This window comes from Octopus sinensis, linkage group LG6, assembly GCF_006345805.1.
Source record: "Octopus sinensis linkage group LG6, ASM634580v1, whole genome shotgun sequence".
Taxonomy (NCBI): domain Eukaryota; kingdom Metazoa; phylum Mollusca; class Cephalopoda; order Octopoda; family Octopodidae; genus Octopus; species Octopus sinensis.
In genome coordinates this window covers 51,534,131-51,606,219 of record NC_043002.1, presented here as the reverse complement: position 1 = coordinate 51,606,219, position 72,089 = coordinate 51,534,131, and the positions used below count along the sequence as shown (strand labels likewise).

Genomic DNA, 72,089 nt, shown 5'->3' with positions numbered 1-72,089 from the left:
TGATGTAGTTAACTTGTATACCAGTATACCTCATAATTATGGACTAGAGGCAATACAGTTCTGGCTGGACCAATTTCCGGAAGAAATACCAAAAAGGATCAGTAAAGAATTCATTACTAAATCAATTGAATTCATCCTACATAATAACCACTTCATGTTTGACAATACATTTTACCGTCAAAAATCCGGAATTGCTATGGGTACAAGGGCAGCACCAATCATTGCGAATCTAACAATGGGCTACCTGGAAATAATCATTTACCAGGAATCTTTATCAATCTTTGGAAACCCCCTCTCTCAATACATAAAAGAGAATTGGAAACGATTCCTGGACGATTGTTTTATACTCTGGAATGAAAACACAGATAAACTCCTACAATTTAAAAACCTATTGAACAGCATAAACCCAAATATACAGTTCACAATGGAATACAACCACAAGGAGCTCCCATTCTTGGATATACTAATTAAAAAAATTAACCTTAAAATAGAAACAGACATTTTTTACAAAGCCACAGACGCCAAACAATACCTTCTTTTTAATTCATGCCACCCAAGACACACTAAAACAAACATCCCCTTCAACCTTGCAAGAAGGATATGCACAATAGTGTCAGAACAAAATACCAGGAACCATAAACAAAACTTGACTTAAACAGGATTCAAATAATCCTATCAGGTGGTGCTATTAAGTTAGACATGGCCTGGACCAATCTTTGGTCGAAACACATCTAAGTTTATCTAAGTTTATATATAAATATATATATATATATTATATATATATATATTTATAAGGAGGTGCTATTAAGTTAGACATGGCCTTGACCAATCTTTGGTCGAAACATATCTAAGTTTATCTAAGTTTATATATACATATAAACGTTTCTCGTTTGTGGAAGATGCTCACCGAGGCTGGAAGCACAAGTGTACCTAGGTTCTAAAGTTGGGTGAGCTAGCACAAAAAGTCCCCATTCAAGCAATAGATAATTTTAAATTTATTCAATTTTTTTTTATTCCAGAATGTTTATTATATTTAAAAGTGTGCTGTGTAATTATTTTACAGTTTACAAAGATGCAATACGGAACTACCGTTTTCATCTTGCATTATTCCCGCTAAGTTATCTACCACTTAAATTCACCACATTAGCCGATTATCTTCCAATGTCGTGCAGACAATATAACATGCTAACGTCGCCTTTTTCGGACCGAAGGTATGATTTCATGTACTCTAGCCAACCAACGAGACATTCTGCAACTACCATAGTTATTGTTAAGATTTTTTTTTTATATGATACACTAATAAGATTTGTCATTGGCAATAATGAATTCAAATTTCTTATCCGTTGCTGGACATTTTTGAATTTGCCATGTTATTAATGTTCATTTGTATGTATTTTTTAGAATGAAATAACTCTCGCATGATTTCATTTCCACTGTGGACGGTACCAGAATATATGATGGTTAAAAATTTTGAATCGTTACTAAAATGCTTTAAATCTGAAGCATAAAATATGAAAGTTATATTGTATATATCATACTGCCTTAATATCTAACACACTCAGCGGTTCTATTTCCACTTTTGACCTACAGATTCAAAAAATAATTTTTTGTAACTAAACACTTTCAAACTTCGGACACTGGTAGAATGTGTCATATAAAACATGTTTTATTCTTATCATTTTTGAGAAAAACTTATATTTACGAAGTAATTTCACGTTAAAGGCCTATTTCGGTAATTTCAACCAATCAGTGACGTGTATCCAGCTGAATAAAATTACTGCCGTTGTTTGTCAACAAGAACTTCCGGTGGTGTATTTTTCGTTTGTCACTGTTATTTATGACAACCCTAACCCTAAAGCTCTAACCCTAAAACCCTAACCCTAAAACCTTAAAGCTAAAACCAGTATAAACGCACAAACAATGTCATAAATAACAGTGACAAACGAAAAATACACTGCCGATATTTGTTGTTGACAAACAACGGAAGTAATTTTATTCAGCTGAATACACGTCATTGATTGGTTGAAATTACCGAAATAGGCCTACTTTAACGTGAAATTACTTCGTAAATATAAGTTTTTCTCAAAAATGCTAAGAGTAAAACATTCTACCAGTGTCCGAAGTTTGAAAGTGTTTAGTTACAAAAAAATATTTTTTAAATCTGTATGTCAAAAGGTAAAGATCCAGTCCTTACATTCCATTTTCTTGTCAATAGAATTTATCGTTCTTAACTCCTCTTCAGACGTTGTCGAGTTTGAAAAACTTAACTTTTCAAATTCCAGGTTGAGACAAAAATTACGGCGTTTCCCCCTTCACACAAAAGGGAAAACGTTAACAATACTGCCGCAAGACAGCAAAACAAGGTGTTTTAACAACACAAAACAACTATTTAATAGTAATTAAATGTAATAAATAGTATTCACAATAAATTACTAATGAGAGGATGGAATCAACTGTGTCCCCGTTCATTTTAATTGCAATATGTAGTGAAAAAAAAAAACGGACAAGTTCACATAAAACTCATACATGCCATGTGACTGACGGTTTTGATTATTTAAACAAATGTACAGCATTTGTTATTCATTAATAGTTCAATACACGACACCTGATAAATTCTAAAAGACTGCCTCTATTGCTAACACTCTGGACACTCTTCTAGTACTTATTTCTTTACTACCCACAAGGGGCTAAACACAGAGAGGACAGACAGACGGATTAAGTCGATTATATCGACCCCAGTGCGTAACTGGTACTTATTTAATCGACCCCGAAAGGATGAAAGGCAGAGTCGACCTCGGCGGAATTTGAACTCAGAACGTAGCGGCAGACGAAATACCGCTAAGCATTTCGCCCTGCGTGCTAACGTTTCTGCCAGCTCGCCGCCTTACATTCTTCTAGTGCCATGAAACTTTTGAGAAGTCAGTGTAAAAGATCTAGCATGACTTCGTTGTTCTCTTAATACTGAAATTCGAAGTAAACTATCAGAAAACGGTATGAACACTCAAGTGTTCCAAAAATCTATTATAAAACCAATGATATTTGGTGGCCAAACAATACTGGATAGATCCACTTACAAATTTAACGCATTCTTTGCAGCTAGTTTGATTACTAAAAGTATGCTCCTTCTCGAGCCATGTCAGGCTCATAAAGGCCGGTTTCCCGGTTTCAGTGGCTTTGAAATTCCCCACCTGGACGGGACACCGGTCCGTCGCAGAAATACTCATTTTTGCCAGCTGAGTGGACTGGAGCAACGTGAAAATTAAGTGTTTTGCTCAAGAACACAACGCATCGCCCGGTCCAGGAATCGAAACCACAACCTTACGATCATGAGTTCAACACCCTAACCACTAAGCCACGCGCCTCCACACTAAAAGTATGCTAATTGGCCTACTCAGTTTACTTTAGCCACTAATTATGAATGGGTTTATAAGAAGGGTGTTCGTGGATAGTTACGGGGAATGTACAGTTGGTGAGGAAACTCCAAATATAATTGGAATGTGCTGTACGTACGACTGTTTCTTTCGTTGTCTGTGGATATACAGTGTATTTAACATTTATATTCATCATATCGTGCTTTTACACCTTTTACCATAAGACAGATTTTTCTTTACAGTAACTGTAGTGAATTTGCTTTTAGAAGTTCAAATATGTCGCAAACATATTTTAGCTAACCTAAAGTTCATTCATCGTAACATACAGAGTTGGCGGAAGATCTATTCTATAATACATTAATTCAATTCGGTATCACACACTGATGAGATCGAGATGGGATCGAAATACATGTAGATGATTGGGATTTTACAGTTTTTATCATGTTCTATATTATTCTGATTCATTACGTTCTGAGGGCAAATCCTGCGACGGACACTTTTGCCTTTTATCCTTTCAGGTTGATAATATAAACTATCACCAAGTACTGGGGGTGCGAGTTGTTGACTAAAACCCTCCCTTAAAAATTGTTGGCCTTGTGCCTAATGTTATTTTCATTACTATCGATTAAATGCAAAATAGGTCAAACACGATGCTACAGTTGGTTTCAATTAAAATAATACCCACTCTAGTTAGTACTGGTGTCCATAGTACAAACAAACCCCACTCTTCAAAATTACTGGCCTTGTGCCTAAAACAGAGGCAATTTCCCTTCTTATTATTGTTATTATTATTATCGTTATAAGGTCAGGCATAACTGCATGGTCGAAAAGTGAACTTTTCAACCATTGGTTTCGAGTTCAGCAATATTATCTAACACCTCGGACAAGTGTCTTCTGCTAAACTCCTAGGCCAATCAAAACGATGTAAGTAGGTTTCGAAGACGGTAACCGAACCAAGCCCATCGTCTGTGTGTGTGTGTGTGTGTGTGTGTGAGTGTGTGTGTGTGTGTGTGTGTGTGTGTGTGTGTGTGTGTGTGTGTGTGTGTGTGCGTGCGCGCGCGCGCATGAGTATCCGTGTTTCCTTGTCTTGACGTCATATGATAGTTATAAACGACTTTCACAGTCATATAAACCATGTCACTCGTTTCCGGTCTTCCATGATAACATGTACAATGATGAGGTGGGAAAATATGATCTTACTTGGAAACAGATGAGGGTTAGCAACTCGCCACAGAAAATCTTATTCAAGGAGCTCTATCTGATCCAGGCAAGCAAAGTAAAGTGAACGTAAAGCCGACAGTATCATCATGATACCAATGTACAGATAACAAACTCCAGTTTCCAGTGCATAAAAATTTACTTAGAAGCTGTATCATTTTTCCGAGAAAATGCAACATAAAAGGCGGCATGCGACTTTTGATGTCTTTCGTGAAAAACATCGATACAAAATATTTGTTATACTATAAATAACAATCTATAAATAAGTCGTTCTGCAGTTGAACTTCATATCGTTGTAGTGCGCTTCAATAATTATTTAACTAATCAATAATCAAAATATAATGATTATTTCTGAATAAAACAGGTTTTCTGTAGGCACACAAACTCTTTGAATCTCTCGTTGACGATACAGAAAAGGATGACGATGATGATGATCATCATCGTTTAATGTCCACTTTTCCATGCTTAAACATAGCTTTGATGGAATTTGTTGAGGCAGGTTTACAACAGCCAGCTGATGCCCTTCTTGCACATTTTGTCTCCAAATTTCACCAGTTTCCAAACAAGTTAATATTTCCCCATCATCATCATCATCATCATCGTTTAACGTCCGTTCTCCATGCTAGCATGGGTTGGACGGTTCGACCGGGGATCTGGGAAGCCAGAAGGCTGCACCAGGCTCCGGTCTTATCTGGCAATGTTTCTACAGCTGGATGCCCTTCCTAACGCCAACCACTCTGTGAGTGTAGTGGGTGCTTTTTACGTGCCACCTGCACTGGTGCCAGGCGAGGCTGGCATCGGCCATGATCGGATTGGTGCATTTTACGTGCCCATAGCCTTACATTTTCCAATGGCGGTGATGCTCATTTGCAACCAGCACATGACATCAAGACAAAGTTACAGACATGTCTGTGTGCTTGTTTATACGAGAGGGCGTTGAAAAGTTCTTGGCTTTAAGGGTATCACGAAAGGCCTGGTTGGAGGCCCAACTTTCAGAGTTCTTTTAGGGCTTTGGAAAGTGAAGAACCGCCGCAATAAGTGTGTGAATCTGAGTGGGGAATATGTTAATTAAAATCATGATCCTACTGTGTTTTCTTTTATTCTAAGTCAGGAACTTTTCATAACACTCGCATACATACATCACATACACACACACTATATATATATAAGCACGGGCGTGACTGTGTGGTAAAAGCTTGCTTCCCAACCACATGGTCCCTGGTTCACTCCTGCAGCATGTCTTCCACTATAGCCTCGGGTGACCAAAACCTTATGAGTGGATTTAGTAGAAAACAGAAAGAATCCCATCGTATGTGCATATATATTTATATATACTTGTGCGTGTGTGTGTATCAATGTGCTTGTGCATGTCCCCCTTCCTACTACTTGACAACTGGTGTTGGTGTGTTTATATCCCCATAATGTAGCAGTTCAGCAAAAGAGACCGATAAGTACAAGATATTAAAATACGTAAGTCCTGGGATTGATTTGTTTTACTAAAACCCTTCAAGGTGTTGCCCTAGCATGACCACAGTCATCACTGTGTGATGAAGACTTCACAGCAAGACTAGATGCTTATGGATATAGGTGCAGGCATGGCTGTGTGGTAAGAAGCTTGCTTCCCAATCACACAGTTCCGATTTTAGTCCCACTATGTGGCACCTTGGTCAAGTGTCTTCTACTATAGCTTCAAGCTAATCAAAACCTTGTGAGTGGATTTGGTAGATGGAAACTGAAAGAAGCTCATTGTGTGTGTGTGTGTATATATATATATATATATATATGTATATATATTTGTGTGTCTCTATCTCCCCCGCCACCACTTAACAACTTATGTCGATGTGTTTATGACCCCATAATGGTTCAGCAGAAACTGATAGAATAAGCGCCAGGCTTCAAAAAAGTACAGGCATTGATTCATTCAACTAAAATTCTCCAAAGTTGTGCCTCAGCATGGCCACAGACTAATGACTGAAACAAGTAGAAGATAACAGATAATTCTACGTATTTATTTCGTATTTTGTTTAGTCTACAGAGTTTTAAGAATCCCTGATTATAACTCGGAGTGGGATGGACTGATACTTGTCTGATTTATTCAGAATACATTAGAGAGGATAAACATTTTCAAAAAGTACTTCTACACTTCAGCTGATTATGGACTTAAATATTATTCTACTGTAAACTCTATACTTGAAGGTGAAATTAAATGTAACGAGAGACAGTTTTAGAAAGAACATTTGACTTTCTCTTTTTACAAAGATAAGCAATATATCTTAGTATTATGGCAAATAGCTGTGACCAATTCACCTATAAGATAACTTCATTGTCTTCTTTATCACCACTGATTGCCATACCTTATTTCAATATTATATTATATTACAAAAGTAAATTCAACACTACAGTGGTCAATAGCACATCATACGTTTTATACATGGGTGTGTGCCCTTTATCTTCTGGCACTTGATCTTTTACAATTATTTTGTTCAGTTGAAATTAAACCCTTACAATAGATACACAATTTAGTATACAATATAAGAAATCCAAGACAGTCGCCTATATATGAAATAGAGTGGATCTTTGTTAATTGAAGAAGCAAAGATGATCTGATAAAAATAAAATTACAGGGAATATGATACGTTATTTTAGATTATATATACATGCATGCACACATATATATATATATTCGCATAGACACAGCTAAATAGATAGACAGGTAGGTATGCATACATACACACACTCAATTGTCTTTCAATTCAATGTCTGCAGATATTTAAAATTTGTATTACCACCCACCCAGTAGTGGGGGTGGGTGCGTTGAAAGTGTAACTGCTAGAGTAAGAATAGCCTGGGCAAAGTTTAGGGAGCTCTTACCTCTGCTGGTGACTAAAGGCCTCTCGCTCAGAGTAAAAGGCAGACTGTATGATGCATGTGTACGAACAGCCATGCTACATGGCAGTGAAACATGGGCCGTGACTGCTGAGGACATGCGTAAGCTCGCAAGGAATGAAGCCAGTATGCTCCGATGGATGTGTAATGTCAGTGTGCATACTCGACAGAGCGTTAGTACCTTGAGAGAAATGTTGGACCTAAGAAGCATCAGTTGTGGTGTGCAAGAGAGACGATTGCGCTGGTATGGTCATGTGGCGAGAATGGATGAAGATAGGTGTGTGAAAAAGTGCCAATCCCTAGCAGTTGAGGGAACCCATGGAAGAGGTAGACCCAGGAAAACCTGGGACGAGGTGGTGAAGCACGACCTTCGAACTTTAGGCCTCACTGAGGAAATGACCAGCGACCGAGACCTTTGGAAATATACTGTGCGTGAGAAAACCAGGCAGGACAAGTGAGTCCAGCGCACTTATGCATGCCTTTCCTCCCTTGGACACACAAAGACCTGTTGAGGCAAGCGAAGTCGATATCGAACCTCATCCGACGACAGGCACCCATGCCAACCCCCCTTTGCTTGCGAAGACCTGTTGGGGCAAGTGAAGTCGAAATCGAAATCGGAATCGAAATTGAACCAATCCTATGACTGGCACCCGGCAGATGCCAGGACCCCTGGACTGGTGGTACGTAAAAAGCACTATCCGAATCGTGGCTGATGCCAGCGCCGCCTCGACTGGCTTCCGTGCCGGTGGCACGTAAAAAGCACAATCCGAATCGTGGCCGATGCCAGTGCTGCCTCGATTGGCTTCCGTGCCGGTGGCACGTAAAATGCACCAATCCGACCGTGGCCATTGCCAGCCTCGCCTGGCACCAGTGCAGGTGGCACGTAAAAAGCACCCACTACACTCACGGAGTGGTTGGCGTCAGGAAGGGCATCCAGCCGTAGAAACATTGCCAGATAAGACTGGAGCCTGGTGCAGCCTTCTGGCTTCCCAGATCCCCGGTCGAACCGTCCAACCCATGCTAGCATGGAGAACGGACGTTAAACGATGATGATGACACTGAAATAAATCTTTAAAAGCATAAGTAACCCTTCATAATGCCACTAAATTTCAATGACAGACATTAAATTTGATAAATTAATTACTAATCATATATTGATGTTTTCTTAATCAATTCCTCTTTTTCCTCCCCATTAGCAAAAAGAAAAATATATACATATATATATATTGAGCCTAGTCAAAGGAAACCAATATTTGTTTAATATTAAGGCAGCGAGCTGGCAGAATCGTTAGCACGCCGGGCGAAATGCTTAGCAATATTTCCTCTGCCGTTACGTTCTGAGTTCAAATTCCGCCGAGGTCGACTTTGCCTTTCATCCTTTCGGGGTCGATTAAATAAGTACCAGTTACGCACTGGAGTCGATATAATTGACTCAATCCGTTTGTCCCTTCTGTGTTTAGCCCCTTGTAGGTAGTAAAGAAATAGGTATTTCATCTGTCGTTAAGTTCTGAGTTCAAATTCTGATGAGGTTGACTTTGCTTTTCATTGTTTCGGGATCAATAAATTAAGTACTAGTTGCGCACAGCGGTCAATCTAATCGACTGTCCCCCCAACCTCCCCCAAAATTTCAGGCTTTATGCCTAGAGTAGAAAAGAATATTTGTTTAATACTGGTTTTCAAATTTTGATACTAGGCCAGCAACCAGGAGAGAGGGTAAGTCAATTACATCGACCCTAGTACACATGAAATGCCACTAAGCATTTTTCCCATTGTGCTAGAATAATAATAATGATTTCAAATTTTGCTACAAGGGCAGCCATTTTGAGGGGATAGGACTAGTCAATTACATTGTCCCCAGCGTTTAACTGGTTTTTAATTTATCAACCCCAAAAGTATGGAAGGCAAAGTCAACCTCAGCAGAATCTTAACTCAGAACGTAGCAATGGGTGAAATACCATAATAGTAATAATCCTTTCTACTGAAGGCACAAGGTCTTGAAATTTTTGAGGAGGGGACAAGTTGATTACATTGACCCCATGTTTCACAGGTACTTAATTTATCGACCCTTGAAGAATGAATGGCAAAGTCAACCTCAGCAGAATTTGAGCTCAGAAAGTAGCAACAAGCAAAATGCTGCTAAGCATTTTGTCCAGCCAGCTCACTGCCTTCAAAAATAATAATAAAAATAATAATCCTTTCTACTAAAGCACAAAGCTTAACATTTTGGGGGATGGGAGTAGTTGATTACATTAACCCCAGTGTTTAACTGGTATTTATCGACCCCGAAAGGCAAAGTCAACCTTGGTGGAATCTGAACTCAGAACATAGTGACAGGTGAAATACCGCAATAATAATAATGTAGTGACAGGTGAAATACTGCAATAATAATAATAATAATTCATAAACAAAAATCATTCCTCCTTATTGATATGACTGTCCCAATCGACATAAACATATCTGTCAAGACCTACCAAAAACTAAACAAATATAAAGATCTTGAAATAGAAATTAGCAAAATGCGGAACCTGAAGATTAAAACAATATTTGTTGTCATAGGTATCCAAGGAATGATAGCAAAAGGGGCTGATTGCAACCTAGCTCAGATACCAGGAAACCTAAAAATGGCAGAAATTCAAAAGATAGTGCTCATGGGAACTGCTCATATCCTACACAAAATACTATGTAATCTCAAGTTTTAAAACAAACATAATTTTCTTATGGTTTCTTAAACATTCACTTTTACAACACTAAGTACAAAACCAAATATATGGCACCCTAGGCATAACACCAATATGATCTTCCAACTTGTTGTCTCTTGAGGTCTCTGGGTGAGACTTGGAGCCAACTTGTACAAATATAAAGCAAAAGTCAAACATAAAATAATAATAATAATAATAATAATGGTTTCAAATTTTGCCACAAGGGCAGCAATTTTGGGGAAGAGGGCTAGTCGATTCCACTGATGTAAAAGATGGATGAAATGCTGCTAAGTATTTGCTCAGTGTGTTAATGAATCTGCCATTTCACTGCCTTATATTTGTTTAATATTAGTTTCAAATTTGAGCACAAGGCCAGCAACTTCAAGGAAGGGTGAAAATTGATTACATCAACCCCAATACTCAACTGGTACATATTTTATCAACCCTGAAAGAATGAAAAGCAAAGTCAATCTTACAGAATTTGAACTCAGAACATAAAGAGGAATGAAATGCTGCTAAGTCTTTTGCCCAGCATGATTCTGCCAATCTGCAAGCCTTATATTTGTTTAATGTTAAATTCAAATTTTGGTACAAGGCCAGCAATTTTGGGGAAAGGGGTAAGTCAATTACATCGGTCCCAGTATTGAACTGGTATTTTATTGACCCCTGAAAGACTGAAAGGCAAAGTCAACCTTGCAGAATTTGAACTCAGAACATAAAGATAAATGAAATACTACTGAGCAGTTTGCCTGACATGCTAACAATTCTGCCAGCTCACCACTTTAATATTTGTTTGATATTAACATCGAAATGCCAATGTTGATTTCAAGTATTTATATAAAGTAGAAGAAAAATTAGTGACAGTACCTGTATGATATCAACTGAAACAGTATAACTACAGGAAACTGAGCTGAGAAACGTGTTGAATTGATGATATTAGAGACGGAACAGGAGAGGAGGGGCAATGGAGAGCTTAAATCACAATAACCAAGAGTGTTTTGTGAGTATATCAGGTTCTGATTACAGCCTCAATGCTCATGAAGAAACATGATCATCATAAAAAAAAAATAATAATAAAAATGAAAAATAAAATAAATTCTCTATCCACACACGTGTTATAGACGTGTATGTTGCACAGATGAGTCTAAAATGATGTAATAATAGGGAACTTTTATTCTCTGTAATTACACATATGATAATGAGAATATTGATTATAAGGACAGCTGAGAAAATGATGAGGTGATGAGAAGGAGGGAGGTAAAGAAGCAAGATGAAATGAAGAAAATACAACTTAATCATAATTAATATACTTGGATTGTTTGAAAATATAAACACACTAATATTGTTTTGTTATTTTTGTAGATTCTTCCAAATTTTCTTCAAAATGAACTCTAAATTCCTTTATATTAATTCTGCCTGATTTCCTTTTTACAATTTCACATGCACTTTATACACACACACACTGATACAAGCAGAATTATGTAAACAACACTATAGCTCAAATTTTGAATCATCATCATCATCATTTAATGTCTGTTTTCCATGCTGGCATGGGTTGGATGGTGGGAAATAATTCCATTCCTAAACCTTTCCAACCTTTATGCATTGTGGCTACCAATAATATAAAAACAATAGCAAAACAAGATATGCTTGTCTGTTGAGGTTCCACAATCCAATGGTTGGCTGCTGCTTCCACAAGAGAATTAGTTTTAAAATCAACTTTGCAAAAAGGGTTTTTAAATATTTTATTGAAAATTCATAAATATTCGAATTTTTAAGTAAACTGCATATAAAAAAACTACAAACTTCTGCAAAGTTTGAAAAACAATTTAAAAGAGATAATCTTAGGTTAAATAATTAAGCTTTGAAACAAAAACAAAACAAGGCCTTGAAAATCACACCAATACATGAAAATCAGACCAATACAAGTTCTTTATCATCTCTTAAATGGTTCCGAGCCAGCGTTTCCATTATAAAGATCATATTACTTGCTTGAGGAGAAAAAGCAAGACTTTGTTCAAAAGATTTCTGGAAAAATGCTTCTATTGCTGGGTTTTTGTGTCCGTAAGTACAAGCACAATGACTTCTGGAAATGAAAATGTGAAATCAAATTTAAAGATATTTAAGAGGGTGAAATTCTTACAAAACTACTTTAACACAGAATTAATGTTTATCACCAGTTAAACATGACTGTTCTGTATGAACCAACATTACTGCTATTTTCAACCCCAGGAGAACAACTCCTCCACCTGGTTATTTGATGCGATCTCACTCGATATATACTGCAAGCAGGGGAGTGGACCCACAACAATCTTCTAGCCACAACATCACCAAACTATATAGTTTCAAGCTCTTTGTGGTCATACTCAGTGGTGGATACTTGTCCACTAGAGACAGCAGTGATTCACTCCAGAACTGCTGCTATCTCTACTGGGTAAATATCCACCACTGAGGTTGACCACAAAAAGGTCAAAACTGTACAGTCTGGTGATCCTGCCATTGCTGGAAGATGGTAGGAGTTCACTCTCCTGCTTTCAAAATATATCAGATACAGATTGCATTGAATTATCAGCTGGATAATAATAGTGGTTAATAATAGCAGTAATGTCGGTTCCTCCAGAACAGCCATGTTTAAGTGGTGATAAACATTACTTCTCAGTATAGTTACAGCTCTCATCACTTATAGAAAATTTCAAACTAGCTAATCTGCATGTTACTTTAACTCACTTCCAGTAATATTCTCACTAATATTGAACACATCATCATACGCTGTAACTAACTTAATTTTGCAAGGACCTCATGACAGTAACTCACTGAACTACTTGGGCAACACAACAAGTACTTCATTCCTGATCTCTCTCTCTTTCTCACCAGCCAGATAAACTTGTACCACTTCTACAGCAAGACACCCGTTTCTGTCTCTCTGTCTCACTATAACCTTTCATCTGACACGATATCACCTCCTCTAATTCCCCCACTCCCATCCACTCAAAAGATAATTTTTTTTTTGTCTTGCAAGGTACTTGGTGACCCTGCCAGTGCAGGTGCCACTTAAAAAGTATCAAGTCCCCACTGTAAAGTGATTGGCATTTGGAAAGGCATCCTGCTGTAAAAACCTTGCTAAAACTGACTGTGCCTGTGCTTGTGCCACATAAAAAGCACAAAGTCCACTCTGCTGAGTGGTTGGTGTTAGGAAGGGCATCCAGTTGTAAAAATCCAGCCAAAACAGTCACAGAAGTCTGGTGCAGGTTTCTGCCCAGCCAGCTCCTGTCAAACCATCCCACCATGGAAGGCAGATGTTAAACAATGATTGAACTACCATGATATGGATCACAAGTTCACATCTGTTACAGGTAAGTTACTATCGCTGACAGGGCACTTTACTCTACATTTCTCAGTTCAAAAAGCTGCATGGAAATATCAGGTCTGCTGGGAATGTTGTTACTCATTTCAAATTGGTCTTTTATACCCAATATAAAACATTAATAAAACAGAGGATGCAGACTTTTAGTGCATAGAAGACTTACAATATATGAAGACTTACCCTAATGTTATATCTGTTGCTGTAGAATATGATTCAAAAGTATTATGGATATCTAACAGCATTTTTTCCAGTTCAGCATCAACCATTGGATGTTTCTGTCGTTCATAACCTTCAATGAAAAAGCACACACATACATACACAGAGATTACAGGCATAGTAATTAAATCTGCTACAAAGAAAGAAATTACTTCTAACAAAGAAACTAAGTCTCCATAACAGGAATTTGGAAAGAAACAACAATAAGCATTACATGTTGATTTATAGAAAAGTCTTGCATATTTTTGCTGAAGTACTTACAGATTGTACTTGTAAAGTAGAAGAAAGTCAATCTCTTTCTTTATCTTGAAATCCAGGCTTTTTTTTTTGATTGACACTTAAACATTTACTTCCACAGCTAACTACACCATTAATCTATATATATATATAAAGCTGAAGTTGTCTGTGTATGGCGGGTTTGGTAGCCTTCAACTAACACTATCTCCTCCAAGACCCTGCGGCGCAAGTTGACCAAAATTGAGAGTATGATAGAAGAAGGCTTGCTCTTGCTTCCGTAGAAGATAAAATTCAAATCGAACCATGTTAACACCAAAAATTATTTACATCAAAAAGGTGCCTTTTTTCTATGAAAATCCCTATTTTTTACGATTTTTTTATGGCTGTATCACCATTTTTCAGTGTATTTCAACCACAAAAATGTTCACTTATAGAGAATAAACAAGCTACATAATACAAAGTTTTTACTTTTCAAAAATTCCAATTCTAAAGGGTCGTAAAGAAAACAAGCCCGAGCAACGCTGGGCTATACTGTTAGTTATTTGTATAAATCTAAATTCATAAACAGGGTAGAGAAACTGAAAGTTTCAAAGTAGTTGTCCATAAATATTCTTTACACTGATTTAGGGCAGTCCATCTCTATGAGTGTACAATGATTATCCTTTATATCCCTATCAGCTATATCTGGCCTGTTATTTTTGCACTAAGCAGAAGTTTTGATGAGTATGTTCAAAAAATATTTCTAATGTTTATAGCATGCATTCATAACAGAGGCATTGTCAATGTTTATTACAAAAAATTTTTTTACTTATTGATACTATTGTATACTGTTTTGCAAATAACATCAAACCACAATGGGAGGTCATACATTGTTGACATTTTTGAACAGCTGCTGACCACGTGTAATATTGTCTACAAAAGTGTGACATAATCAGCATTTCCAGTTGCAATCCATTAATTAAGAATGTAATTGTTGCTGTCTGTTATTCAATAAGTATTTTGTAACTATCCCCATCTCTTTGATAGCAAAAACACAGTGTCCAAGAAAGGTTAACATTATCTTCACCCTCAAGTTTATGAAAAACCTACCCATTTATAACCTATTGTGGTGCAGGTTTGGCTGTGTAGTATGAAGTTTACTCCACAATCACACGGTTTCAGGTTCAGTTCCATGGTGTGGTATCTTGGGCAAGGGTCTTCTACTATAGCCTCAGGCTGACCAAAGTCTTGTGAGTGGATTTAGTAGACAGAAAGAAGCCTATCATATATATATATAGCACAGGCATGGCTGTGTGGCATGTAACTTGCTTACGAACCACATGTTTCTGGGTTCAGTCCCACTGCATGGCACCTTGAGTAAGTGTCTTCTATGGTAGCCTCAGGCCGAGCAAAGCCTTGTGAGTGGATTTGGTAGATGGAAACTGAAAGAAGTCTCTTGTAGAGATATGTGTGCGTGTGTGTCTGTATGTCTGTCCCCCCACCATTGCTTGACAACTGATGTTGGTGTGTTTATGTCCCTGTAACTCAGCAGTTCGACAAAAGTGACCAATAGAATAAGTACTAGGCTTACAAAGAATAAGTCCTGGGGTCAACTTGTTCGACTAAGGGCAGTGCTCCAGCATGGCTGCAGTCAAATGACTGAAACAAGTAAAAGAAAAAAAAATATATATATATATGTCTCTCTTGTGTGTTTGTCCCCAACCATCACTTGACAACCAGTGTTGGTACGTTTACTTCCTTACAGCTTAGCAGCCCTGCTTCAGTCATTAGACTGTGGCTATGCTGGGACAGAACGTTGAAGAATTTTAGTTGAACAAATCAACCTAGTACATATTTTTGTTTCTTAAGCCTGGTGCTTATTCTATCAGTCTCTATCACCAAACTGCTAAGTTATAGGGACATAAACACACCAATACGAGTTGTCAGGCAGTGGTAGGGGACAAACATAGACACAAAAGCACACACATATCTCTACAAGAGGTTTATTTCAGCTTCCATCAATCAAAATCCACTCAGAAAGCTTTGTCAGTCTGAAGCTATAGTAGAAGACACTTGCCTGAGGTGCCAGGCAATGGGACTGAACCCAGAACCATGTGGTTGGGAAGCAACCTTCTTATTTATTTACTGCCCACAAGGGGCTACACACAGAGGGGACAAACAAGGACAGATAGATGGATTAAGTCGATTATATCGACCCCAGTGTGTAACTGGTACTTATTTAATCGACCCCGAAAGGATGAAACATAAAGTCGACCTCGGCAGAATTTGAACTCAGGACGTAGCAGTAGACGAAATACTGCTAAGCATTTGACCTGGCGTGCTCACATTTCTGCTAGCTCGCTGCCTTATAGTAAGAAGGAAGCAACCTTCTTACAATACAGCCATGCCCATGCGTGTGTGTGTGTGTGTGTGTGTTTGTGTATATATACACACACACACACACACACACAAGCTTCTTAAGTTTCTCTCTACCAAATCCACTCACAAGACTTTAGTCGGCCTGTGGCTATAGTAGAAGACACTTGTCCAAGGTGCCACACAGTGGGACTGAACCCAATACCATGCAGTTGGGAAGCAGACTTCTTACAACACAGCCACACCTGCACCTTAAAGACTTTTTTTTCCAATAGTTGCATGAATATTTCTCATCATCATCAACATCATTACTAACATAAATATCATAATCAGAATCAGTTTGATGTAATTTTCCTCAAGCTGTCATTAGCTGGATATATCTTCACAACATATGCTATGACACTCCAATAACACTTCAAAGTAATTAATAACAAATGTACCAGTATGAATACAATCACCAATTAAAATTCAGCTGATAAAGAAAAGGTTTACCTGTAAGCTGTTGCTGGACATTATCGAGCACAATGCTGTTCATAACTTGTTTTCGGAGCTATGGAAATTAAAGAGCATTGGTGGCATATTATAACATAGAACAGTGATATTTAATGATGGTACATTATAATATCATTTAGTATAGCATGGATGTAGAGGCACATGGCTTAGTGATTGCAGTGTTGCACTCATGATCATAAGATTGCGGTTTCAGTTCCTAGATGGGGGTGATATATTATGTTCTAGAGCAGTGGTTCCCAAACTTCTTAGGCTGCCAGCCCCTTGGCTCCCAGGCCACATTCCTAGCAACCTTCCCACCACAAATATAGACCACTTTCTGCAGCAAATTCAACACAACTGTATTTCACAAATGAAACTTAAACCTAATTAAATGCTTTTACTCTTTTACTTGTTTCAGTCATTTGACTGCAGCCATGCTGGAGCACCACCTTTAGTTGAGCAAATCGACCCCAGGACTTATTCTTTGTAAGCCTAGTACTTATTCTCTTGATCTCTTTTGCCGAACACACCACCATCGGTTGTCAAGCAATATTGGCCGGGGGGGGGGGGAACACAGACACACAAACATATACACACACACACACATATATACGATGGGCTTCTTTCAGTTTCCGTCTACCAAATCCACTCACAAGGCTTTGGTCGGCCTGAGGCTATAGTAGAAGACACTTGCCCAAGGTGCCACACAGTGGGATTGAACCCAGAACCATGTGGTTGGTAAGCAAGCTACTTACCACACAGCCACTCCTGCGCCTAGATATTTATTAATATTTTTTTTACATCTATCACCCCATTTTGGCCACCCTGTTATCATCCCACTTTTCTTGAATGCCCCCTGGATAATTCCAATGCCCCCAAGAGAACAATACCATCCACTTTGGGGACTACTGTTCTAGAGCAAAACACTTCATTTCACATTGCTCCAGTTCACTCAGCTGGCAAAAATGAGTAACCCTGCGACTGACCAGTGTCCCGTCCAGTGAGGAACAATAATATGTGGTGGCATCAAGAAGTTCCTGAGCTAGTTAGGTTTCATAAAAAATAACTTAGGAGTGGTTGTGTGGTAAGTAGCTTGCTTATGAACCACATGGTTCCAGGTTCAGTACCCCTGCATTTCACCTTGGGCAAGTGTCTTCTACTACAGCCTCGGGCCGAGCAAAGCCTTGTGAGTGGATTTGGTAGATGGAAACTGAAAGAAGCCCATCGTATATATGTGTGTGTGTGTGTATATATATATATATATATATATATATGTGTGTGTGTGTGTATATATGTGTTTGTCCCCCCAACATTGCTTGACAAGCAATGCTGGTGTGTTTACATCCCATAACTTAGAGGTTCGGCAAAAGATACCGATAGGCTTACAAAGAACAAGTCCTGGGGTCGATTTGCTTGACTAAAGGCAGTGCTCCAGCATAGGCACAGTCAAATGACTGAAACAAGTAAAACCGTAAAAGAGTACTGAAGTTTTAACATCATCTCCTTTGAAATAGTCATCCTGCTCAGTAATACACCTGTCCTGGTGTCCCTGCCACTTTTGGAATCTGGCCAGGTAGTCGTTTTCCATAAGCAAATTGAAGATCTTCTGTGAGTCACTCTTGATCTCAACAATGGTAGGTGGATGAGTGAGTGAGTGATTGAGTGAATGAGGGAGGGAGGGAGTGAGCAAGCAAGCGTGCAAGTTTGTGTTTGTGTATTGTTTTGACATTCTATAATAATTATAAATGAATATCACTATCATACAGGTGGGAGTTGACCATTTCTTATCTTCCAATAATTACCTTGCTCAGAAACATATATATGGGTGGGCAATAGGCAGGGAATGGCTTCAGGCCATAGAAAATTTGCCTCAATGAATTCCATCTGATCTATGCAAGCATGAAAAAGCAGGCATTAAAATAATGAAGATATTGTGACATTTTGAGTTCAAATTTCACTGGGATCTACCCATTTTTCCTTGATCAACACAAAGTAACAGCTAAATACTGGATCACTCTCTCTCTCTCTCCTCCAGGTTCCCTGTTTCTTGAGGCAATTTTTACAGCATATGAGATAAAAGAGATTGCTAGCCTTCTTGCTCAACTTTTTCCCATTTCTTGGAAGCAAAGGACAATGTGAGAAGTCTCCTATGAACCTCTTGCAGAACAGCAAAGCCAATACTAGAAGAGGAAGATGGGAAGGGAGAGAAAGAGAGAGAGACAGACAGACAGACAGAGAGAGGAGGTATTGACAGTAAGGTCCACAGCGACACCAGTGGTATATCCGAGTGGGTGGTCAGCATTCAGCAGCCTTGGAAGGCAGCCAAATTAGGAACAGGACAACTCCAAGCCTAAAACTCTCACTGTTTGTGAGTGACTACAAAGAAGCAATGGCAAAGGGAGTAAACCCTGACAAGTAACAATAACACTGTATAAATAATGGAACTTTTATTAGCTTGTGAAAATATATAATAATAGAAAAAAGGTTTAGTGCTTACAGATTCTGCTTTAGGGTGTTGATCCATTTTCTTAAAATGGTAATCCAAGTTTCCAAGCTTTGGAAGGATAATCTTCCACTGAAATAAAATAGAAATAAATAATGTGATAATTGTTTTTTGTACTGTGAAATGGAGCCTGTTGAGTGTCGAGCAGTGATCCGGTTTTTGTATTTGAAAGGACGCACACCACGGGAGACTTTTGATGAAATAAAAGTAACTTATGGTGATGATGCCCCATCATATGACCTTGTAAAACGCTGGCATCGTGAATTCAAACATGGTCGGAACTCTGTGGAAACAGCTCCCAGATCTGGTCGCCCCCTTCTGCCATTGATGAGGCATCTGTCCGTCAAGTTGAGGCTGCCATTTTGGAAGATCGACACATAATTATTCGCCAAATAGCCCATGGGGTCAAGATTAGTACCGGGTCTGTGGAAACTATCATTCATGACCATTTGCATATGCAAAAGGTGTCTGACAGATGGATTCCCAGGTTGCTCACGCCTTTCCAGAAGCAAGAACGCGTCGAGTGCTCGAGGGTGAATTTGGAGATGTGCCAAGAAGATGAGTCAAAATTTTTCAAAAGACTGATTACACAGGATGAAACCTGGGTCCATCACGATGATCCAGAGACCAAAGCCCAGTCAATGCAGTGGAAGCACCATGACTCACCCCCTCCAAAGAAGGCAAGGGTGCAGCCCTCCGCTGGCAAGGTCATACTCACAGTCTTCTGGGACCAGGACGGAGTAGTGATGACAGATTTCCTGGCAAAGGGTACCACAATTGCAGGAGCCTATTATGCTTCATTTTTGAGGAAATTAAGAGAAGTTATCAAAATCAAGAGGCAGGGCAAGATCAGCAAAGGCATCCTCCTCCTGCAGGACAACGCTCCGGTCCACAACTCGCTTGTCGCCAGATCAGAAGCACAGGCGTATGGCTATGAACTCCTCCCCATCCCCCCTACTTTCCTGACCTTGCACCCTCTGATTTTCACCTCTTCCTAATCATGAAGTTGTTTTTGAAAGGAAAGCGTTTCCCAGATGATGCAGCCTTGATTTCTGAAGTCACGTTGAGGTTGGAGGACCAAGCTGGGTTCTTCTACAAAAACGGTCTCCAGAGCCGCATCAAACGATGGGAGAAATGCGTAACTCTGGGTGGTTCCTATGTAGAAAATGACTAATAACTGTGCCAAGTTTTGTTGCTCTACTGCTATGGGAAGTGGGTCAGGGGCAAAATGTCAGCTAGTTAGTATTAATATTACTAATGGTATTATACATGATTATGTATTTATATGAAAATGTTCAAATTATGAAACTGAAAGCAAAGTGTGTTGCAGAATTATTTATATGGGTGAGTGAAAGTTCTCCGTTACAAAAGAGAACTTGAAAAAGGTGGATATGTCAGCCAAAATTAGCGAATTAGAATATGAAAGAAAAGATTTAGGTTTAAAATAAGATACAAGATAAAAAGAAATGTTGTACTCATACAGAGATTCATCAAAGGACATTTTGATTTTTCTCTGCGTGAGCATTTATCATATTTATTTGTATGTATGGCAGTCCCAACTCCATTTACCGGTGTTGTTACCAAGTTAGCTATATCATAAGTATTTCTACTACTACAACTTGAGCATAATTGGTGTTTATCATGGTGGTTTACATCTCCTCGGTTGGTATTTAGATGCAAATGTTCGCTAGATCCAGTAGGTGGATTATTGAACCTTTCCCACATTTTGCTATTGTTTATGCGATGCATAAGCTGCTCTAAATTAGTAAAGTTGGTGTATGATACCTTTATGGTGTGTCAATTAAAAAATCGCATGATACCGATTAAATTTAAGAAAACACTTGTCCAAAGCAGCAAAAAATTTTCCAGTGACCTTGATTGAAACATGCAAACCGATCGAGGACACCCTGATTCCTATATCTGTTCATCATCGTTCATCATTCAACATCCGCTTTCCATGCTAGTATGGGTTGGATGATTTTGACTGAGGGCTGGTGAACCAGATGGTTGCACCAGGCTCCAATCTTGATTGGCAGAGTTTCTACAGTTGGATGCCCTTCCTAACGCCAACCACTCCAAGAGTGTAGTTGGTGCTTTTTATGTGCCACCGACACGGGGGCCAGTCAGGCAGTACTGGCAATGACCTCACTCGAATCCTTTTACACATGCCACCAGCACAGGTGCCAGTAAGGTGAATCTGTTGTTAGGCTTATTTGATCGAGTGTGTTGAACAGGATTGGAAGAAGCATTTGGATTATTATGTTGCATGTGTCTATGAGTTTTCATTGGTAGCTCATTGAGATGACCAACTCTTTCTGGCCTGTATTCTTTATCTGAGTGGGTTCTCAAACCATGATGTTGCAGTGGTATACAATGTGTATCACAGTTAAAGGAATTACCAGTGTTGTACATGCCAGCTTCTTGTATATATTAACATTTTTCATGGTACCCAGCCCTAGCTAGAGCAGCATTATAATAAGTCGCATGTGATTTGAAAATTTTTTTATTAACAGATAATCTAGAGATTCTTGTAGATATATTCTTAACTAGTCCCTGTATAATCGAGGGTGGATGGTTGCATGATACGTTTATGTACTTAATATGATTATTTGGCTTATGGAATGGTTCAAATAATCCAGTATCAAGACCAAAGGTAGTGACAAGAAAATTCACTTTACGATAGTCTTTACCAATAGTAATGTTTAGTCCTAAATTATTGAAAAGTCTAAAGAAATTTTTCCTATGCCTTTCTAGCTGTACATATGTATACATATGTGTATATATATATTTAAATTTGCATGTGCACACTGCAAGAAATAACATAATTCATACAGAAGTTTTAGTTACAGTGTGTGTATGAGTTTGTGTGCATGTGTGTGTCAAAGGAAGTTATTTTATGGCATTCTTTCATTTGAAGAACCAAAGTCATCAGCTCAACATATATGGGATTATAATTTTAATTTCCGTAAATTCTTTGAAATTTCTTTATGCTTTGAAGAGAGCAGAAATTGAAAGAGAGGATAAAATGAAAAGGCAACATTTGCTTTGAAGTGATAGGAGAGAGTAAAAGAGAGGAGAAATTGAAAGATGTACGTGTATATGAAATGGACATGTGTGAGAGAGAGAGAGAGAGAGAAGAAGAGAGTGAGCGAGTGAAGGTGTGTGCTATGATGTAAGAATTTTTTTGCATGTATGTGTAAGTGGCACTCACTCTTTCTTTCTCACACACACATTAACTTTCATATACACATGCATAAATAGGCAGCACCCGTTTTTGGTGTAACCCTAACTTTAAACATATGCCAACATCTTTTTTGTGTGAGAGAGAGAGACTATATTTTCTCATAACATATAGAGAAACAGATGTCTTTTAATGCAATTTTTTTGGTTATGGCTTATTTTAATACAATATTTATGTGTACATGTTCATAAATGTTTGTCTGACTAGAATTCTATGCATGCGTGAAACATCATTCGAGAGTGAAACATTAAAAGCAAATTTAAATATTGTGCGATGATGACCTCAAAATTGTGCGACCCAGATAGTTGCTGAGGTTATTTTAGTTGTAAAAAAAGAGTTGTTGAGTGAAAAACATGGTTTATTAGGTAGAAGCGGCTATGTTTTGTTATAACTCTCAAAGTTGTCAACAAACTGTCATCCGGTTCAGCTGTTTTGTTTGTTAATTTCTGTAAATTATTTTTATTTATTTATTTTTCATTTAAAGTGAAAGATAGGAGAAAGTGAAAGATGTATGAACATGTATATGAAATAGATGTGTGTGTATGTTTGAAAGAGAGTGAGTGTCACTTATATGTATGAGAGTGAGTGCCACTTATACATACATGAGGACACACACATTCACTCACTCAATCACACACACACATGCACCTACAAAAAAGATGTATGCATATGTATGTATACATGACAACGTATGTATACATGACAACATATGTATACATGACAACATAGGTATACATTACAACATACGTATACATGACAACATACATATATACATATACATACATCTTTCACTTTCACTTTAAAACAAAAGTAAATAAAATTTTAAAAATTATGGAAATTAATGAACATTGATGATGGCCTAGCCTACATAATGAACACGTAAACACAATCATATAAGAAAATGTGGCATCATTATTATTGTGGTGGTGGTGGTAAAAGATGTCATTTACAATAGGTGACTAAACGAAAAATGATAATGTCCAATTTTTGTAATGCAAATATGTGAATGAAAATATAGTTTAGTTGGTAGCTGAAATCTTACTGAATCTTTTGATACCCCAAACATCAAAATCAGCAACTCATTTTTGGAATGCATAAGGAACATACATACATGTGTATACAAAATACACCAATCTGACCGTACAACAGGCACCCATGCCAACCCCCTTGCTTGCGAAGACATGTTGGGGCAAGCGAAATCGAAATCGAATTGAACCAGCCAGGATCCCTGGTCTGGTGGTACGTAAAAGCACCATCCAACTCGTGGCCGATGCCAGCACCGCCTCGTCTGGCTTCTGTGCCGGTGGCACATAAAATACACCAATCCGACCGTGGCCGCTGCCAGCCTCGCCTGGCACCTGTGCAGGTGGCACGTAAAAAGCACCCACTACACTCACGGAGTGGTTGGCGTTAGGAAGGGCATCCAGCTGTAGAAACACTGCCAGATAAGACTGGAGCCTGGTGCAGCCTTCTGGCTTCCCAGATCCCCGGTCGAACCGTCCAACCCATGCTAGCATGGAGAACGGACGTTAAACGATGATGACGATGATGATGATATATATGTATATATATATATATTTAAATATTTAAAAATTGAGGGAGATAAATTAATATTAATTTTAATATCAATTTAAAACCAGTAGTCCAGCATTCAAAAAATCTGAGGAGTCAGAGAAAATTCAAATATATATATATATATAATCAATAATAAAAGGGTAAAATTAATTAGAGTATAAGAAATAGCTAGATTTTTTTGGCTGCTATTTCTAAAAGTTTGGTGTGTGGTAAAGTAAATTATTTTACTGAACCCTAATTATATAACGTATATATATATATATATATATATATATATATATATATATATATACACACATAGTGAAACTATTTATAACTTACTCTGTCAAATGATACAAAGGATTTTATATATATATAATAATAATTATAATACATAATATATATATATATACAGAGAGAGAGAGAGTGTGTGTGTGTGTGTGTGTGTGTGTGTGTTCATGGAAAAAGACATGGCTTGATTATTATGACCAAGAATCTTTCCAAAAACTAAATACCACTTGAAAAGAACAAGATTTCAAGACATTGAAGAAATCCAAAAGAATGCAATGAGGCAGCTGCTTCCTATCCCAGAAACTGGAGTTCCAGGAATGCTTCCATCAATGGAAATGATGCTGGGAAAAGTGTGTCTCTTCAGAAGAAGACTACTTCAAAAGAGATTGAATGCTGAATTAATATTGTAGTTTTCTTTTTATAGTACCAGACACGATACTTTATGATCACACCTAGTACTGTATTATCACACCTTAGACCTAACACATAGTCCAGTCCTTGTGATAGTGTCATCCTTGTGTGTTTCAATGAACCTAAGAGCTACGCCACTAGAGTGCAAGCTCCTGCTAAAGCCTCACATGCTGGACAGGTCAAAGAATAGAGGCCAGACAAAATTGGGACATTTTCTCAGGGGTAGAAAATGGTGTTCATTAGAGTCAACACTCCTATCTAGAAAACAGTGAAGTTATAGAACAACAAGACCTAGGAGAGGGATTCCGTACCCTTTGGAAAATATATTTCAGGCCCTGACTTGGAACCCACATGGCAAGAGAGGACACCCCAAAACTAGATGGAGGTGGGGATACTGAAGCAGGGCTTGAACTGGAAAGATGCAAAAATGACAGCCCAGAGTCAAGAACAAGGGAGAAAGTCAAGTCAATAAGTGAAGGTCACAGTGCTATGCCACTCACAGGAGAGAAACATAAATGTCACAGTTGACTCCCCAGTATCCTATCAACTTGGCAATTCAAACTATCTAAACTTTAGTATCACTGTTCTAGAAGCTAACAGTAATATATATATATATATATATCTCCTGCACACTCCTCATCAATTTATTATACAAGTGGCTAACTGGCTTCCGTGCCAGTGGCACATAAAAGGCACCATTTGAGTGTGATTGTTACCAGCGTTGCCTTACTGGCACTTGTGCCCGTGCTAGTAGGGTGCCAATAGCACCATCTGAGCGTGATCGTTGCCAGAGCGGCTAACTGGCTTCCATGCCGGTGGCATGTAAAAGGCACTATTCGAGTGTGATTGTTACCAGCATCACCTTACTGGCACCTGTGCCGGTGACATGTGTAAAATCATTCGAGCGAGGTCGTTGCCAGTACCGCCTGACTGGCCCTCGTGCGGGTAGCATGTAAAAAGCACCCACTACACTCTTGGAGTGGTTGGCATTATGAAGGGTATCCAGCTGTAGAAACTCTGCCAGATCAAGATTAGAGCCTGGTGCAGCCTTCTGGTTCACCAGCCCTCAGTCAAAATCATCCAACCCATGCTAGCATGGAAAGCGGACATTAAACAATGGGGATAATATTTTCTGTCACAGCCCATTTTTACATTTCTATTAGTTATTCGTGTTTATTCTTTGCAGTTATTGATTCCTACTACCATGATCAATGATCACATGTTGATGTTTTGCTTTCTTAAAAATAGTTTATGTATGGGTCTCAGTAATTAGACAAGATGTAACATGTACACTCACATTTCAGTATCATTCAGTCTATTTACATCCTGCATGCATAAATACTGACACAGCTGATAGAAAACAACCACATACGCAGTTATTTTATAAATGTCACAATGACACATCTAAAAATTTATCATAAACACACCTTAGTTATTCGTACATAAAAACAACAATACTTACCAATGTCTGTATCATCTCCATGTTACAAACAGAAGGCTCCATCAATAACATAGAAGAGCTCTCAGAGTTATTCTGCACATAGAGAATCAAGTCACATTCATCTCCGATACAAGTAGAACATTCAGGCAGACTTGGCTTTGGAACGAATGCTGGTTTGATGCTGTTCTTTCCACTTTGCTTTGACAAAAGGGACAACATGGAGCCATACATGGCATTTTCATCATTTAATGAACAACCGTCTGCAGCTAGGGCACTACATGGAAAAGAAACCATTCACACGGAAAGAAAAAAATATATTATCATTAAACAACTATTCTTTCTAATGCATACATATACACAGACAAAAATAGTCCCACATATACATACATATATATAAACATAAGAATAAATATACATATATATATACACATGCATACACACACACACATATATATACACATATATACATATGTATGTATATATATGTGTGTGTATATATATATATGCATATATACATACATATATACATATGTATGTATATATATGTGTATATATATATATATATGCATATATACATATGTATGTGTAAATATATATATATATACACACGCACATATGTAAGTATATATATATATATATATATATATATATATATATATATATAAAACCCTTGATTCAATAACACTGTGTATAAACTCTATACTTAGAATGACCAATTTTATATACTATTGGATTTTACTCATAAGGTATTGGAATCTTATACGTAAACCATTCTGCCTAAAAAATTTGGATCTATAAATACAATATCCCTACATATCTCACATCTAGTTTCTTTCCTCCACCTCACTCTCTTTGTATCTTATCTAAATCAACTATTACTTAATCATTCTCTCACACTGTCTCCAATGAAGGGATATAATAAATATCCTGGAAACAGCTGTAAGACCTATCTATAAATGATTTAAAATCTACACAGCCTTGGTTTTTTTATCTCATTACGAACGAAAATTGTTTTACATACACATATATACATATGTGGAGGCACATGGCCTAGTGGTTAGAGCAGCAGACTCGCAGTCGAGGTATCGCAGGTTCGAATCTCAGACCGGGTGATGTTTGTGTTTATGAGCGAAACACCTAAGTTCCACGTGGCTCTGGCAGAAGGTAATGGCGAACTTCTGCAGACTCTTTGATCAGCTAGGTTCTATAGAAGATCATTCAGACAGGTATGAGAAAAACCTTTCAGCAGTAAAATCTGCCTGGAATATGTTACTATCCACCCCAACCCATGCTAACTTGGAAAAACCAAACATTAAATAGCAATGAACAAATAATGATAAATGAAAATAAATAAAACAGAAAGGCATACTCTACTTTGATGTATCTCTTGTCTCCTCAGCAGAAGAATCAGAAGTGTATACTTTCTTATTTGAAGACTTTATTTTACTTGCAGTAATTTCTTCTGCTTGGCTGATACTAGCTGGTCGATTTTTGAATTGAATTAGTAGTTTTTCATCTGTGTTATCTTTTGGACTCTGAGGTTTTGAATTTTTTCTCTGCAAATCAGGCTTTTCTTCTTCCAGCGCAGCATCATCCTCTTCATATTTGCTGTTCACACGTACATTAATAACAGGCCATGTTTCTCCAACGTCCAGACTAATACTAGCTGTACGCAAATGTTGTAGATCTGATAAATAGATAACAATTATAAATACGGAGATGTACTTGCATAGCAAGTGATTTGATCTGAGATCATGTGCTGAAACGAAAACAATTGCAGTGTGGAAGGTGTTTGTAAGCCATTTAAGAAACACACAAAAGCCGTTCCATTCACTTCAACATTTAAGTTTAATTTGTCAAAATATTTTCGTCGCTTTAAGACCACGACCTGTTCAATGGCATGGATTTTTGTCAGTGAACAGGTCGCGGTCTTAAAGCGACGAAAATATTTTGACAAATTAAACTTAAATGTTGAAGTGAATCGAACGGCTTTTGTGTTTCTTAAATGGCTTACAAACACCTTCCACGCTGCAATTATAAATAGCTCAACTTTAAAGTGCAGTGCATAGAATAATAAACTGATAAGTAATTATGTAAAACTAATCAGTCATAGAATTACAAAGGAAAACAAAACAAAAATTATTAAAAAAACTTTAGTAAAATGAAAAAGCTCTGCCAAAGTCTTCTAGTTTAAGGTACTCAGTGCATCCCTAGGCTGGAGTGAACTCTGTAGTCACACATCCGTATAACCTTAACCCTTTAGCATTCAGATTATTCTGTTAAATATAATATTTATTTCTTCACATTCTTTTGAATTAATCATGCATTGTCTTGTCACTTTGAGATTTCAATGAAGTGATTGTTTGCTTTTAGTATGACATCGTATGAGAGCTGTTAGAAACTGGATTTGGCCAATTTGAACATAAAACATGTAGAATATTTTGGCCAGATATGGCCGGTTTAAATGCTAAAAGGTTAATATGGGTGTACCTTCAGGACAGAGCAGAGTAGCCAACAACTTAGGCCATGATTGATGTGACACATGTGCAAATGACTCATGTGATGTTAAGGCTAGTTTTCAGCATCCTGTTTTGTGAGGAGTTACAGACTACATTGGTTAGATGGAGGTGTCATAAAACTTGATAAGAGAAGGAAACTCAAGTTTCAAATCTGTATACAGCACTCCTATTAATTAAGAGAGGACTGGGTATTGGTTGTGTTATCTGATCCCAGAAAAAACTCCAGATTAAAGAAACTTCAAACACTTAGAAAAATCTATGGCACCTAGGAAAGGCAATTATTCCTAAACTGGAAGGAGAAGGAATGTGGAACCAGGTGCAAACCAAAGCCATCAACAGGCAGAATGGAGAGTGAGAGAGAGAGGGGGGTGAGATATAGAAGGGGTGAGAGAGAGAGAAAGAAGGCTATGAAAGAGAGAGGGGGTGAGAGAGAGACAGGGAGTGAGAGAGAGAAAGGGAGGTGAGAGAGAGAGAGCAGGGTGAGAGAGTAGAGGCCTTCTGTACCAGCTGGCATGAAGTGGAAAGATAGAGAAAATGAATAACGATTCTACAGAGATCATCATCATCATCATTTAACATCTGCTTTCCATGCTGGTAGGGGTTAGACGGTGAGCTGAAGAGCTGCACCAGGTTCAACTCTGATTTGGCATGGTTTCTACAGTTGGATGCCCTTCCTAATGCCAACCACTCCAAGAGTGTAGTGGGGGATTTTTATGTGCCACTGACATGACACTGTGCATTGTCCATGGCTACAATCTCACTTGGCTTGACAGGTCTTTACGAGAACAGTATATTGCCTAAGGTTTCAGTCACCTGTCACTGCCTCCATGAGGCCTAACAGTTAAACAGCACTTTTTACATGTCACTGGCATTGTTGCCAGTCAGACAGAACTGGCTTCAGCTATGATTATGATTTCACTTGGCTTGATGGTTCTTCTCAAGCACAGCATGTTGCCCAACGTTTGAAGGGTGCTTTTCATATGCTAGTTACACGACAGTGGCATTGGCCATGACAACAATCTCACTTGGCTTAACAGTTCTTCTCAGCACAATATATTGCAAAAGGTCTCAGTCACTTGCCATTGGCTCTGTGAGGCCCAATATTCAAAGATTATGCTTAACCACTTCATCCTGTGTTTTCCTGGGTCTACCTTTTCCACAGGTTCCTGCCACTATTAGAGAGTGTGGCACTTCTTCATACAGCTGTCTTTTCCCATATGGATCACATGACCAAAGCAGTGCAGTCATCTCTCTTGCACACCACATCTGATGCATCCAATGCCCAACTTTTATCTCAGGATGCTTACATTCTGCCGTGCATGCACATTGACATTACACATCCAGTGAAGCATACTACCTTCATTTCTTATAAGCCTACAAATGTCCTCAGCTGTTACAGCCCATACTTCACAGTCGTGTAGTATGGCTGTTCACACGCAGGCATTATACAATCTGCCTTTCACTGTGAGAGAGAGACCTTTTGTTACCAGCAGAAGTAGGAGCTCTCTGAATTTTGTCTAGCCTCTTCTTATTCGAACAGCTATGCTCTCAGAGCGTCCACCCCTGCAACTGACTTGGTCACCCAAGTAACAGAAGCTATTGTCTACTTCTAGTTTTCCCCACTGGCATGTGATGGAGTCTATTTTCTGTATATTTTTAGTGTTTATTGTACCTGTGCACTTTCCACACACAAAAACTGTTTTCCCTGTTAACCTTCCTCTGATATTGCTGTACCTCTTACATGTCCATAGCTTATACTGGGTACATCTTATAGAGTTTCTACCAATGCCTTTTCTACAGATTGAGCAGGGCCATCTACCAGAAGGGATTTGTGATTTGTCTGCTCTCCTACTTATTAAGGTCTTGGTTTTTGCTAGATCGACTCCAAGGCCCTTTGATTCTAGACCTTGTTTCTATGTCTGAAATTTCTTCTCTATTTCTGGTAGTGATTCAGCTTTAAGAAGGTCATCAGCATAAAGGGGTTCCCAGGAGCAGCCCATCTCTGTTATTGCCCGGAGGATTATGATGAACAAGCGGAACCCTTCCTTCTCCACATCTGAATTGGCTAATATATTCCAGAGATATTTTTGAAATAAGTGAGAAATGAAGAATTGAAACTTTAAATACCAACCTGGGGATAATGAAAGGCCAAAGTGACCTCAATAAGATTTGAACACATGGTGCAGAGAGCTGGAATAAATACTGCAAAGTATTTTATACAACACTCTCTTAACAAAAAAGACTAATAGATGGTGAAATCTAATACAAAATATTATTTGTATTTATCCAAACCAATGAAAGAGTTTCTATGCAGGTATTCATCCTGTTAGAAACTGTAACTAAATCCTCTTAACAATTTGAAAAGGGAGAGACACTTTGAATAATGCACTCTTAATATTCAAAACCTAAGAAAATAATTGGGATGGTCATAACTAGAAAATCTTTGATCATATATCAGCTCTGACTTAATTACATGTAACATCCTGTAATTCATATAAGCCTTTACATCTTAACAACAGTATTTCACTGTTAAATGGCTAGTTGATAATTAAAAATATCATGGTCAGAATTAATGGTAATGTCCAGTACCAAATTTCAACTTCCTAAATCAACAAATACAACTGGCATTTTTATTATTATCGTAGTAGCTGAAGAAAAGAAAAAACCTTAAAATATTACCCAGATTTTCTAGAATGGAAGTTGAATTTTTCAAACCAAAATCTACAATCAAAAATGGCAGGCTGACAAAGATGACTTTGAAGGACCAAAAAATTCCATGTGAAATGCAACAGGATTTAGAATGATGGTAACAATGTTTGAATGGAATCAACTTGTATGTTGGAAATATGGTAACAGACAATAACAGAGGAAAAACATTCTACTGCAGCAACATATGACTAATAAAGCTGGTGGTGCAGTAATTTTATACAATCATAATAGCTTAATTACATCACAGTTTAATTATGAAGCTGGAAGTAATCATGAATTATTTTATATTAGGAAAGGCCATGTCTGCATGTATGGAGTTTGTTTTTTGAGCTCTAGCTCACTGCATAACATGTTGGGCAAGTGACTTCTACTATAGTTCTGGGTCAATTAATTAATGCCCCCTGCGAGAGCAATTAGTATGAAAGCTCACAGTTGATTTCTTGCAGGAAGAGAAACAAACAGAAAAGAGGAAAAGAGAGAGAGAGAGAGAGAGAGAGAGAGAGAGAGTGTGTGTGTGTGTGGTGTGTGTGTGTGTGTGTGTGTTGTGTGTGTGTGTGTGTGTGTGTGTGTGTGTCTCTCTCTCTCTCTCTCTCTCTCTGCGCACGCGCACGTGTGTGAATGTTTACATTCTGCATCTTCATATGAAACAATTTGAGTAAAACAAAATAACTTCACATTGCCTGTCCTTTATCAAATACATCTGTAATTCTGCATGTTTAAAAATAAGTGGATTAAAAAATCCATTACCTGGAAAAACAGGTAAGGGTTTGTGAGAGGAAGGGCATCCAGTTGTAAAATAATGCTTCAATACAAGACTGCCCAACCCATACTAGCATGGAAAATGAATATTAAGTGAATGGATGAATGACCAAGCATAAGACCAATCTTTGTAAAAAAAGAAATGTGTTTTGATTTATTTTGCAATTAAAAAAAAAGGAGAATGAATGTTTGCAAATACCTTTCAGAGAAGTCCTTGAATGTATAGTATCAGAATCAAGGGTAGAATCTGAAATGAGAGTGAAATAGGCAGCCCGGGCTTTTGTCTGCTCAGCAAGGGCCTTCGCAGCAGATTCTTTGTCATCAGATTCCACACTGTCATCTCTCACCAAAAGGTCATCGTCAGTCTCACTTTCTGATGTTTTTACTTCTAAACTCTTTGAGGGCCTCAAAGCTGATTTAATCAGTGGTTTGGATGCTGAACTAATCTCTGCTATATTAGCAATTGATGCAGCAGTTGTGACAGAAAATCTTCTAGAATCATTGCATTGTTGAGAATTAGGAAGTAGTGTTGTTTCATAAAGTTTTGTATAGATATCAGAAGATACATATAGCTTTGTCAAGCTCCCACCTTCTGGAACAGAACCTGTTGAAAGAGCCATATTAAAATTCTTTAATGAACAAATGGAAAAGAATCAGCTATATTTGATGGTATTTAAGATGTACTTTTTTTTTTCCGAAAAAGGTCACAAAAATCACCCTGGGTCCTATATGCCAAGCTGCTTTAAATAATAACTTTAAATTTTGGCACAAGACCAGCAATTATAAGGGAGGGGTAAGTCAATTACATCAACCACAGTGTTTAAATGGTACTTATTTTATCGACCCTGAAAGGATGAAAGGCAAAGTCAACCTCAGTAGAATCTGAACCAAGAATGTGAAAATGGATGAAAATGCAGCTATGCACTTTGCCAGTGTGCTATTAATTCTGTCAGCTTGCCACCCTAAGTTGCTTTAAATATCAAATGCTTTAATGCATTAAAAGATTTCCTTTCTCTGAATATGCACTGCTGAAATGAGGGTGTGTCTCATGTGCCCATGCATCTTTCATTCCATTACATGTGGTTCTTAACTAGGACGGCAGTTTCTCCTTGGAGACACTGTGTATCACAAAGGAACACTAGGGAATGCTAGGGCAGAGTTGGGCGTTGAAAGGAGACCTGCTTTTTCTTAGAAGCAAAACAATTGAAACCAAAGACAATCTTTGTCAAGGGTAAAATGTGACTAAGACATTGTGTTATTAGAAAGTTAAAACATGACTGATGATGCAACAAAGTACATTATAATTTCATTATATAAGTTCAAACCTTCATTAGTAACTTCCATGAAAATGTGATATCTACAGTAAAATTTGAACTCAGAACTACATTTGAACAAGAAAAGTGTTTGCAGTAAGTAAAAGCAATAAACGAACCTATATCAACTGATTCACTCTCAAGCTGAAATAAATAGAAAATATATTTATAAAGAAAATAAATAGTTTAAACAAAAAAAAAAGTAACATTTTTATTAATATTTATTGATATAAAATCTATATATGCCACAGGAGGAAATTCATAGAATTTTTAAAACAATATTTCAGAATAATCATAAAAATTTACAAAGAAAATATTCAAATTACATTTTCTAAATAAATATTTATTTCAATTTATATTCTATTACACAACAGTAAACAACAGCAGCATTGTTGGATATAAAGCCAACAAGCCAATCAAAAGCTGAATTCATATCTAATGATGAGAATAAGGGAGTGTCTGCACAACTTGGACAAAACAAAGATTATAAACTACTTTTGTTTGATGCCCAATTTCTTACTAATGTGTGTATCTTTCAGTAACACACACACATATATAGTTGAAAACATGTGGAAAAAAATATAAAATGTGGAAGAGTAATGCCTTTGTTTCATACAGTTTAATATCTTTTCACGCTCAGGGTTGCTGAAGCGTGGAATAAACTGCCTGCATCAGTTGTTGACTGCCATGACACTGCATCCTTTAAGGCCCTCATGCTTCCCGAAATCCGTCGAAACTACACCTGATTATATATACACTTTAGATGAGTTGTAGTGCACCTGAGCACTGTACGCAATTATTATTATTATTAAATATATACATATTATATGGATGGCATGAAATCCAACTGGTTTTTGCTATTTAAATTAGCTTTTCAAGGGACATTGTACAGAAACCAGTTCTCGTGACAGAGGGGTCTCGTCATTTTGGATGTTTGAAGAAATATATATATCATCATCATCATCATTTAGCGTCCGCTTTCCATGCTAGCATGGGTTGGACGGTTCAACTGGGGTCTGGGAAGCCAGAAGGCTGCACCAGGCCCAGTCTGATCTGGCAATGTTTCTACAGCTAGATGCCCTTCCTAACGCCAACCACTCCGTGAGTGTAGTGAGTGCTTTTTACGTGTCAGACGAGGCTAGCAAACGGCCACAATTGCATGGTGCTTTTTACGTGCCACTGGCATGGGACCAGGTAAGGCTGGCAATGGCCACGATCGGATGGTGCTTTTTACATGCCACCGGCATGGAGGCCCATCACACACACACACATATAGCTGCAAATACCAGTGTGACTGTGTTGTAATAAGTTTACTTCCAAACTACATGGTTCTGGGTTCAATTACAATGCATGGCACCTTTGGCCAGCTTGCAGTCAGTAGATGCCTTACTGATGATGTGGCACAAGCACATGCTAAAATCACAATACAGTGCTGTCATTATACAACATTAAGTAGGATAGAGATTGCCATATGTATATATATGTGTGAAATTATGACACGCACCCAAGTTTATAGCATTTGTTTCTCTTTGTATGTTTCACCAGTGTGATTGTTTGGAACTTCTGCATTGGATGTTGCAAATGCAATTGACTGCTGAACTACAGTGGACCATCAAGGGAAAATGTTATTGCATTATATTAATGAAATCAATTGATCATTTAACTTGAAGCAGAGTGGATAACAATAATCTACATGGAATTTGAGCTGGTTTTTGTTTGAAGAACTCGGGGAAAATATTATCTTACTTGAAAACAACAAAGGTTGGGAGTAGGGAGAGCATCTGGCCATTAAAAAATTCTGCCATGTCAAATTTCATCTGACCCATGCAAGCATAGAAAAAGAGGTTGTTAAAACAATGATGCTTATGATATATAATATTACATACACACAAACACATGCAATGAAATTCAGAACAGTCTCTACTAAATTTCACTTCTGAAACATTGGTCAACTTATTCAATCATTGGACTGTGGCCATGTTGGGGCAACACCTTTTATAGTTGAACAGACTGACCCCAGTTCTTATTTTTTTAAGCTTGGTACATATTCTATCAGTCTTTTTTGCCAAACCACTAGGTTAAAGGGATCTAAAACAAACTAACACTGGTTTTCAAATGGTGGATTGGGAAGGCAGACACAAGCACAAAGACACATAATTACGTATATATATAAAACAAAAAAATACAGAAAGAAAATCATACCTTAATTGCAGAAATTCACCTTATAAAGCCAACAATTGTTTCTATTGCATTAACATATATGAATATAGAAAATACTCTTGAAATTAATATTTCGAAAAATATATGTTAACACAAATTTTGGATCACCTTGGAAATGTGTTAACACATATTTTTGGAAATACTAATTTTAATTATATTTTCTATGTCTAAATATGTTAATACAATATAAAAAAAGAATCAGCTTTGGAACGGGAATTCTACAATTAAAGATGTGATTTTATCTATACACATTTTTTTGTTATCAAATACTCTGAATTTCTTGAAATTCTTCAAAATGATGTTTAGATCTGCTTGTCATACATGAGGATTTACCTTGGATGTGTATTCTACTTACATTTACTAGTGTCTGATTGTTGGATATTGTTAACCAAATTCTTTTAAAACTGAGTGCTTTATTGATATCTACCTGGATTTTTTAATCTTTTTTTTTCTAACTATCTATCTATCTATCTATCTATATACATATATATAGACATGGGTTTTTGCTTACCAAATCTACTCACAAGGCATTGGTCAGCTCAGGGCTATAGTACAAGACACTTGCCAAAGGTGGCAAGCAGTGGGACTGAACCTGAAACCCTATGAATGTAAAGATAGCTTCTTAACCACAAAGCCATGCCTGCACCTAGAAAGAAAAAGTCAATGTTAGAAAAGCCTGTGAACTTACATTGTGTAGATCTGCATGAATCGCAGCAAGTGTTCTGGTTAGTTGGAGAGGAAGTTGTGAGTACACCACTCTGTAAAAGATAAAAAGATAGTTTTCATTTGACAGAATTTTGAGTATGTAAATATATTTTTCTTAGTAATTATATAATTTTATAATTTAACATCTGCACAGAAGTTAGGCACATTAATAGATTTGTGTATATTTTAAAAATATTTTTATTCTTTTACTTGTTTCAGTCATTTGACTATGGCCATGCTGGAGCAGCACCATCAAGGGTTTTAGTCAAAGAATTCAACCCCAGGACTTATTCTTTGTAAGCCTAGTACTTATTCTATTGGTCTCTTTTGCCAAAACACTGTGTTATAGGGTCATAAATACACCAGCATCAGTTGTCAAAAAATGGTGAGAAGGACAAACGCAGACACACACACATAATAAATTATATATATATATATATATATATATATATATAACAGACTTCTTTCAGTTTCCTATTTCTTTATTGCCCACAAGGGGCTAAACATAAAAGGGGACAAACATGGACAGACAAAGGCATTAAATCGATTATATCGACCCCAGTGCATAACTCCTACTTTATCGACCCCAAAAGGATGAAAGGCAAAATCGACCTTGGCAGAATTTGAACTCAGAACGTAACGGCAGAAGAAATACTGCCAGTCAGGGTGAGGGGGATGGCAATGACCACATTCAGATGGTGCTTTTTATGTGCCAAATAATTAAATGTGAATTAAATGTATACCATTTTACATGAAACAAACATTAGTATGTTTAATAAGGAGCTCAAATTTCACCCTCTCCCCCAATTTTAAATTTTGAATTTTTTCATCCATCTATTTATTTGTCTCTCTATTTATCCTTATCTATTTATTCATATCTATCTATCACTTTATACACGCGCACACACACACACACACATATATATATATATATATATATATATGCTTATTGAATTTAAAACTTTGAAAACATGGTTTTTTGCATATTCGGAATCTGTCATTGAAAACATAGGAACCCACTGTAAAAAAAATCGGGGGGAATTAAAAAAAGATTTTTTTTTCCTTATACATAATCTCCAACATCTAAAACGCAAGAATCTAAAAACATTTTTTCAAAAAAATGCATTCTTCCAGGAGAGGTATGATTCTGCATTATCCCCACAAAATTATGTATTTCAGTAAAATTAACAAGAAGTGTACGGTGAACTTGCCATGCAGAGCAGAAAATATATTCCAAGCAAAGCCCCTCTGCATCTTTTCCTTGAAGAAAGACACTTTGGAGTCTTTGGATTTTCCACTTTCTACAGCAATCTCACTCAACTCTTTTTGGTGTTATCACACTTTACTTTTGTCCAAAGGTTGGCTATTTAATACAGCTTATGAGCACAATATAATAACTACTACACAAGTCTTTGTTCAAACATTGAAGCTATTCTTAACATTGTCAACATAAAATTTACATAAATTTACACAACTCATATATATGTGTAATACAAAAAACTGAATAGTAACTGAAATATTTACTTGTTCTTAAACAGTACACATCCTCCAAGTACCCCAGCCCATCGTTGGCTTGTTTCCAGCAGTGTAACAACTTCCATAAATATTGAGAAGTCTGTCTGAAAAGTATGTAGAAAAGAGTTGCATTTTAGATTATTATTTCTTTTATCAAACATATATGTAGGAGAAGGTGTGGCCGTGTGGTTAAGAATTTGCTTCCCAACCAAATGGTTTGGGGTTCAATTCTACAGTGTTGCATCTTGGGCAAATCTTTTTATGCAGCTCTTGGTCAAAGCCTTGTAAGTGGATTTGGTTGATGGAAACTGAGAGACCCATTGTAGTATATGTATATATATATATATGTTATAATTTAGAATAAACGGTAAAAGGTTGTGTGAGTGTATATGTATCTCTCTCTATATAAACGGCAGTTTGTCTGTGTGTGTTTCTGTGTGTCTGTTTGGTTGTACCCTCACCCTGACCACGGCTTTCAACCGATTCTGATGAAACTTGACACACACATAGCCCAATGTCATAATTCAAAACTAACACAGCGAAAATTTTGAAAAGTTCCCCCAGTTCTGAAAAAGATCGATAAATTCGACATGGGGTCGACAATCAGAAACACAAACCACAGATGGTCTAGGGGACGCAACTCGACCTTTTTAACTATCAAAAGAAATTTACCATAATTTTTTTTTCCCATTTTTTTGCTATTTTTTGGCTATAACTCTCTAAAAATGCTTTATAGTTATTTCCCTTACAAACCCGAGCAACGCCGGGCGATACTGCTAGTGTAGACATAAATGCAGGAGGTTTTATGTCTATGTATTGTGAAAATATAGTTGCATATATTTTTTTTTTGTCACCTATTAGAATTATTTCCCTTTTCATTCAATGGGTTTTTTTTTCATAGTGTTTGTTGTCATTAATACCTGACGAGAATGAATCATAGCTCTTCGTTCCAACATTTGAAATTCTGAGTACTATAATGACAACCTTTTACTGTTTGTTCTCAATTATAACATATATAAATAATCCTCAATTTCTCTAATATCGTGGTCTCATTCTTTTGTTGTTACTTTTTATCAATTTTAGTATTTACATACATACATACATACATACATACATACATACATACATACATTATCATCATCATCATTTAACGTATGTTGTTCATGCTGGTATGAGTTGAATGGTTTGACCAGAGCTAGCAAAGCTGGAGAGCTGCACCAGGCTCCCGTATGATTTGGCATGGTTTCTATGGTTGGATGCCCTTCCTAATGCCAAACACTTTACAAAGTGTGATGGGTGGTTTTATGTGACACTACATGAATGCTTTTATGGGACACCAGCACAGGACTCTTGCATGCCAATTGGCTTCACCAGGCGATTTGTGTGTGTTGTGGGGGGGGGGACCTCACAACTTCTACTGAGGAGTATGGGTCTTCTTGAGTACAGCAAAGCACCAGTTATCTTGGTCTTCTGTCATCTTGTCTGGAACATTTGGTGTCCTAAGGCCATCCGTCAGTGAGATAATGGGCAGAAACAATTCCCTATTATAAACAGAGGGAATATTATTAATCTTTTAATTTGCATTGCTGACTTAAGCTTATCCTTGGAAAAAGGTGGTCCTTGCTGGAATTCTTCAGTAGTATTCAGTGGGTTGTGAAGCTTTCACTACAGCTTAATATCATCATCATCATCATTTTACTGTCCACTTTTCCATGTTTACATGGGTTCCATAGTTTATTAAGATAGATTTTTTTTTATAGTTGGATACTCTTTCTGTTGCCAACCCTTACCAGTTTTCAAAAAGTGCTTTTTACAAACCATAGTCATCTTCTACTAAAATTTGTATAGTTACAGCTGTAGTGAAGTAATTTCAAATAGAGCTAAACATGGAAAAACAATCACTGGATCAAATACTGATGCATAAGATTAGTAATGAGTTGTAACAGAATTTGAAGTATCAGATGTACATTGTGAAATTCTTTCAGACGCCCATCCCAATTTTTACATTCCTTAGCTTAAAGCTGTTGAACTTAGTCAATGGTAATGTAAAGTGTTTTAAATAATACATACCCTCTATGTTTTTAAATGTAAAAGCAGTGGCTTAGTGGTTAGGGTGTTTTACATATGATTGCTAGATCATGAGTTTGATTTCTGGATTGGGTAGTACATTGTGTTCTTGAGCAAAACACTTCATTTCACATTGCTCTATGATTATTTCCACATATGACATGTGGCACACTTGTGCACCTGTACAGGTAATGTTGATTTGATGGAAGGAATGAGCTAATGTACAACATACATTTGATCACTATAAATAAATCATCGTGCAAGTTGTTTAGTAAAAACTGAACACTTATACATCATCTTCAACTGGAGATTCCAACATGTTCTTATACAAAATGGAGTGTGTGTATCATAACCCTTCAAACTCCCTAATCCCCATCATCATCGTTTAACGTCTGCTTTCCATGCTAGCATGGGTTGGACGATTTGACTGAGGGCTGGCGAACCAGATGGCTGCACCAGGCTCCAATCTTGATCTGGCAGAGATTCTACAGCTGGATGTCCTTAACGCCAACCACTCTGAGAGTGTAGTGGGTGCTTTTACGTGACACCGGCAGTACTGGCAACGACCTCGCTCGAATGCTTTTACACATGCCACCGGCACAAGTGTCAGTAAGGCGACGCTGGTAACGATCACGCTCGAATGGTGCTTTTACATGCCACCGGCATGGAAGCCAGTTAGCTGCTCTGGCAACGATCATGCTCGAATGGTGCTCTTAGCACCAACATCAGATATTCTAATTTTGACAAAGCTATTTCCATTGCTATTCATTTCCATGGACTTAATGAGTTAAAAAGATGTTCTATTTTGACAACGAAATGTTATATTGCTTATTTTATATTTCAAAATTTAATGGGATTGAGCAAGGAGGTGCTTCACTAAGTGGTTGTACTCATGTTCCGAAGATTGTGGTTTTGATTCCTGGACCAGGTGATGCATTGTGTTCCAGAGCAAAACACTACATTTTACATTGCTCCAGTTCACACAGTTGGCAAAAATGAGTATTTCTTCGAACAAACTGGTGTCCCATCCAGGGAGTAAAATACATGCACCATGGAAACCAGAAAACAAGCTCTATGAGTTTATATGACTCAGAGAGGATCTTCATCCTTTATCTTACTGGGACTCTCTTTCTCTTTCTCTTTTCTCTTTTACTTGTTTCAGTCATTTGACTGCGGCCATGCTGGAGCACCGCCTTTAATCGAGCAACTCGACCCCGGGACTTATTCTTTGTAAGCCCAGTACTTATTCTATCGGTCTCTTTTTTGCCGAACCGCTAAGTGACGGGGACGTAAACACACCAGCATCGGTTGTCAAGCGATGCTAGGGGGACAAACACAGACACACAAACACACACACATATATATATATATATATATACATATATACGACAGGCTTCTTTCAGTTTCCGTCTACCAAATCCACTCACAAGGCATTGGTCGGCCCGGGGCTATAGCAGAAGACACTTGCCCAAGATGCCACGCAGTGGGACTGAACCCGGAACCATGTGGTTGGTTAGTAAGCTACTTACCACACAGCCACTCCTGCGCCTATTTTATTAAGAAACTGTCTATAGACACATCACAAAATCAAAAATAAGCTCATTAATCTTATCATTTCAGCTATCTGCTTTTTCAGAAATCAAAGTATACATTTTAAAAGCTTATTGACTAAACAATACATTAATGTTTCTTGCTATCACACAGTTTCATCACCATCTTCCCTCTTTCCCAACTGGGGTAGCTATGTATCTCTTCTACAACAAGACACCAGCTTCTTTCTTGCTATCATATTTTAACCTCTTACCTGGTACAAAGCCTCCTACCTCAATACAACACTCCCTTCATGTGAAGGGTCTTGTCTTGCAAGTTTCTTGGTGACCTCACCGATGCTGGTGCCACATAAAAAGCACCCAATAAATTCTATAAATTGGTTGGCATCAGGTAGTGCATCCAGCCATATAAAACATGCCAAAGCAGGCATTAAAGTGTGGGGTATCTGTTTGGCTTGGCAACACCTGTTGATCTGTCCAGCCCATGCCAGCATGAGAAAAAGGGTCATTAAATAATGATATTTCATTTACGTCTTTTGTCTTTTACTTGTTCCAGTCATTGGACTGCAGCCATGCTAGGGTACCACATAGGCAAATGGTAGAATTTTAGTCAAAACAAATTGACCCCACTAATTTATATCATCATCATCATCATCATCATCGTTTAACGTCCGCTTTCCGCGCTAGCACGGGTTGGACGGTTCGACCGGGTCTGGGAAGCCAGGGGCCGCTCCAGGCTCCAGTCTGAATCTGGCAGAGTTTCTACGGCTGGATGCCCTTCCTAACGCCAACCACTCCATGAGTGGATTGGGTGCTTTTTACGTGCCACCTGCACAGGGGCCGGAGGGTCCGGCATCGCCACGATCGGTTCGAGCATTTTAACGTGTCAGCGGCACGGGGGCAACGAGGTCTGGGGTACTTTGGGGATCGGGGTACTTTGGGGATCCGGGGTACTTAGAATGGGTAGGGGGTATGTGGAATTGCTGCAGAAAGCAGCCCGGGTCTTTGTAGTCACAGCATATCTCCAGAGATCTCGGTCCTTCGCCATTGCCTCAGTGAGGCCCAATGCTCTGAGGTCATGCTTGACCACCTCATCCCATGTCTTCCTGGGTCTACCTCTCCCCCTGATACCTTCAACTGTTTGGGAGTGGCACTTCTTCACACATCTCTCTTCATCCATCCGCAGCACATGACCATACCATCGCAAGCGTCGCTCTTGCACACCACATCTGATGCTTCTTATATCCAGCATTTCTCTCAGGATACTTACACTCTGTTTTGCGTGCACACTGACACTACACATCCAGCGGATCATGCTAGCTTCATTTCTTTCAAGTCTACGCATGTCTTCTGCAGTCACAGCCCATGTTTCATTACCATGAAGCATGGCAGTTCGCACACATGCATCATACAATCTACCTTTTGCTCTGAGGGAGAGACCTTTTGTTGCCAGTAGGGGTAGGAGCTTTCTGAACTTTGCCCAGGCTATTCGTATTCTAGTGGTGATACTCTCTGTGCATCCACCTCCGCTACTAACTTGGTCACCCAGGTAGCGGAAACTATCAACTACTTCTAGTTTCTCTCCCTGGAGTGTGATGGAATCTGTTTTCTGAGTGTCTGTTGTGTCTATTGTCCCTGTGCATCTGCCGCACATGAAAGCTATCTTATCTGTTAATTTCCCTTTAATGTTGCTGCACCTCTTATGTGTCCATAACTTACATTGGGTGCATCTTATGGAGTTTCTACCTGTACCTTTCCTACGGGTTGAGCAGGGCCACCTACCCGAGGGGATGTGTGCTGAGTACCTCTTGCTGCTTACTAATACTTTGGTCTTTGCTACATTTATTCTAAGGCCCTTTGATTCCAACCCTTGCTTCCACACCCGAAATTTCTCTTCTAGTTCCGGTAGTGATTCTGCTATGAGAGCTAGGTCATCGGCATAGAGGAGCTCCCAGGGGCATCCCGTTTTGAATTCCTCTGTTATTGCCTGAAGGACTATGATGAATAAAAGGGGACTGAGGGCTGAGCCCTGGTGCACACCTACTTCTACCCGGAATTCTTCACTATATTCGTTGCCAATCCTAACCTTGCTGACAGCCTCTCTGTATAGAGCCTGTACAGCCCTTATTAGCCATTCTTCAATCTCCAGTTTCCGCATCGACCACCAGATAAGGGAACGGGGAACCCTGTCAAAGGCTTTCTCCAAGTCTACAAAAGCTATGTAGAGGGGTTTATCTTTAGCTAGGTACTTCTCCTGCAGTTGTCGGACCAGGAATATAGCATCAGTGGTGCTTCTACCTGGTACAAAACCGAACTGCATTTCATCTAAACAAATTCTCTCCCTAATGAGATTGGTTATGACCTTCTCTGAGACCTTCATCACCTGGTCCAACAGTTTGATACCTCTGTAGTTATTTCTATCTAGAGCATCACCCTTACCCTTGTAGCAGTTGACTATGGTGCTGCTGCACCAGTCATTGGGTATGACTCCATTGTGAACTACCTGGTTTACAATGCGGGTGACTATGGCATAGCCCACATAGCCAGCTGTTTTAAGCATCTCAGCAGTGATTCCTGATAGGCCAGGGGCTTTGCCTGGTTTCATATCCTTAATTGCCTTATCTACAAGGGAGCTGTCTATTCGGGTAGCTGGTCCCTCTACTGGGTCAACATTTGGCAGGCTCTCCTCCTCCCATTCATTCTCCTCATTCAGCAGTCTTTCATAATGGCTTCTCCAAGCCTCTTTCTTTTCACTAGTAGTAAAAGCAAGTGCCCCATCATATATATATATATATATACATATATAAATAAATAAATAAAACATATGCATATATACATATATGTACGTACCTACCTCTACATGTATATATACATGCATATATGGGTACAGGACACCAAAAAAACGTCAAACACAATGAGAAACGAAAACATGTGTTTATGTTTTCGTTTCTCATTGTGTTCGACGTTTTTTTTGGTGTCCTGTACCCATATATGCATGTATATATACATGTAGAGGTAGGTACGTACATATATGTATGTATATATGCATATGTTTTATTTATTTATTTATATATGACTAAACGCACACATTCATTTCTAAGTAAGATTGTTCTATATATATAAGTCTTGTACTTATTCTATAGGTTTCTTTTGACAAACTGTTAAATTAAGGGTATATAAACATACCAACACTGGTTGGCAAGCAGTGGTGGAGAGAAAATACATACACTATATATATGATGGGTTTTTTTCATTTGTGTCTTCCAAATCCACTCACAAGGCTCTGGTCAACCTGAGGCTACAGTAGAAGAAATTTGTCAAGGTGCCACACAGTGGGACTAAATCAGGAACAATGTGGTTGGAAAGCAAACATCTTACCACACAGCCACACCTGCACCTATAGATATTGAATTTTTCAATATAAAAGAATTATTTCATTATATTTATTCTAATGTTAAAATAATTCACATTTTTAATTTAAAAATTTTACTTAATGCAAATATTTATCCACTGAAAATTGAGAAAAAGTGTATTAGTTTCAGCAATTTTCTATGCAAAATAATGATTCCAGAATTTTAATCACTAGCTTATAAAACATTACTTACTTTAGGGATCTTGAATGATGGAATGGTCCGAAAAGAATGTTCAATAACACTATCATATTGGAAACATAATGGTAAATAACTGTCAAAAACACATTTCAGCTTATTCAAGAAATCCTCGTGATCTCTGCCAGTGATATTCTATGAAAAAAAATAATGTTAAAAAGAAAAATGGAAAATAGTATTAATAGTAACATTTTTAGTAATAATTACTATTAAATAATGATTTATTAATATTTACTATTAATAATAATGTTTCAAGTAAAAATAGTCATATTTTTAGCCTTTGATATTGTTTGAAAATATAAGCATGTTTCCAAGCAAACTTGATATAATTCAAAATAATTTTTTTTAATATTTGATCATTCAAAGATCAGAAAAAGAAGGAAAAAGATAAATATAAAAAGAGCAGTTAAGGGTTCAACTTTATTAGAAAGAAGAGACATAACTTCAACTTAATTTATTTGTATCAAATTTGCTAACTTTAATGATACCGAAGACAGTGCCTGGCAATTATAGGTGGAATTGTGAGCAGTGTTCCCTCAAGGTTGCTTTTTTGTACATGTGCTGGTGGTAAATAAAAAGCACCCAGCACGCTCTGTAAAGCGGTTGGTGTTAGGATAGGCATCCAGCTGTAGAAACCATGCCACAAGAGACATCTGGACATCTCTCCGGCTGGTCAGCTCCTGTCAAACCATCCAAGCCATGCCAGCATGGAAAATGGACATTAAACAATGATGATGATGCACACACATTTTACAAGTAACACACAAAGCATAAACTGTGCATACACAAGGTTTCAAAATGAAATCTATCTTTTTATCAAGAGAAATTTGAGCATTGGTTACTCAGTTGAATGCATAAATACTTAGCAAAAAAGTATGAAATTTGCATACAAGCAAATTTCTATGCACTTCCACATTTCGTATATGAGATGCTGTAGCAAAAATCAGTGCCAGCTATAATTTCTATAGAATGGCTATATAGAAAATCTTAATAATGTAGGCACAGGGGCAGCTGTGTGGTAAGTAGCTAGCTTACCAACCACATAGTTCTGGGTTCAGTCCCACGGTGTGACACCTTCGGTAAGTGTCTTCTACTATAGCCTCGGGTTGACCATAGCCTTGTGAGTGGATTTTGGTAGATGGAAACTGAAAGAAGACCGTTGTATATATATGTATATGTGTTGGGGTGTGTATGTTTGTGTGTCTGTATTTGTCTCACCCACCATTGCTTGACAACCAATGCTGGTCCCCGTAACTTAGCAGTTCAGCAAAAAAGACCCAATAGAATAAGTACTAGGCTTACAAAAAATAAGTCCTGGGGTCAATTTGTCCAACTAAAGGCAGTGCTCCAGCATGGCTGCAGTCAAATGACTGAAACAAATAAAAGAGTAAAGCACACTGCTAACACAATAGAATGTGATATTGTCTTATAAAAAACGTTTAATATACTTTATAGTATATTATGGTTATATAATGAAATACCACACACCTACAAGTCATTGAAACAAAGAGTGTTAAACAAATATCTTTCAGCATTTATTTTGGCTCTTTGTAATCTAAGTTCAAATGATGATGGTGATGAAGTGTGTTAGTCTGCAAATGTGATATTGCACATAGTCAAAAGTTGCAGCTGTATTTTCTTCAAAAAACATCTTAATCTGTTTTCTCAGGACAGTGTAAACACAATAAATATGAAGCAGCCTCATTTAGAAATGGTCATTAGACAGTTCTTTTTGATTGATGATGCCTGCTATATATCAGTTTGGGTAAAGTTAACAAGAATTAGAAACAACAACAGCAGCTGTCAAACAGCTACAAATATTCAACATTGAGTAAAGATGAAGTCATTTGCTTGCAGCAGGAATTAAAGACATAAAAATCAGCAATGTTACTGATATATACTTTAGATAATGTCTCTAATATATACGTGTGTGTGTGTGTGTGTGGAAAGACTGTTGAGTAGATATACAAGGGTGTAGGCATAGCTGTGTGGTTAGGAAGGTTACTTTGCAACCATATTGTCTTGAGTTCAGTCCCACATGTAGCCTAGGGCTGATCAAATCCTTCTAAATGGATTTGGTAGACAGGAACTGAAAAGATTTGTGTGTGTGTGTAATAAATAACAAAGGTGGTTAAATGCAATATAAAACCAAAAAGGAAAAATTCAATTGTCACTAATAGTGACTGAGGGTGTAGGGTAGCACCTACATTGCTAGAAACATGAGTCAAAGACCCTTATAGCCACAAAAAGCACAGTATGTACTGACAGGGGAGATAACTGCACCACAGCAAGTGAGATACATAGGGTGGTCACTAGAAAAGTACTAGGCTTACAAAGAATATATCCTGGGGTCGATTTGCTCGACTAAAGGCAGTGCTCCAGTATGACTGCAGTCAAAATGACTAAAAGAATACGTGTGTGTGTGTGTCATTATTCAGTTTTATTTCAAAATTCCTTGCCAACAGAGAAAGAGCCAGCTTCTAACAGAGTCAAGGCTCCTTCACTGAAATTTCGATGTCAACAGGATACTTATGTATGTATATGTGTAGATTCGCATGTTTTGTTATATGTATGCATGCTCATGTATATAGTTGCATATCTAGACATGCTTGTATGTATGTATGTATGTATGTATGTGTGGGTGGTGGGTGTGCCATGGTTTAAACCTCACACGGTAGTTGTAAACAAGCAAGGTTGTTTGTTTCCAGTCTTCGCTGTAAAGCGTGTCTGGCCAGGGGGATATATTACATTGCTCAGAAACAGGTGAATGTTGGTGACAGGAAGAGCATCTCTGCCCACTTGTTTGATCTAAGCAAACATAGAAAAGTGAAGGTTAAATGATGACAATGACTATGATGATGATGATGATATTCCTTCATTTGAAACCTCTAGAATGCCACAAAGCTTTTATGCAATCACTAGAAATTAGACAAAGCAGAGAATGTAGTCCTAGATACGTAAGGGCTGTAAAAGACAGAAAAAAAAAGATAAGATGCTCATAATGGGAATGTCTTTGATAAATATTTCTAATTCAATTGAAGCTGGCAAGCTGATAGACTTGTGCTTTGTGGCATTTCTTACAACTTCGTATTCTGAGTTCAAATGCTGGTGGGGGTCATTCATCCTCTCGAGGTCAATAAACTAAGCACCAGTTGCGTACTGGGGTCAGTCTAATTGACTTACCCCATCCTCTTGAAACCAATATGGTGAGCTGGCAGAATTATTACCATGTTGGTCCATTTTGCTGAACCACTAAGTTACGGGGATGTAAACACACCAACATCAGTTGCCAAGCAATGGTGGGGGGACAAACACATACACACAAATACATACACATATTACATATATATATATGACAGGCTTTTTTCAGTTTCTGTCTACTAAACGCACTCACAAGGCTTTGTAGAAGACAATTGCCCAAGGTTCCACACAGTGGGACTAAACCCAGAACCATGTGGTTGGGAAGCAAGCTTCTGACCACACAGCCACTCCAGCTTAGTGACATTTCTTACAACTTTACATTCTAAATTCAAATACCATTGGTGTTGACTTTGCCTTTCATCATTATAGGGTTGATAAAATAAGTAACAGTTGAGCACTGGGGTTGATGCAATAGACCCCAGTGCTCCCTTCCTCTGAATTCCCTAATTGACTCCCTTCCCCTGAAATCACAGGCCTAACTTCAAACCGGCATGTTTAATTCAATGACGATTGACCCACATCAAATTTGCATTTAAAAATTTCAAACTGTACCTTTTTCACATCTTTTAGGTTTCCCTGTAGTAAGCAGAACACTTCATACAATAACTGAAGTTGATATAACAGAGCAGATTCATTCTGACTTTGAGTACTTCCAAGGACCTAACAAAAAAATTAAAACAGTTTATACAAATAAGAAATTTACACTGAAATGGAAAACAATAAAGTTCATATTTGAAACAAAAAAAACTTAGTGGTTCAGCAAAAGAGACAGAGAATAAATAGTGGGCTTGGAAAGTAATAAGTACTGAGGTCAATCCCTCTGACTAAAATTCTTATGGCTGCAGTCTAATGACTGAAGCAAGTAAAAGGATGAAAAATACTCAACTTTTGCCTATATTCAAGAGAGCGAGAGAGAGAGGGGGGGAGTGTGCATGCGTGAAGTAGGTATACTGTCATTAAACAGGAAAAAAGAAATCAAAGATAAATTTGTTGCAATTCAGAAAAACATTATAAGTACAAAAGGAAGAGACATCCTTTGATACCAAACCCATTTGAGACTCTGATTTAATGATACAAAATATCATTTTTAAAACATTCAGATTTGGTTAAAACACAGATTTATGAGTAAATCCAGCATTTTCTGGGATATTTTTTTTTAGCAGAAAACTGTTACTCTTTTACTTGTTTCAGTCATTTGACTGTGGCCATGCTGGAGCACTGCTTTTAATCAAGCAAATCAACCCCAGGACTTATTCTTTGTAAGCCTAGCACCTATTCTATCAGTCTCTTTTGCTGAACCGCTAAGTTAGAGGGACATAAACACACCAGCATCGGTTGTCAAGCGATGTTGGGGGGACAAACACAGACACATAAATATATACACACAAATACATATATAAAATGGGCTTCTTTCAGTTTCCATCTGCCAAATCCACTCACAAGGCTTTGGTTGGCCCGAGGCTATAGCAGAAGACATTTGCCTAAGGTGCCACGCAGTGGGACTGAACCCAGAACCATGTAGTTCGTAAGCAAGCTACTTACCACACAGCCACTCCTATGCCTACATTGCATATATTATTCTTTTGCCTTCTTACATTAAATATAGGCTTTAATTTCCAAGGAAAAAATATCTCCAAGACTATAAAGCATAGCTATAGAAATTTTCATTGTCTAAAACTGTTTTTTTCCACCAGGGTCCACATGACCCTTAGAGGAGCACATAAGGTTTTGCTGTTAAAATTTATGTGCAATAAATTGGTTATACTTCTACAATACACAAAATCTTTCAACAATTTTTTTTATACAATTCCATAAATATTTAATTATAAAAATATAACGGGATGCTTTTTGAACAGAGAATGTCTATGGGAGTCCAGTAGAGTAAAATAGGAATCAAAGGTGTTCGTAAGCAAAAAATGATCGAGAACCAATTGCACCAAGAATTAGGTAGGGTTTGAAACACAAATTCTTGTATTAGAAGTCAAACACCTTAATTAACCAATGAAATATACAAGACATTAATTCCACTGACAATTTTAATCATCATCATCATTTAACATCTACTTTCCATACTGGCATGGATTAGACGGTTTGACAGGAACTGGTAAGCCGGAGGGCTGCACCAGATTCCAGTCTGATTTGGCAAGGTTTCTATAGCTGGATGCCCTTCTGAACATCAACCACTCAGAGTGTAATGGGTGCTTTTTACATTGCCACGACTACGATTTTATGGCTGACATTTACATGACATACATACATAGAATAGAAAACAACATACCAACCGATATTCTTTGAAATGCTTGAACACATACATTCCTCGATAAAGGTAAATTGAACGTGGAGGCGAGTTCAAGTAATTTTCATGGATATTAATCATTCCCATCAATTGACCAAATATGTTACAAAGTTCTGTTTCATCTATCTACAAATCAGATCAAATGGAGTTATCTCCCATTACTACGTCCATCAATATGTAAAATATTTAACAAATAAATTACTGAATGTAGCGAACATCAAAAATACAATTAGAAATACTTATGCAGTGTGAACAAGACATTAGCTTATGCCATTTTAACACAGTCTAACAAACAAGGGAGACGAATCGGCAAAAAAAAACACAACAAACCGTTTCTGGATAGTAATATAATATAGCATTCTTTGGGTCATCTCCTTCATCTTTTAGAACAGTCAGGTCATAGAGAATGACACGTGTGTCTGTTAGAGTCCTGAAATAGAACAAATATTTAAGAATCTTGAATAATGTCAAATAAAAAGATGCAAATCTTTCATAATTTCAGCTATCTTACATTCATTTATTCTTTTACTTGTTTCAGCCATTTGACTGCGGCCATGCTGGAGCACCACCTTTAGTCGAGCAAATTGACCACTGGACTTATTCTTTGTAAGCCTAGTACTTATTCTATCAGTCTCTTTTGCCAAACTGCTAAGTTACAGGGATGTAAGCACACCTGCATCGGTTGTCAGGATGTTGGGGGGACAAACACAGACACGCATACACACACACCCATATATATATATATATATATATATATATACACACATGCACACGATGAGCTTCTTTCAGTTTCTGTCTACCAAATCTACTCACAATGCTTTGGTTGGCCCGAGGCTATAGTAGAAGACACTTGCTCAAGGTGCCATGCAGTGGGACTAAATCTGGAACCATGTGACTGGTAAGCAAGCCACTTAACCACACGGATCTGTATGCTGATTGATCCTTTTGTTACCATATTTCTGTTGAAATATGCCACCTCAGTTTCAGCTAAGTTTGGAAATAATGAAGAATTTAGGGAAATAACTTTGTCATTGTTAAGCTAGTGTTTGGAGCATAAATTACCGTATTTTAATGTGTATAAGGAACCCTTTTTTTGGTCAAAAATTAGGTTAAAAAACTATGGGAGTTTCTTATAAATGGATAGTATTATAATCCCTTACAAAACATTTTTTCCAAATTTTAAGTCCCAAAAATTAGGGTGTTATTTGAAATTTTGGCATATGGCCAGCAAGTTCATGGAGGGGTTACATCAATTACATTGACCCCAGTGCTCGACTGGTACTTATTTTATTGACCCTGAAAGGATGAAAGGCAAAGTTGACCTTATTAGTATTTGAACTCAGACCTTAAGGATAAATGAAATGCCACTAAGTGTGCCTATGAAATGCCTAGTGTGCTAATGATTCTGCCATCTCGCTGCATTTTTGGAGGGTGGAGTTCATCTGGGAATTTGGAGCAAAAATCAACATGAAATTATAATAATCGAGATTACTTTAAAACAAGACATTTGTATCACATAACTAAGGTTTCTATTATATAAGGCTGGCTGGTATCAAAAGTGTTAAGACCAGTCTATGACTTCTTTTTGTCACAAATTTGTTTATAGAAAATCATTTATGATACATAAATACACTAAAATATAATATATGTTTTAAAGATAGAAATAATCTATACATACACCAAACATAATTATTTATTTATTTATATTAGTCATTGATCTGTGGCCATGCTGTGGACACTGCCTTGAAAGAATTAGTCAATCAAACCACATCCAGAACTTATTTTATACTTATTACTTATTCTATTCATCTCTTTTGTGTTGAACTGCTTTGTTTTGGGAATGTAACCAAATCTACACTGGTTGTAAGACAGTGAGACACACACTATGCATGCATACATAATGGGCCTCTATGCAGTTTCCATCAATCAAATTCACTTACAAGTCAATGGTTGGCCCTGATGCCATGTGTTGTGTAACAAAGAGCTGAACCACATAGAGCAGTGCCTTTTTCTGTTGTTGTTGTTGTTTTATATGACTTAGTAATGGCATGGCTGTATGGTTCAGAAGTTCACATCTCAACCACATTGGTTCTGGGTTCAATCCCACAGTGTAGTACCTTGACCATCACCACATCACCAGCCCTTGGGTTTGTTTTGCAGAGCAGTTTCTGTAGTAAGCATGTGGGCTAGTTGCTCCATCAGAGGATAATTTCCTTCTTTCCCCCAACTAATCTTTGAGGCCCCAAAATGTATGAAGGAGCTTATTACAATTCTGCTACTTATTAAGTTTGTTTATTTGTTTTATGTCCATTTTTTCCATGCTTGCAAGAATTAAAAGAGAATGTTGTTTAAAGAATTGTTTTTCAGCCATTGTTTTACTGATGCAAATCTTTTTTGCTTTTTGAGTAAATAGGCGCAGGAGTGGCTGTGTGGTAAGTAGCTTGCTAACCAACCACATGGTTCCGGGTTCAGTCCACTGCGTGGCATCTTGGGCAAGTGTCTTCTGCTATAGCCCCGGGCCGACCAATGCCTTGTGAGTGGATTTGGTAGACAGAAACTGAAAGAAGCCTGTCGTATATATATATATATATGTGTGTGTGTTTGTGTGTCTGTCCCCCTAGCATCGCTTGACAACCGATGCTGGTGTGTTTACGTCCCCGTCACTTAGCGGTTCGGCAAAAAAGAGACCGATAGAATAAGTACTGGGCTTACAAAGAATAAGTCCCGGGGTCGAGTTGCTCGATTAAAGGCGGTGCTCCAGCATGGCCGCAGTTAAATGACTGAAACAAGTAAAAGAGAAAGAGAAAAGAGTTTTGCTTATTCCACACAGCATCAATGCACAAAGTGTCCAGATGGTTTGATGCCAGCTGCACTTTGCAGATGCAAACAAACACACATATACATGCACACACACATACATGCACACATACACACACAATGATTATCTTTTTAGTTTCTTATTTCTTTATTGCCCACAAGGGGCTACACACAGAGGGGACAAACAAGGACAGACAAACAGATTAAATCGATTATATCGACCCCAGTGCATAACTGGTACTTATTTAATCGACCCCGAAAGCATGAAAGGCAAACTCGACCTTGGCGGAATTTGAACTCAGAACGTAAAAACAGACGAAATACCGCTATCCATTTCGTCCGGCGTTCTAACATTTCTGCCAGCTCACTGCCTTTTTTAGTTTCTGTCTACTAAATCCACTCATAAGGCATTGGTTGGCGTGGATCTATACAAAAAAACACTAGTCTAAAGTGCTGCACAATGGGACTGAACCTGAATGATATGGTAGAGAAGCAAGCTTCTTAAATATACAGAAGTTTCACTTACATTGGTTGACCAAGGGCATTAGAAGATATTTTACCTAATGTACAGCAATTAGACTGAACACAAAAATATGTGATTGCCAAGTGAACTTGTTCACAACATAATACTATACCCGGACCTATTTTTAAATCAATACTCCACACATACACACACACACACAAACACTCAAACGCAGATAAGGATACACACCTTAGAAAGACAGAATGGATTTAACAGAACAGGAAGAGACATGTGAGATGGAATGTCACTGAGGAGGACACAGAATGTGTGATGAAAGGTTTCCAGCAAAGGACAGTAAAATAAGAATAATAAAGCTGAAGTGAAAACCATGTATAGAGTGCAAGTATAGCAATATCTGTTTCAACACGTGATTTCATATCAGGAATCTTACAAAACAAATACATAAACGCAAGTACAAGGCACAGGGAGGAAAAACCCAATATAGATTGACGGATGTAGTTAATAGTTATCATGTGGTTACAGCAGAACCAATAATTTTACAGATGTAAAAGTACTAAAAGAGATAAAGAATTAGATCAGCTGTGGGCACCAGCTGTCAGAAAATGACACACAATGCCAAATAGACAAGGTTTTTATGAAGATAACCAAATATGTGACTGATTAATAATTTTCTAAATATAAGAATAATGTATTACATTCCAATAAGATGCCATGGAGTCTATATATATATTCTTTTATTTGTTTGTTATTTGACTGTGGCCATGCTGAAGCACTGCCTTTAGTCAAACAAACTGACCCCAGGACTTACTCTTTGTAAGCCTAGTACTCAATCTATTGGTCTCTTTTGCTGAACCACTAAGTTATGGGCACGTAAAGACACCAACATCGGTTGTCAAGCGATGGTGGTGGGACAAATACAGACATACAAACGTATACATACATATATATATATATATACGACAGGCTTCTTTCAGTTTCCATCTACCAAATCTACTCAAGGCTTTGGTCGGCCCAAGGCTATAGTAGAAGACAGTTGCCCAAGGTGCCACGCAGTGGGACTGAACCCAGAACTATGTGGTTGGTAAGCAAGCTACATACCACACAGCCACTCCTGCACTTATATATATATACTAGCATTAAAGACCCGTCGTTGCCGGGTCATAGTGCTAGTGCATGTATATGTGTATATATATGTGTACATATTACATGCACATCTATATATATACATCTACACATAAAATGCAAAATACAAAGTTATATCTTGATATCGCTAGTGATAACAATACTCAAAATATATAACAGACTGGAATTATTAGCTCTTCTTTTTTCTCTATACTGTATACTTTATAGACAATAGTCTTTTCTTTAATATAATTTTTTATTATCCATCTAGACTATTCCATTTCTGCATGCTAATTTTATTTTAAATTTATTCCTATTCATGTGAAACCACTTATTTAAGTTCAAATCATTGATGCAATTTTATACCAATTGCTATTTTTACTTTTGTATGTTATGATTATATTATACTTTAGTTTGATTTTAATTATTACTTACTACATATAATTCAATTGTTATTATTATTTTTATTGCTAAAGTGAAAGCATCTGACATAAAATAAAGAAATATTTTTGTTTCACTTTTAACACGTAATACTGAAATAGTGGAGAAGATATGACATTGCTATGGGCTCGCTCTAGGCAAGAAGTTGAACATTTTTTTTTTGCCCATGAAACTACATGGACCCTAAGTAAGGCATGTGTAAAATTTGAATGAAATTGGTTGTGTAGTTCTCAAGTTTTTGGGAAACACACAGACAGACAGACATTCTCAGTTTTATATATATAAAGATATCATCAGTAGATCATATATCCAAAAAAGGAGCATACTCTAAACATTAAAACAGTAATATATTTATAGGAAGTTAATTATATGGCCAGTCAGTGCTAGTTTAACCCATTAATCAAAATAAGGACATGCTAGGGATTGGCACCACAGAAATGATAATGGTTTATGGCAAGAAAGAAATCACTTTAAACTTGCTAAAATGATATTCGTAATGTCTTATCTCTACTAAGTATAGAAGCAGATGTTTTATGTAAAATTAATTTTAACGATATCATGAAGCACTTTGCAATAAAAAAAAAACCCAAAGGAGTAAACTTTTCAAATATAAATAAAATGGAAGCAAACAAAAATAAACATTATTTTCCATATTACTGTGAATTTTGTTTCACTTTCAAAGAAAAAGATTTGTTTTATGGTTTATTATTTACATTTCGAATTATTTTTGTTTACATTTTGAATCATTTACATATACTTGAGGGCACCAAAACCTTTTAAGTGCTTAGGGCCAGTCATAGGGTGACCAATGGTTTTGTATCCATAAAGCACTTAATCTTAGAGATGGCTCACCGGACCCTAATGGTCAAGGAATTATAACCTCTATCTCTATTTTAAAAAGTGGTAATATAACTGTAGCCATTAGGGTCCAAGAGCCATCTATAAGGCTAAATGCTTTATGGATGCAAGGCCACTGGTCACATAATTAACTTCTAATATATATATATATATATATATATATATATATATATATATATATATTATATATATATAGTTCCTTTTACTTTCTACACATATCATTATCATCTTATACTCTCCCAACCAGCACCGTTGTGAGGGAGTCAAAACACATGCTATGCTTTATGTGAAAACTCCTAAATGTTAAATCTTGGATTTTAATTTGCTTGGAAAAAAAAAACAAAAAAGATTTTTTTAACAGGATGTAATTGATTTGATAATCAATAAAAAAAAAACACATCTAAAACAGCTAAAGTGAACTTCAGCTCATTTGTGTGATCATATATATGTGTATATATGGTGGAGTGCAGTGTCTTCAAGCATTAAAATACATCAATACATTTAAAGCAGTGAATCTTGAAATTTTAAAATTAGACAGGTTTAATATAGTAGTATGGAAAGTAATTTTCATTGTGTCGTGGTGGTGGCGATACAAATACAACAATAATTGTAGGAATTATTCAAAGGAATAGATAAGAGCTGAAGTAGAGAGAAACGAGATAAAGTTAGTGAATAAAGAGTTGACCTCTTAACATTTAAAAATATAATAAGAACACTTAGATAAAATATAACAATGTTGATGAGAATTTGGGTAATTATAACAATGATTACTACAGTGAAGGTGTATGGCTCAGTAGTTAGAGCATCAGGTTCACAACCATGAGGTAGTGTGTTTGATTCCTGGATTGGGCTGTTTGTAGTGCTCTTGAGCTGACACATTATTTCATGTTGCTCCAGTTCATTGATCTGTAGAAATAAGTTGCACCATCACTGGTGCCAAGCTGTATCAGCTTTTGCCTTTCCCTTGGACAACATTGGTGGCATGGAGAGGGGATGTTGGTATGCATGGGTGACTGCTGGTCTTTCATAAACAACCTTGCCCAGACTTGTGCCTTGGCAGGTAAATTTCTAGGTGCAATCCCAAGGTCATTTGTGACCAAAGGAAGTCCTTTCTACTATGGTGATGAGAATAAAGATGTATCACCATCATCATCATCACCACCACCACCCTATCATCATCATCATTGTTTAAACTTGTGTGTGTCGGATGGAATTTGTCAAGGCAGATTTTATAAGACTGGATGCCCTTCTTGAAACCATTCCTTTCCTGTTTCCAAGCAAGGTGCTATTTCCTTGTACCAGACATGTTTTTCTATGGAAGACTGGACAGAAACAACATCACATGCATGTTAATGATGATAATGATTGTTTAGAGTCATCACATAAGACAAGGTTACATGCAAACACATTGTCGTCATCGGCATTAACCCGTATCCGAGTATTTAATCTGTAGAGAATGATTGAGTTTCCTCATCCTGATGGGTGTGAAGATTGCTAGTGCGTGAGGTGTTATAGAAGAGCCAGTGGGGCATTTATCGCAGAGGAGACTTGACAGGGAACAAGGGAGTGCAAGTCCCTCTTTGTGTCTTTGACATCTGATCTCTGCCTTGTGACATCTGTTATTTTCCATCTGGCCTATTCCCCTGATGATGACATGGTGCCACTTTGGGCAGTCCTTGGCAATTGTCTTCCCGGTATTTGGATCAATGGAGCAGCAAAGGAGTGTGGTCTTGAGCTGGTCTCAGAAATGAAATTTGGGGGTGCTGTGTGGTCTGGCGCCTGAGACCAACTCCACACAGAGGAATTGATGGAGGGAGGTGTATTTGAGGTATGTATATGACGTGCTCCAACCAGTGAAGGTGGTGTCATGCTATGGTAGCTTCAATGCTGATCAGTCTGGCCTAGAGCAGAACCTTTTTATTGGTAATGTAGTCATTCCATCAAATCCTTATTGTCCAAAGTTTATGCTGTTAGAAATGTTCAATGTTCTTCAAACACATACATACAAACATACATACTCACATACACACAAACCCAATGGACTTCTTTCAGTTTCTGTCTATCAAATTTACTCTTCACAAGATTTCGGTCACACCATGAGGTTGTAGTAGAAGCCTTGTCCAAGGTTTCACACAGTTGGATTGAACTCATAACCACATGGTTGTGAAGTAAACTTTTCAACCACACAGTCAATATGTATATTTCTAACAAAATCAGTTGATACGGTACGAAACATTGCTTGATTTTTGGCATCAACTTATGTATAGTGAACCATTAACTAACTCCTTAAACTCTTTCAGATCAAATGCTCAATAAATACAAATAAATACATACATCTGCCTTCACACATACACACACATATATGCATGCAGACATACACTCACAGACATAATTTCATTCGGATAAAAGGAAAATGGAAGTATACTCCAAGATTTCAGAAAACAAACAAGAAATGCCACTCAATAAATACAAGCAACAAATAATACCAGAATAGTGCAATATACCTGTCTCTCCACTCTTTTGTTACCATATTTTGGTTGAAGTACACTGCCGTTGTTTTAATTATTAAAATTACGAGGAATTTAGCAAAACAACTTCATTATTATTAAGCTGATGTTTGGTACATAAATGAACATGAAATCTTGATGGAAGGTTTTAGTTCAGATCATTTTAAAACAGGAAGAGTATTCCTCAGAATTAGGGCAACCTTGGGATGGGTGGTATCAAAAAGGTTAGTGTTCTTTACAAATGCAGAACAAAAATTGCCAGTTAATTAGAATGTGTACTGTTTGAAGTTTGTTTTATCGTAATCCCCAATGAAAGATAAAGCTAACTTACATTGTTTAGGATTTCAAAAAAAAAGCAATTAAAAGAACAAGCTTGATGGACTTTTTTTTGCATTCATTATTATAAATATTATTATTACTATTTGTATTTCTATAATATTTCTATTATATACTATAATAAAAGTAAGTACGAGTACACTCATTAACTTTCTATAAGAATAGTTGTAAATACATTGAATGAATCATGAGGCTCATCATGAGCATTACACACACACACACACGTTGAGTCAAGGATTAACAATGTAAGATACCATTTGTTTAAAAATGGTACATTTTTCACAAACAAAATACTATTTTCTATTATATTTCAATTGTTGTAAATTTAAATGGGGTATTTCCTGTTTGGCTTCTCTAAGGAGAATTTTTTAAATATAAGTAATTATTGAGGAATAATTGTACATCATATCATCATATATCTCTCAAATAGGTGCAAGCAAGGCTGCTTCCCAACCACATGGTTCTGGGTTCAATACCACAGCAAGGCCAACCCAAGTCTTGTGAGTGGATATGGCTGATGGAAACTGAAGAAGCCCATCAGGTGTGTGTGTGTTACTATCTCCTTGCTTTGAAATTATGTGATAGTTGTAAACAATTGCCACCTTCATTCCTAATCTTCCATGAAAACATTTCTGGTAATGGGGAAATATTACCCTATTTGGAAACAGGTGAAAGTTAGTGATGGGAAGAGCATCCAACTGTAGAAAATCCATCTGAAAAACAATTCCACCCAACCTGTGCAAGCATGGAAAAGTAGATGTTAAAATGATGACCATTATACATTGCATTATTTCACCTTTATCATTGTTGCTTTGAATCCTAAACTTGGAAAGCAGATCTGATAATTCATTTTCAGATTATTCATCTTAGAATATTAATTACTTAATGTTCAGTTTTTATAAAAAATAAAAAAATTAAATAAGCAAGTATCTGTTTTAGAAGAGATTTTGGACAAATGTCTTTTACCATAGATGCAGACTAACCAATGTCTTGTGAGTAAAATTGGTTAAATAGAAACTGTATAGGAGCCTGTCTCAAGGATTATACTTTTAATTCAAAGACCCAGTAGCATTACATTGTATCATACTGATTTGACCCTAGAATTATGTTAAATAAAGGTACATGTGTCTCTGGAATACTTAGCCATTTACATGTTGATTTAATGTGTAAATAGTTTGGTTGATCAAACAACTTAATTGAAACTATGGAGGATCCACAACTTCAAGGCTTTAGTGTATTTCCCATAGTAATTTTAATATATCTTCCTTCTGTACATTGACAACTTCTCACTGTCACCACTAACATCATAAAATTCTATGTCAACATATAGCACCCTAACTTCTTAACTTCTAAACACAAGTGTCATCTACAAGCAATCTAAACATTCCTGTTAGATATGCACTGCTTTCTCAACACTTTAAAAACATTCTCCAATATAGACATACCAACCAAGTTTATTTTGACAGCTACACAAACACAAACAGGATACATATCACAGAAGCAACTTCACATTATCTCTTTCTCTGCATGAACATATCTGAAACTTTCAAATTCACTACATGTCCCAGGCTTTATAATTCCTGGTGATCTATCATGGTGAACATACACTTACAATATGGGAATTTAAAATTACACTGCAACGACTAAGATTCTAATTCAGAACCAAAGAATTATCCAATCCTGATTTGTTGCTTTAACTCTTTATAATGTTCAAGTGTGATCTATCTTGGAGTATTGCTCACATATTTAAATATCAAAGTACTGCTACTGCACACAATAACATCTGAATCATTAGCCGAAAGAAAACCATTTAGTTGTTGCCGTTTAGTACAAGATTAGTCCTGAGTGAATAGACCTATGATCAAAGACATTCCAGCTGTGACTACCATAAATCCTCGAATATAGTCCGCCCTTTAGTATAATATGCAGGGGATTTTTAGGGGGTTGTACCTCTGAAAAACCTAAACCTTGTGTATAATACGCATCCCTTCTCTAACTTCAGTCGTGCGTAATTAAGCCAGCAGCACCTAGTTGAACAAACACTTCCGTGCATGCGTTATACAATAATGGTGATGTTCTAAACTGTTATATGAGAATGTAAATATGTTTGCAAATTGTTTTTGTTATATGTTATTCTGTATTCTGAATACTTTTATTTTAATTAATGTTGCTTACTGCAAGTTATGGATGATTCTTTTATGATTTCATTGCTTTCAGGCTTAGCTTAAGGGCTTTTCCTGCCTGACATCACAAAATGCGTTTGAATAAACATTGCCGGACAGTAAATAGAGACTCGGAGATTGCTTAGAAAATATTTTTCATTTTTAACCTCATATATAGTACACACTAGGGATTTTGACCTTTAAATTTTGGGAAAAAAATGCGAATTATAATTGAGGATTTACGGTATTTCATATTTATCCTATGTGCAGGGAATTCAGGGACCACATAATCCAATGCATCTTTTCTTGTACCACAGTTTGCCAAAAATACTATTTTGCTGCAAGACCAAATATGTTTCAAGCACATTAATATGCAACAGATATTAAATAGGCCTTCACATATGCTCTTTTCTTTAGCCCAAGGACTGACCTAATCTAGCTGACCTATGATCAATAGTGTTCTACCTATAACAACCATCTTTCTTCTTTCAGTGTATGTAGGACTATGCTATCCCATGTATAAATCCATTTATTTAAGGGTATGATTTAACCCTTTCATTACAAGATTCCAATTGAAATACGCAGCTTTTGTTCCAATTAATTTTGAAAAGAAGAATTTATTAAAACAATTTTGTCATTATTAAGCTGGAGTTTGGAACATAAATTAACAAGGAATTTTGAAGGAAAGATTTAATTTAAATCGCTTTGAAACAGTAAAATTCTATCATAGAAACAAGAGCAGTTTGAAGCAGGTTGATATCAAAAGGGTTAGAGAAATTTGGCTGTTATTTGTAACAAACAGATTAGGTGACCATATAGAGGTTCTTTTGGTGAATGAAGACTACAATTGGCAATTGTACTATAATACACTCTATACAAGATTATGTCTGGAAAAGCATGAACAACAGGTTTTCTTGTTTCTCTTCAACTCTCTATAATACTAAAGCTCTTAACAATAATAGTGAACAACCCAATCAAGTCTGACAACTATTGTTTCATCATTTAACAAGACATTTCACCATCTGTGGATCCACACTATGTTCCACATGAGACTAAATACTCTCTTCTAGGTTGTTATTGTTTATTCTCAGAAAACCTGACTGAGAAAAAAGACCTATAATCAAATACAATCCAGTGATGACCATCATGAAAATAATTGTGGCATCTAGTTTTGACCAGTAAGTTCTCTCTGTGATGTTTGAGATAACATATATATATATATATGTCCATAACAATGAGTAACTTCAAGTCTCCGGATCATCATTGTCATCATTTTACATTCTTTGGATGGTTGGATGGTTCTACAGCTAGAGGACTGCACTGTGCTCCATTTTTTATGCTGGTATGGTTTCTTCAGCTGGATCATCACCATTACCATCATCCTTTAATGTCTGTTTTCCATGCTGGCATGGGTTGGATGATTTGACCAGAGCTGGCAAACAGGACAGCTGCACCAGATTTCAGTTTGATTTGGCTTGTTTGTTTTTCAGCTGGATGCCCTTCCTAATGCCAATAACTTTACTCAGTGTGCTGGGTGCTTTTTACATGGCACCAGCATGAGTGCTCTTATGTAGCACCATCATAGGGCTTTTGCAGGCCAATCCTCGGAGAAGTCTTCCCTTAGGAAAACATATGATGTGGTGCAGCAAAGTCCAAAAGAGAAAGGCAGGAATCCAACTAGAGAGAAGCAGAAAAAACAGCACAAAGTCAAGAACAACAGAAAAATGTTGTCGATGGCCTCTGCTCAATGCGAAGCAAGGGGGTCCTTCTGGTGAATCATGACTGCATCTGGTAATCATTCAATAGTTATATTCTATACAAGATTATGTCTGGAGAAGGATGAACAACAATTTCTTGTTTCCTTTCTAATCAGCTCTCTTATAATTCGAAACCTTTCAACAATCAGTGGACAACCTAATGAAGTCTAATGCTGTTAAGATGGTTTTATGTATAATCTGTGTATTACTGAATAAATGCGTGTACCTCTTAATTATATTTATTTACTAATTTCTTTTGTTTTTACTCTTTATTTTTAACCAGAAAAATTGAAATTTAATAAGTTTGAAAGAAAAATTATATTATAATAGAATATGGAACAAAACAAGCGACTATGTACATTAATGCTGTAATTATGAATTCAAATCTCACTGTGATAGACTTTGCCTTTCACTCTACAGAAGAGGATAAAATTAAGTAGCCATCAAGCATCTAGGGGGCAATTCACACTCGTGCAATGCAGCATGACCTAGCACATCAAGGTTGACATTGTCTAATGTGTCTTCATTCAAACAAGGGTGCACTTTGAGGGAGACTTTGCAACTATTTCTAGCCAGCCGAATGACTACATGGAGGTCCCTTATTGGTTTTAATAATACTTGTATGTGCATATGTGAGAGACAGACAGAAAGAGAGAGTAGTGAAGGGATTAAGCTACTTTTAATACAATTAGCACAGCAATTTACCTTGGCCTTCAGCTCAGGTAAATCTGCTGAATCACTAGATTAAGAACTCAGGTGTAGACAGTATCAACAACAGAAACAGCAGGTGACAACATAGGAGCTTCTACAAGGTAGTCGTTCAATCTTCTGGAAATAGCAGCCAAATCAATTTTTCATAACACCCTGCATCCATGTAAAATGAATGGAAACATTGGTAATGAATATAATGCTACATACTCCTAATTAAGAGGATTGCCTCAACAGGACAGCTTTTTAACTAAGGGTCTGTTGGACTAGGACTGACTGGTCTGACCTAGCTTGGGGTTAAATAACAACAACAACAAAAATGAAATAATATCAACAGTATCACAGCAACAACTGTATAAGGGACAAAAACACATTAGCATCAACAACATAAATAATAATAATGGCTTCAAATTTGGCCAAAGGGTTAGCAATTTTGGTGGAAGGGGATGAGTCGATTTTATGTTATCGACCCTGAAAGAAACCCCGCAAAGTCGACCCCGGCGGAATTTGAACTCGGAACGTAGCGACGTGCGAAATACCGCTAAGCATTTTGTCCAGCGTGTTAAAGATTCTGCCAGCTCACTGCCTTAATAATGATAATTATCATTTCAAGTTTTTTTGCCACAAGGGCAGCTTGGATGAGGTGGGGATGAGTCGATCACATCGACACCAATGTTCAACTGGTACTTATTTTATCGATCTCGAAAGGACGAATGGCAAAGTCGACCTCGGCGGAATTTGAACTCAACGTAGCAACGAGCGAAACACCACTAAGCATCTTGTCTAGCGTGCTTTCCCTGCCAAATAATAAAGGTTTCAAAATTTGCCACAAGAGCAGCAATTTAAGGGGAGAGAACGAGACGATTATATCGACCCCAATGTTCAACTGGTACTTATTTTATCGACCCCGAAAGAATGAAAAGCAGAGTCGACCTCGGAGGAATAATAATAATGTCCAAAACAAACTAGGTACGGGTCATTTATGTAATGGGAGATAATTCGATGCTTAAGGTTCATAATATTACTAGTATAGCTATGGGCACAAGGCCTGAAATTTTAGGGGAGAAAGGCTAGTCGTTTACATCGACGTCAGCGCTCAACTGGTATTTATATTATCGACTTCGAAAGTATGAAAGGTTAAGTCAACCGCGGAGGAATTCGAACCCAGAACGTAAAGATAGACGAAAATAAAGTGGACAGCGGTAGGATTTGAACACATAATTAGTGATTCAGATTCAATGAATAGCAGAATGTATTTACAACCAGTATAACAGGAAACTTGCCAGAACTATTCGTAGTAATTTGTTGGAGCAAAATGAGTTGTTGTTGTTTAACGACAGGTTAGTTTCAATTGAGGAGAACTAAGATCCATATAACACACATTCAGAGAAAGTAAACTTAAAACTAAGTTCAAAGAATTTTAAATCATCTGAGTTAAAACATGTATGCTCTCGATACAGACCTGTGTCGCATGCGTCGGTTATGAGACTTCCTAGAGGTCCCAGGACTATGTAAAGCTGTCCAAGTAGTCATAATTGAAGCGAAAGAGGAAATAGCTCCTGTTTACATTTTCAGGTACGTTAAGTTTTACTAGCTTCAGCGAGACGTAATGTTTGATTAAAAGTAACAAGTCGGTGCGGTCTTAGTCATTAACAAAAACAAAAAAGAAGCAGCAGCATCATTTGGCTTAATTAGTTGAACTAACTAGATCTGAAATAATGCTTTTAAGTTTACATACACTATGTAATTCAAGTAAATAGGTTTTGCCACTGTCTCTCGTTTATTATAGTAGGCAGATGAAAACAAATAGACGCAGACACACACACATTTATACATCACACATACAAGGAGAATAATTGACAGGTATAGAATTAAAACAAACGGAAATAAAATAACATTGATAACCTCGAAATAATTACAAGTAACTCACCCACTTAACATTGTTTCGCTGACAGTGGAGCACTGGATTCGTGCAAAGTGTAATTAACAGGAATAGAAGCGTGTAATATGCACATGACAACTAGCTTGCGGGCAGATAGTGTCTGTATTATGTTGTTCTTTTCTCTAGACACATACACACACAAAGTTATATACGGGCATATATTCATTATCGTTGGAGTGGGTGGAGTACAGAGGTATAAAAAGTAACTCAATGTGCTAAAAACTATTTATTTAACAACGGGAAATAATCCAGACGTTTTGCTCGTCCAAATCGCCTGCTGTATAACACATTGGTTACAATAATTTTTTTTTTAACCGCAGCTTGGTAACAATAAAGGAAATGATTTTCAACGGATAAGTGGCAACAAGAGGTAGTTTAACAATTTACCCTGGCTCGTACTAGTATTACAGTTTTACAAATTTGTATTTTGAAGGCAAAAGATTTATTGATGTATTTCAGTGGTCCCCAACTGGGGTCTATATAATATTTTGTTCTAATTCATATGCAATAAATTGGTTATATTTCTACAATATTTTGACTTTTTTTTTTTTTTTGCAATTCCTAATAATGTTTAATTATAAAAATGTAAGAGTTTTCAGACATCGAATGACTACGAGGATCACACCTGTTGAGTAAAATACGAATTAAAGTGATCCATAGACAAAAAAAGTAATCGAGAACTACTGATGTAGTCAGTTGTGCGATCACCGGGAATGCAACAGGTTCGTGGTTCGAATCCAGTGGGAGGACCTATTGTCTTAAAAGCAGTAGGATGGCTGGAACGTTAGAGTATCAGTGGTTCTCAACCAGAGTCCATATGGCCCCTGAGTGTCCATATAAAATTTTTGGGAGTCTACGCAGCAAAACAGTATGTTGGGGATTCGCAATAATGTTTCAAAGGCCTCTGGAAAAAAATCCGCTTTAGGTATATGTATTAGTATGTATTGCAAGAGACATTTAGGTTTCTCTAACATTTTACATAGTTCAACCTACACTTGTTAATGTGTGGAAAACAAAATAGGAATTTTGGAAGAAGTTTCTATAAAACTAGTTTGTAAACATTAAACGGCTATGGGTGTCCATCAGAATAAAATAGTAACCAAAGGGATTCAGAGATTCTTATTTTAATGATTGAGAACCTCTCGTTAGAGCATTGCGGTATTTACTCGCAGCCTTTCATGTTCAGAATTAAAATTCTACTGGGGTCATATTCGTCGTTCGTATAGGAACTTATCCTGGGTCGTATCTGTAATTCAATTTACAAGATATTTAAACCAAATTTTAATATTCTGAGATTTATTAGCGTAGTAGATGATGTAGCAGCAAGACATGCCACAAATATTTGGGATGACCTGTTCTGCGTATCAAATTGTGATACACAGAACATATTTATCTAATCGTCCATGCACCATATATGATACACATTCCCCACCCTCTTTTTTTTTTCCAACCACCAGAGTAACTTGTGACTTACGAAAAGAAAGCTTTGTACTACTCTGAGCATATGAAACAAAGGGTAACAAAATGTCTGAAGACAAGTGTGGACATTTAGGACAGACTTATGAAAATGCTTTGGACAGGCAAAAAGGGTGAAAAGTCAGAATCGTTACTATCGAACAAAATACCTTGCTGAATTTAGTTTCGGCTCTTACCTTCTGGGGTTGAGTTCAACCGAAATGACCTTTACTTTTCATCCTTTTGTGTAGGGAAGGGGTGTAATGTAAAATAAAGTTTCAACCTAATACTTTGTTTGATTTAATCTACTATTGATGTTGGCATCCTTTTATCTCGGGAGACAATGGAGTTGCGCATAAACTAATCCAGTTTGGTTTTTACATTTCATATCCTCTCCAGTTTCCTCTTTAGTTTTGCGCAGACCTGGGCTAAATGTAAGAAAATCCCGGGTAGCCCAATCGTCAGGATTCCTCTCTCGACCTTGCTGACGTAGTCCAAAGGAGTGCAGAGCATTACGTTTGGCACCAGCTTGGTTGTAGGAGCTGCCGGAAGAGTGTTGAGTTGAACACTAAACCGCCTACGGGGCTCCACTCCAGATTTCTTTGAAGGTTGTCAACTTTCTGTAACCCTGGGTACTGTCAGCCGGAGCCAGCTGAGCTCGGGACTCGTGTCAGGCAGAGTCGTCACGTCCTGAAGTAGTGAAGAATATCGCTACCTACTATACCTTCCCACAAAATGTATAGCTTTGTGACTATGTTAGAAGTCGAAATTCTAAGATATATTTATTCTAGGCAAACAATACTTTCAGTAAGAAAACTAAGTAGCTATTCCTAGCTAACGTTGATATGCCGATTTCAAATCTGTAATTAATTTTTTTTTCTATCACGTCTAGATTTTGTGTAAAATGCAAATTCCTTGGTAAAATTTCTTACCAGGTCCAGATATTGGTTTTAATCGGCGTAATGCTAGTAATATGACACATACGTTTCATGGTTAAAGCAATTTTTGTTTGCCAACTATATATAAATTCTAACGATTTTGATCTATAAAATTTTGAGTTGTCAACATTGAGTAAAGAGCATAGTAACGGCCCAACGGTCACTCGTTATGTGACAGTCAAGTAAAGCGGCTGTTGAAGCTCTCTCCTGTGGTAAGCAAGTAACAGGCTGTGGTAACTTGTGTATTTCTATAGCATTTGTTTTGTACATCGTAATCATTACTTTCTAGGGTTCTTTTTTTCTTTAAGATATTGTATGGTGATTAAAATGCAATCAAATAGACGTGCTTGTATAAATCACAGACAATTTCTGCTATATCTGTGGACATTATACACCTAAGCGACAACGTAGAAACATAACAGCAAAGATTAAACTTGCCTACAAGTATTATTTTGACTAAGTTAGGAGAGCAAGAAAGGGACTAGACACCACATACTTGAGGTGCACAGTGCAATGCTATGTTAATAGCTTGGATGAATGGTAAAAGAAAAGCTACGCCATTCTCAGCCTCCATGGTTTAGATGAACCGAAAAAAAAAAAATAAATAAATCACTTCAATGTTTGCTATTTTTGTTTGACAAAGATTCCTGGTTTTACATAGAAAAACAAATAAAAAAATCATGTACCTAAACTACGAATCCGCAATAAAACTAGTACCATACGATGAAACAAGTCTCCAACTGTACGAAGGTGAGACTATTTAGAGTGGAAGAAGAAAAGAGAGAACAAAGAGTCCAAGATAAGGGAAAGAAAATACGAGGAGGAAATGGAGTATGGTATTATGTTGAATAAAGAACTAGGTATTATGTGATGTAAACAAATAGTAAGAGTGAAGGTGCCATCATAGATATATGCAGAGGATATGAAGGCATCAGTGATTGAAAAGGATAACTACAGGAAGCTGAAGGAGATGTGTGGAGATAGTGTTGACCCACCAGGAGTGAGGGTGGAATTCAAAGAGTTGCCACTAGTGGTGGATCTAAGAGACATTGAACCACTGATGAAGTATTAAAAAATAAAATAAGTATGTTTAATTGTAGGCAAAGAGTAAAATTGTTTTATATTATCTTTAGGAAAAATAATGGTGAAAAAGAAAAAAAACAAAGAACAATTGTAGATAATGTATATAACGGTTCAAATGGTACTGCATGGGAGTGAGGCTCATTCGACCATTTTCATTTTTTATATAATTTCATCTCATTTACATTCATTTTATGGTTTTTGTCCCCACTGTCTGTCCATGTGATGTCCGTGTCTGTGTTTAGGGCTTTATGCCTAATAAAGAAATGACGATGAAACAAGTCCTCCACCAGCAACAACAGACAGCAGTTCATCTGAAAATTCTGCTAATGATATAGAAATAGGGCATGATGGCGTATATGTTGCAGATACAATTAGTTCCCCACATTTGTTAAGTAAAGCAGAGTTAAATTACTTATTGCGCGATTTGGAATTACCGAAAGAAAAGACAAGAGTTGCTTGGTTCCAGACTTCAAAAATGGAATTTTCTCCAGCCAAACACCGAAGTTTCCTCATTTCTACCATCGCCATTTGCAATTTTCATCATTTTACTTTCATAGGAAAAAAATGTTCTGTTTCTGCCACGATATCAGTAGCCTGATAGAAAGAATTGGCTTTCACTATGATCCAGAAGAATGGAGACTGTTCATTGACTCTAGTAAAGCTAGGCTTAAAGCTGTATTACTGCACAACGGCAGTGAAAAACCTTCATCTCTGTTCACTAGTTATTCAAGTACGATTAACATAAAACATGACACAGTAAAGTAATAGAGGCAGGTGCGGGGGAAAAAAATGAAAAGTATACATTTTCAGTTAGCAAAATCTAGACGTGATAGAGAAATTTAGATATCAGATCTGAAAATAGCATTAGAAATTTGGTAGGAATCGATAATTTACGCGTCTATAACAACATAAAAAAATGTTGAACTTTGCTGCCTAGTATCATTTTTTAATTTTTAGTATAGGGCTAGCAATTTTGGAGAAGGACTAGTCGATTACACTGATTCCAGTGATCAACTGGCACTTATGTTATTGACCTCAAATGAATGAAAGACACAGTCGACCTCGACGGAGTTTGAACACAGAACGTGAAGACGAATAAAATGCTGATAAGTATTTTGTCCGGCGTGCTTACTCTTCTGCAAGCTCGCTGCCTAAAAATTGCGAGATATGTTGGTTTCAAATTTTGTCAAAAAAAAACAGCGATTTTGGGTAGGACTAGTCGATTACATCAATTCCAGAGCCCCAGCTGGTACTTGATTTATAGAATCCGAAAGTGTGACAGACAAAGTCGACCTCGGCGGAATTTGAAACCAGTTCGTAAAGACGGACGAAATTCTGTTAAGCATATTGCCTGACATGCTAACGATCGTGCTAGTTCGCTGCTAAATATTGTGAGACATTAAAATGTAGTGAAGGCGCGTTGGGGTGGTCAGGGCGTTGCTTTTGCGATCGCTAGATCGTGGGTTCGATTCCCAGACAGGGCAGCGCTTTGCGTTCTTGAGCAAAACACTTCATTGAACGTTGCTCCAGTTTTCCTTTCGATCAGCGGAGTACGTCTTCGAAGGTTAAAACGATGCAAGGCGCATTGAGGAACAACATTTGATAATCTGGTCGGTCACGTGAGTATTAAAATGTAATAATTATGCTTGAATTAGTAAAGGTGGCGAGCCTACAGAATTATTAGAAAGTTAGAAAAAAAAAACAATGTGAAAATTCCTTCCGACTCTTTACGCACTGAGTTCAAATCCTTTACGGAACGACTTTGCTTTTCATTCCTCCTGGGTTGATAAAATAGAGTATCAGTAAAATACTTTAGTCATGATATCGCCTAATCCCTTCCTTGCAAAACTACTGGCCTTCAGAAACAATTATTTGAAGACAGCCCATCGATAGGACTGCTTTGCAGGATTTGTTGAGACTTTTAACTTTTTGAGTGCAAATCCTGCTGAGGTCAATTTTGCTTTTCAACCCTCCAGGGTCGATTAAATGAAATACCAGTCAAATACTGAAATCGATAGTATTGAATACCACCTTCCCTTCAGAATTGCTAGTATTATGACAGACTGTTAGACATAACTGTGTTTTAACTAGTCATTCAGGTTTTACGAGAAAATAGAGTTCAATTCCTTATTTAAGATTATGTAAAGGACCTGCAAATTTGACCAAAATAAAAAAAAGGAAAAACAAAAACAAAACGGATTAATTATGATAACAATTAAAATGATTTTGTCCGCATTCTCTACTTATCGATAAATCAGTTTAGCTGTTATAACAAGGTATGATTAACCGTAATAAAATGTGCATAGGATATAAGCTTCATTTTCATTGTCGAAGATAACTAGAAAACAGAAATGCTAAAGATATACTCAGAAAGGGTGACTGATACTGGATTCTGTCTTGTAGCGTAGTTGGAAGGGGACAGGCGAAGAAGCGTGCATCTCAGGCGAGTCTTTTATGCGACATGCAGAGAAAGGCTTTAACCCCCAAGGACAACCATGCTGACATAATTGCTACATCAGGGGACGATACTCCAGTTTTATCAACAGTGCAAAAGTGGGCGGCTGAATTTAGGTGGGGAAGGGAGAGTCTTGAAGATGACTCAAGGCCTGCAACTACCACCAACGAGGTTAATTGACTGTGTTCATCACATAGTGATGGATGACAGGAAATTAACTATAAATCATCTAGACAATACTGTTGATATATCCCTGATAGTGTTAGAATATTCTGCACAATGA

General features: G+C 37.2%; 1 protein-coding gene across 2 annotated transcripts; it reads right to left on the bottom strand.

Moving 5' to 3' along the window:
* Nucleotides 1–11,905: 11,905 nt before the first annotated feature.
* On the bottom strand, nucleotides 11,906–66,127 carry LOC115213008. Of its 2 annotated transcripts, none has more exons than XM_029781905.2 (15): nucleotides 65,864–66,127; nucleotides 51,072–51,171; nucleotides 50,724–50,867; nucleotides 48,998–49,105; nucleotides 45,242–45,379; nucleotides 38,029–38,123; nucleotides 36,488–36,557; nucleotides 33,699–33,723; nucleotides 32,466–32,870; nucleotides 27,654–27,966; nucleotides 26,301–26,553; nucleotides 19,336–19,413; nucleotides 16,839–16,896; nucleotides 13,719–13,827; nucleotides 11,906–12,260 (listed from the first exon to the last, which is right to left on the bottom strand). In XM_029781905.2, exons 1-15 carry the CDS (start codon nucleotides 65,872–65,874, stop codon nucleotides 12,089–12,091), a joined length of 2,079 nt encoding a protein of 692 aa, XP_029637765.1. In that variant the 5' UTR covers nucleotides 65,875–66,127; the 3' UTR covers nucleotides 11,906–12,088. The 2 variants fall into 2 exon arrangements, with proteins under 2 accessions (XP_029637765.1, XP_036359783.1); XM_036503890.1 differs by lacking the exon at nucleotides 65,864–66,127 and adding an exon at nucleotides 65,396–65,662.
* Nucleotides 66,128–72,089: the final 5,962 nt, after the last annotated feature.

Excerpts from the sequence above, each read along its gene's own strand:
- LOC115213008 (XM_036503890.1), bottom strand. The coding sequence starts at position 65,466 with ATGACTACTTGGACAGCTTTACATAGTCCTGGGACCTCTAGGAAGTCT. Across the intron at positions 36,558-38,028 it reads TGTGTACTGTTTAAGAACAA|AGTGGTGTACTCACAACTTC; the intron begins GTAAATATTTCA and ends TATCTTTTACAG. Across the intron at positions 33,724-36,487 it reads TTCATGCAGATCTACACAAT|CTTGAGAGTGAATCAGTTGA; the intron begins GTAAGTTCACAG and ends TATTTATTTCAG.